This window comes from Triticum aestivum, chromosome 2A, assembly GCF_018294505.1.
Source record: "Triticum aestivum cultivar Chinese Spring chromosome 2A, IWGSC CS RefSeq v2.1, whole genome shotgun sequence".
Taxonomy (NCBI): Eukaryota; Viridiplantae; Streptophyta; class Magnoliopsida; order Poales; family Poaceae; genus Triticum; species Triticum aestivum.
In genome coordinates this window covers 692,710,264-692,781,709 of record NC_057797.1, presented here as the reverse complement: position 1 = coordinate 692,781,709, position 71,446 = coordinate 692,710,264, and the positions used below count along the sequence as shown (strand labels likewise).

General features: G+C 45.0%; 4 protein-coding genes across 5 annotated transcripts; 1 reads left to right on the top strand and 3 right to left on the bottom strand.

Moving 5' to 3' along the window:
* Positions 1–35,246: 35,246 nt before the first annotated feature.
* On the bottom strand, positions 35,247–38,180 carry LOC123190287 (thylakoid lumenal 29 kDa protein, chloroplastic). The gene is made up of 11 exons (XM_044602900.1): positions 37,900–38,180; positions 37,706–37,831; positions 36,960–37,044; positions 36,824–36,858; positions 36,667–36,732; positions 36,534–36,574; positions 36,282–36,412; positions 36,093–36,199; positions 35,854–35,991; positions 35,602–35,736; positions 35,247–35,483 (listed from the first exon to the last, which is right to left on the bottom strand). Exons 1-11 carry the CDS (start codon positions 38,077–38,079, stop codon positions 35,373–35,375), a joined length of 1,155 nt encoding a protein of 384 aa, XP_044458835.1. The 5' UTR covers positions 38,080–38,180; the 3' UTR covers positions 35,247–35,372.
* Positions 38,181–38,451: 271 nt separating this feature from the next.
* On the bottom strand, positions 38,452–40,797 carry LOC123190288 (multiple organellar RNA editing factor 2, chloroplastic). Its single transcript, XM_044602902.1, has 4 exons — positions 40,411–40,797; positions 40,215–40,312; positions 39,472–39,537; positions 38,452–38,862 (listed from the first exon to the last, which is right to left on the bottom strand). The coding sequence occupies exons 1-4, from the start codon at positions 40,737–40,739 to the stop codon at positions 38,711–38,713; spliced, it is 645 nt and encodes a 214-aa protein (XP_044458837.1). The 5' UTR covers positions 40,740–40,797; the 3' UTR covers positions 38,452–38,710.
* A 72-nt stretch (positions 40,798–40,869) lies between these two features.
* Positions 40,870–43,340, top strand: LOC123190289 (V-type proton ATPase subunit G1). Of its 2 annotated transcripts, none has more exons than XM_044602903.1 (4): positions 40,870–41,068; positions 41,796–41,890; positions 42,720–42,820; positions 42,901–43,340. In XM_044602903.1, exons 2-4 carry the CDS (start codon positions 41,803–41,805, stop codon positions 43,042–43,044), a joined length of 333 nt encoding a protein of 110 aa, XP_044458838.1. In that variant the 5' UTR covers positions 40,870–41,068; positions 41,796–41,802; the 3' UTR covers positions 43,045–43,340. The 2 variants fall into 2 exon arrangements, with proteins under 2 accessions (XP_044458838.1, XP_044458839.1); XM_044602904.1 differs by lacking the exon at positions 40,870–41,068 and adding an exon at positions 41,138–41,347.
* A 2,388-nt stretch (positions 43,341–45,728) lies between these two features.
* Positions 45,729–49,677, bottom strand: LOC123191865 (serine/arginine repetitive matrix protein 1-like). Its single transcript, XM_044604437.1, has 4 exons — positions 49,497–49,677; positions 49,212–49,360; positions 47,674–47,751; positions 45,729–47,585 (listed from the first exon to the last, which is right to left on the bottom strand). Exons 1-4 carry the CDS (start codon positions 49,537–49,539, stop codon positions 45,729–45,731), a joined length of 2,127 nt encoding a protein of 708 aa, XP_044460372.1. The 5' UTR covers positions 49,540–49,677.
* Positions 49,678–71,446: the final 21,769 nt, after the last annotated feature.

Sequence of the window (71,446 nt, the reverse complement as noted above, 5' to 3'; positions counted from 1 at the left end):
AAATGCATTGGGATAGGGCTCAGGAGGCACTGAGGGAGTCCTGGATTAGGGGGTGTCCGGATGGCCGGACTATACCTTCAGCCGGACTCCTGGACTATGAAGATACAAGATTGAAGACTTCGCCTCGTGTCCGGAAGGAACTTTCCTTGGCGTGGAAGGAAAGCTTGGCGATGCGGATATTTAGATCTCCTACCATTGTTACCGATTTTGTGTAACCCTAACCCTCTCCGGTGTCTATATAAACCGGAGGGCTTTAGTCCGTAGGACAATATACAACAATCATACCATAGGCTAGCTTCTAGGGTTTAGCCTCCTTGATCTCATGGTAGATCTACTCTTGTACTACCCATATCATCAATATTAATCAAGCAGGACGTAGGGTTTTACCTCCATCGAGAGGGCCTGAACCTGGGTAAAACTTTGTGTCCCTTGTCTCCTGTTACCATCCGCCTAGACGCACAGTTCGGGACCCCCTACCCGAGATCCGCCGGTTTTGACACCGATATTGGTGCTTTCATCGGGAGTTCCTCTGTGCCATCGTCATCAGGAAGGATGCCTCCTCCCGTCTTTAAAGACGGCACCGTTGCTAAGGGAGCATTGGCTGTCGGCCAAACTCTCCGGCTGGGTGGTTTTCTTATGACCGCCTGTTCGGCTGCTGCACCGACAATGACCTCTCGGGTCATCAAAAGCAATCTTCACGTCAGTTCAAAACACGCCGAGCAGTTAGATCCAATAGAGCTCTCTTCCATGAACGAGCTCTTTGATCGCATCGCCGCCCTGGGGGTTGCTACAGATTACGACAAGGTTGGGCCTAAACCCGATCTAAGAGAGATTAACTCTTCCCAGGTCACCCATCATGTTGCCGTGGTAGAAGGGCAGTCCGGCGACCCTTCATCTATCTGAAGGACTAATTACATCCGGATTCCCGATCCCTCCAGGTCGGATACCCGCGGAGGGGAGGATATATAAGTCAAGACCTGAACTTAGAATCAGGCAACGGGCTAGACTCATTGGATAACATCCAAGAACCTAAACTTCAGAGTTCGGAAACTCCTTGGCCTCTGAGTCTCAGATCGGGTGAGGTTTCGGATTTAATTCCACCCACCCACCCGAACATAAGCGATCTATCCAAAATCAGGCAAAAGCCCGAAGAAACAGTACACCATTAGTAGGCCAGATTCCTCCTGGTTATGAACAGGATAAAGGACTGCCGCGAGGAAGACGCAATCTCAATCTTCTGCAATAATTGCACGGACAAGGGAATCCTTAACGCCATAAGTCGTCGTGATATTACACGCCTTTCTGACTTGGCGTCCATAGTACAAAAGTACTGTGCGATGGAAAGCACCTGGAAAAGCGAAATAAAATTTTGGGATAATCCGTCCCTAAATAGAAACCCCGTCCGGAACAAAAGGGTGCATCATCGACAGACACCCGGGTTAAACACCAAAAAACAAAAACCCTCTATAGGGCATGGAACCGTACTGGAAGGATGGCTTAATGGACCCTGTAAAATTCATAGTACAGAGGATGCCACCCCAACTCACAGCCTCAGAGCATGTTGGATACTCCGGCAGGTGGCCAAAATTGGCGAAGACCTCCTAATTCCGGAGGCCGCAGAAAGCCACCCCAGGGACACCAGTACAGTCTTAACAGTCTTCCAGACTTTCGCATCAAATAGCATGCGAAAAAGAACACTCCGCAACCTCGCCGAAGTCTACCAAGTAGCAACAATAAACCCATGGAGTGACATGGCTATCACTTTTAATGCCGGTGATGAACCTAAATTCCGAACGGCCAGAGCACCAGCCGCACTGGTCCTCAGTCCAATAGTGGACGGCTTTCGCCTCACCAAGGTACTCATAGATGGAGGCAGCGGATTGAACCTCATTTATAAGGAAACCCTCCAAAAAATGGAAATAGACTGGAACCGCATTGAGCGAAGCAGCACAACCTTTAGAGGAATAATCTCCAGTCGGGAAGCGCGCCGTACAGGAAAAATCACACTAGATGTGGTGTTCGGCACGCCGGATAATTACAGGTCTGAAGAGGTCACATTCCATGTGGCCCCGTTCAGTAGCGGATACCACGCTCTGCTCGGGCGGGAAGCATTTACAATCTTCCAAGCCATACCCCATTACGGGTACATGAAGCTCAAGATGCCCGGGCCAAATGGAATCATCACTCTCGCTAGTGATCCGGACATAGCACTCCACGCCGAAAATAAGACAGCCGCACTGGCCCTTGAGGCACTATCCGAAGCCCTAGCGGCTGAGGAGCTGACTGCGCTGCGCTCCACGGTGAACAGGGACGATGTGATACTCGACAAGAGATCCAAGTCCACCTCCTTTAAACCAGCGGATGAAATAATCAAGTTCCAGGTCCATCCAATGGACCCCAATAAAAAAAGCTTCCATTAGGGCGCAATTAAACCCTGATGTAGATGCTGCACTGCGAGAATTCCTACGTGAAAATTGGGACATCTTCGCCTGGCACCCTTCAGACATGCTAGGAATCCCATGCAGGCAGGACGAACATAGCTTAAATATCCTAAAAGGATTCAAACCTGTCAAACAAGCTCTTCGGCGTTTTTCCGAACCTAAGAGGCAGGCCATGGGAGAGGAGCTAGCCAAGCTATTGGAGGCCGGATTCATCAGAGATATAAAACATCCGGACTGGCTAGCAAACCTGGTGATGGTACCAAAGAAGGACAAATCCTGGCGCCTGTGCGTTGATTTTAAAGACCTTAAAAAGGCTTGCCCAAAGGATCCCTTCCCCCTCCCCCGCATTGATCAAATTATCGACGCCACCGCAGGACACGATTCGTTGTGCTTCCTCGACGCATATTCCGGCTACCATCAAATCAAGATGGCAGAATCTGACCAAGCCGCAACGGCATTCATCACACCATACGGCCCATTCTGCTTCAACACGATGCCCTTTGGGCTCAAAAACGCCGGCGCAACATATCAGCGCATGATTCAAACATGGCTGGCAAACCAGATCGGCAAAACAATGGAGGCATACATGGATGATGTGGTCGTAAAAACAAGACATGTCGAATCTCTAGTAGACGACTTGAGGCTTACATTTGACAATCTCCGAACATACGACGTCAAGCTCAACCCGGAAAAATGCGTTTTTGGCGTTCCAGCCGGAAAGCTCTTGGGCTTCATTGTATCCGGTAGAGGAATTGAAGAAAATCCCGCCAAGATTCGAGCTTTGTCACAATTGGATATCCCGAAAGACCTCAAACAGATACAAAAATTAACCGGATGCATGGCGGCTCTAAGCCGCTTCGTCTCCCGTTTGGGAGAAATGGCACTACCCCTCTATCGCCTCCTTCGACGCACTGAACACTTCGAGTGGACGGATGCCGCCACGGCCGGACTCGACGAAATAAAGGCCATATTGGCAACAAACCCAGTCCTGGCCGCGCCAAATATTGGCGAACCAATGCTATTGTACATTGCAGCAACCCATCAGGTTGTAAGCGCAGTGCTCGTTGTCGAAAGAGAAACGGACGGACACAAATTCCCCCTTCAAAAGTCGGTCTACTATGTGTCCACTGTCCTCACTCCATGCAAATCACAGTACCCGCATTATCAAAAGATTGCATACGCGGTATTCATGGCATCCCCGAAGCTGCGACACTACTTTCAAGAGTGTTCGATAACAGTAGCCTCCGAAGTACCACTTAACGATATTATAAACAACCGCGAAGCAACGGGCCGGATTGCAAAATGGGCCATCGAGCTCCTCCCATTCGACATAACTTATAAGCCACGGCGAGCTATTAAGTCGCAAGTTTTGGCCGACTTCATCGCAGAATGGACGGAGGCCGAACTCCCTAAAGAGTACGGCACATATTCAAACTAGATCATACATTTTGATGGCTCTAAAATGTTGGCCGATCTAGGCGCTGGCGTCGTTTTGACGTCCCCCACGGGAGACACAGTGCAATACAGATTATGTACACAGACTCCAACAATGCAGCCGAATATGAGGCCCTTTTACACGGTCTCCGGATGGCAGTATCCATGGGCATTCAACGCCTAGAGGTGCGAGGGGATTCAAACCTCGCAATATCCCAAATAAATGGAGACTTCGATGCCAAGGATCCAAAAATGGCAGCTTATCGCAACGCCATCCTAAAAATGTCAGTTTGGTTCGAAGGGCTCGAATTTCATCATATAGCCCGGGAGAACAATCAGGCGGCAGACGTCCTGGCACACATCGGCGCAAAACGCGACGCAGTCCCCCCCAACATCTTCTTGGAACGGCTGTTCAAGCCATCCGTAGTATGGGAAGGGGAATCCGGCAATAACATTCCGGACTCAACCGCACTGCCCGATGCCGAACAATCTGACACAATCGGAGGCTCCGCCAATGAAGTCACACCTTCAGCCCATGTAATAATGGTCGTTATCGCCCCGTGGACAGAACCATCCCTAGCCTACCTTACTAGGCAGGAACTCCCAGAGGACCAAAATGAGGCACGCTGCATAGTGCGGAGATCTAAAGCCTACAAAGTCCATGAGGGAGAGCTCTATAAGAAAAGCACTACCGGAGTCCTTCAAAGGTGCATCTCCAAAGAGGAAGGGCGGAACTTGCTGGCTGAAATTCATGCCAGACTCGGTGGTCATCACGTTGCAGCTCGGTCCCTTGTAAGCAAGGCTTTCCGTACATGCTTTTATTAGCCAACGGCCCGGGCAGATGCTCAGGACTTAGTCCAACGATGCGTCGGTTGCCAGCTTTTTGCAAACCAAAGCCATATGCCACCCACCGCCCTCCAAACTATCCCCATAACATGGCCCTTTGCGGTCTGGGGGCTTGACATGGTGGGACCCCTTAAAGGTGGAACCCACAAGAAAAAATACTTACTGGTCATGGTGGATAAGTTCACCAAATGGATAGAAGCCAAGCCTGTTAAAACGGCCAAATCCGGACCGGTGATAGACTTCATATCTGGGGTCATACACCGTTATGGCATCCCTCACAGCATCATCACTGATAACGGCACGAACTTTACGGCTGATGAGGTAAAACTCTGATGCAAAAACATGGGCATTAAGCTCGATTATGCTTCCGTCTATCACCCACAAACTAACGGACAGGTAGAACGTGCAAATGGTCTTATCATGAGCGGCATCAAACCCAGATTAGTGCGGTCCCTTAAGGAATCTAACACGCACTGGGTGGAGGAGCTCGACTCCGTACTCTGGGGGCTGCGGACCACGCCAAATCGCACCACCGGATATACGCCATTCTTCATGGTGTACGGCGCAGAGGCAGTTTTGCCCTGCGACATAATTCATGACTCACCTCAGGTGCGCATGTACGAAGAAAGAGAGGCCGAGCTCGATCGACGGGACAGTTTGGACGCATTGGAGGAAGAACATGGCGTGGCAAAAACCCGTTGCGCATTCTATCAACAGCAGGCTCGAAGATACCAAAGCAGAGAAGTACGGGCCAAAAATTACAACGTTGGCGAATTAGTTCTACGCCTGCCGAAGAAGAAAAAGGACAAACTCAAGCCCAAGTGGGAAGGTCCCTTCCTAATTGACCAAGTCCTGACTGGTGGAGCGTACCGCCTGCGAGATGCATCGGATAACTGACTCGAGCCGAACCCATGGAACGCAGCCCGTCTCCAAGGATTCTATGCCTAGCGCCGGACTTTGTGTTCGTATCCTTCCTCTGTCCATTTTTTATATATTGTCTGTCTTATATTTCTCTCCTTCTCCTCTCCTCTTATAGCCTTAAAAGGCTCATCACATGACGTGCTACTCGCACTCATTAAACCTGGGGGCTTCTTTTAACAGAAGCTTATTCACACGGGCTTTATGCCCAACACATGTGTTACACTTCCGCATGTACCTTTTATTTCACCACTATATGTACCGATATGACTTAAGTTTTGGCCAAGCTGGGTTGCCTGGCTCCTGTGCTTACCCCTACATTCCCGATTGTTAGACTAGGTGGTAAAGGGAGCACCTCTGCGATTGTTACTGCCGGGTCAGCTGGATGTGTACCTCAGACTGGGTGAAGCCGAAAGCTAGCGTTCTTAAGGGAATATTCGGTCGGTGACCTGAAAGATGATTTTTCCAATTATTTATCTATGCGCCCCTAGACGATTTTTCCTGCGTCTTTTTGGCAGAATGGACATGCACTTTAGGGCATGCCTCCCAGGGAAAGGAACCCTTAACGGAACTATTCTCCCTGGAAGATGTTTCTTACTAACCATGTAATATAACATAACTAGTTGGGCACTTGTCTGTTCAAGCACTGATGACCCCTACGCCTGGTCTCCATGCATACCCCGGTTCTTATATAACCGCGAGGGTATTCGGACACACTCCGGACCGTCAGGTCCTGAGGTTGAAGCGAAAAGGTCGGCCATGACAAACAATCTACAATCTGGCTAGAAGGCATTACAAATGTCGATTAATTTACATAGTCACTCTGACTGATTGTATTCCTCTTCAATACCATCTAACAGGCTGTCTAATTTACAGTCCTGCTGGGAATACTTTGCGGCCAATTCTACTTGGCCGTATACTAAGCTTACAGGGATTTCCTTCCCATCGGGCCCCACAGGTCCGACCTCAACCATGTGGTTTGGGTCAGCCTTTGTGTACCGCGTCTTCACCATGGCCCAGGCCTCCCTAGCGCCTTGACGGCAGGCCGATATCTTCCATAATCGGAAGCGCCGCCGCGCTCCCTTCAGCTTCTCTGCAAGCTCTCCAAGGCCCTCGGGCATGGAGAGGTATGGCCATAAGGCTTGGGCAACGCCTTGCATCGCCTGCCGAACTCGCTTGTGCAGTTGCGAGAGCTCGAGAAGAAGGTCACACGTAGAACCGGGCATCTCCTCTGCATGACGACCTGTTAGCATACCTACAGACATCACTCTGCTAGTCGACTTCCTCGCCGAACTCTTTTTTCAAAGTTCGTTTAAGCACTTACTAAATATGCCGCATGGAAGCCGCTGCTTCTCCTTAACGGAGTCCGACAGCTGGGCACGAACATCTTTCAGTTCAACATCCAGCTTGGTGTTGGCATCCTGAAGATCATTCTTCTCCTGCCTCACCTTTGTTAGCACGCCCTCGCCAGCCTTTAGCCGGCGTAGGAGTTGTTGCTTGTCCGGATCTAGTCCGGCGCCATCTACAATTTCATTTGTCAGATTTGCACATATGCAGCACTTCACACTTATCTTTTTGAAGCATATATTACCAGAGGGGGTCTCCTTAGGCTCCCCCGTCGCGGCTAGTGCGGCCTCAAGTTGGGCCTTGCACTCTTTTAGCTCCCGGGACAGTTGGGTATTCTTCTCTGAAAGAACCTGCGTATTACACGATCCTTAAATCAGTTATTCTAACTGTTTCAAGTCTCGGGGGCTACTGATATATATAACCATTAAATTTTCTCACCCGTATGTCTTTTACATATTGCTCCGTGGCTCTGGCTAGACCATTTTGAGCGGCACGGAGATACGCATCTCCCGAATTGAAGGCATCAAACGCCTCTTGGGAGAAACAAGCATCGCGAAGAACAGTCCAGCGATGCCTGTGGTTCATGGCACTCTCCACCTCGGAAGGGGTAGCGGACAGCCTGTCCGCATCCACTGTCGGAGGAGCATCCGGTGCGCACCTCGTGTTCGCCTCCACCTCCGGGCCAGGCTGTGGAGCCTGGCTGGTGGAGGTGCGATTGGTAGCCTCTCCGGATATAGTTCGGCAAGGTCTCTTTGTCCTGAACAGAGCACGAGTGTTAATATGCCTCGAAGGAATAACACTGGGGAATACAAAGGCGTGCTATACCTTTGCGCCGGCACCGCGGTCCGGACTACACTTCTTTTTATCCCACGGGGCCCCGCAGCCCCTCGTGGGCTGGCCGCGTAGGCTCGGCCTCCCGCCTCAAGGACCTCCTCTGCAAAACACGATTGTTATACGTGTTGGGTTTCGTAGTAATTTCAAAAATTTTCCTACGCGCACACAGGATCATGTGATGCATAGCAACGAGAGGAGAGTGTTGTCTACGTACCCAACGCAGACCGACTGCGGAAGCGATGACACGACGTAGAGGAAGTAGTCGTACGTCTTCACGTCCAACCGATCAAGCACCGAAACTACGGCACCTCTGAGTTCGAGCACACGTTCAGCTCGATGACGATCCCCGGACTCCGATCCAGCAAAGTGTCGGGGAAGAGTTTCGTCAGCACGACGGTGTGGTGACGATCTTGATGAATTACAGCAGCAGGGCTTCGCCTAAACTCCGCTACAGTATTATCGAGGAATATGGTGGCAGGGGGCACCGCACACGGCTAAGGAATCGATCACGTGGATCAACTTGTGTCAACTTGTGTGTTTAGAGGTGCCCCTGCCTCCGTATATAAAGGAGCCAAGGGGGGGAGGAGGCGCCGGCCAGGAGGAGGTGGCGCAGGAGGAGTCCTACTCCTACCGGGAGTAGGACTCCCCCCCAATCCTATTCCAACTAGGATTCCCAAGGGGGAAAGAGGGAGAGGGGTGGCCGGCCACCTCTCCTAGTCCTAATAGGACTAGGGGAAGGGGGGAGGCGCGCAGCCCCCTTGGGCTGCCCCTTTCTCCTTTCCACTAAGGCCCATGATGGCCCATATGGCTCCCGGGGGGTTCCGGTAACCTCCCGGTAACCCGGTAAAATCCCGATTTCACCCGGAACACTTCCGATGTCCAAACATAGACTTCCAATATATCAATATTTATGTCTCGACCATTTCGAGACTCCTCGTCATGTCCGTGATCACATCCGGGACTCCGAACAATCTTCGGTACATCAAAATGCATAAACTCGTAATATAACTGTCATCGTAACCTTAAGCGTGCGGACCCTACGGGTTCGAGAACAATGTAGACATGACCGAGACATGTCTCTGGTCAATAACCAATAGCGGGACCTGGATGCCCATATTGGCTCCTACATATTCTACGAAGATCTTTATCGGTCAGACCGCATAACAACATATGTTGTTCCCTTTGTCATCGGTATGTTACTTGCCCGAGATTCGATCGTCGGTATCCAATACCTAGTTCAATCTCGTTACCGGCAAGTCTCTTTACTCGTTACGTAATACATCATCTCACAACTAACATATTAGTTGTAATGCTTGCAAGGCTTATGTGATGTGTATTACCGAGAGGGCCCAGAGATACCTCTCCGACAATCGGAGTGACAAATCCTAATCTCGAAATACGCCAACCCAACATCGACCATTGGAGACACCTGTAGTACTCCTTTATAATCACCCATTTACGTTGTGACGTTTGGTAGTACCCAAAGTGTTCCTCCGGTAAACGGGAGTTGCATAATCTCATAGTCATAGGAACATGTATAAGTCATGAAGAAAGCAATAGCAACATACTAAACGATCAGGTGCTAAGCTAATGGAATGGGTCATGTCAATCAGATCATTCTACTAATGATGTGACCTCGTTAATCAAATAACAACTCATTGTTCATGGTTAGGAAACATAACCATCTTTGATTAACGAGCTAGTCAAGTAGAGGCATACTAGTGACACTCGGTTTGTCTATGTATTCACACATGTATTATGTTTCCGGAAAATACAATTCTAGCATGAATAATAAACATTTATCATGATTATAAGGAAATAAATAATAACTTTATTATTGCCTCTAGGGCATATTTCCTTCAGTCTCCCACTTGCACTAGAGTCAATAATCTAGATTACACTGTAATGAATCTAACACCCATGGAGCTTTGGTGCTGATCATGTTTTGCTCGTGGAAGAGGCTTAGTCAACGGGTCTGCAATATTCAGATCCGTATGTATCTTGCAAATCTCTATGTCTCCCACCTGGACTAGATCCCGGATGGAGTTGAAGCGTCTCTTGATGTGTTTGGTCCTTTTGTGAAATCTGGATTCCTTTGCCAAGGCAATTGCACCAGTATTGTCACAAAAGATTTTCATTGGACCCGATGCACTAGGTATGACACCTAGATCGGATATGAACTCCTTCATCCAGACTCCTTCATTTGCTGCTTCCGAAGCAGCTATGTATTCCGCTTCACATGTAGATCCCGCTACGACGCTTTGTTTAGAACTGCACCAACTGACAGCTCCACCGTTTAATGTAAACACGTATCCGGTTTGCGATTTAGAATCGTCCGGATCAGTGTCAAAGCTTGCATCAACGTAACCTTTTATGATGAGCTCTTTGTCACTTCCATATACGAGAAACATATCCTTAGTCCTTTTCAGGTATTTCAGGATGTTCTTGACCGCTGTCCAGTGATCCATTCCTGGATTACTTTGGTACCTCCCTGCTAAACTTATAGCAAGGCACACATCAGGTCTGGTACACAGCATTGCATACATGATAGAGCCTATGGCTGATGCATAGGGAACATCTTTCATATTCTCTCTATCTTCTGCAGTGGTCGGGCATTGAGTCTTACTCAATTTCACACCTTGTAACACAGGCAAGAACCCTTTCTTTGCTTGATCCATTTTGAATTTCTTCAAAATTTTGTCAAGGTATGTGCTTTGTGAAAGTCCAATTAAGCGTCTTGATCTGTCTCTATAGATCTTAATGCCTAATATGTAAGCAGCTTCACCGAGGTCTTTCATTGAAAAACTTTTATTCAAGTATCCCTTTATGCTATCCAGAAATTCTATATCATTTCCAATCAGTAATATGTCATCCACATATAATATCAGAAATGCTACAGAGCTCCCACTCACTTTCTTGTAAATACAGGCTTCTCCAAAAGTCTGTATAAAACCAAATGCTTTGATCACACTATCAAAACGTTTATTCCAACTCCGAGAGGCTTGCACCAGTCCATAAATGGATCGCTGGAGCTTGCACACTTTGTTAGCTCCCTTTGGATCGACAAAACCTTCTGGTTGCATCATATACAACTCTTCTTCCAGGAATCCATTCAGGAATGCAGTTTTGACATACATTTGCCAAATTTCATAATCATAAAATGCGGCAATTGCTAACATGATTCGGACGGACTTAAGCATCGCTACGGGTGAGAAGGTCTCATCGTAGTCAATTCCTTGAACTTGCCGAAAACCTTTTGCGACAAGTCGAGCTTTGTAGACAGTAACATTACCATCAGCGTCAGTCTTCTTCTTAAAGATCCATTTATTCTCAATCGCTTGCCGATCATCGGGCAAGTCAACCAAAGTCCATACTTTGTTCTCATACATGGATCCCATCTCAGATTTCATGGCTTCTAGCCACTTTGCGGAATCTGGGCTCACCATCGCTTCTTCATAGTTCGTAGGTTCATCATGATCTAGTAGCATGACCTCCAGAACAGGATTACCGTACCACTCTGGTGCGGATCTTACTCTGGTTGATCTACGAAGTTCAGTAGTATCTTGATCTGAAGTTTCATGATCATTATCATTGGCTTCCTCACTAACTGGTGTAGGTGTCACTGAAACAGTTTTCTGTGATGAACTACTTTCCAGTAAGGGAGCAGGTACAGTTACCTCGTCAAGTTCTACTTTCCTCCCACTCACTTCTTTCGAGAGAAACTCCTTCTCTAGAAATGATCCATTCTTAGCAACGAATGTTTTTGCCTTCGGATCTGTGATAGAAGGTGTACCCAACAGTTTCCTTTGGGTATCCTATGAATACACATTTCTCCGATTTGGGTTCGAGCTTATCAGGTTGAAGCTTTTTCACATAAGCATCGCAGCCCCAAACTTTAAGAAACGACAACTTTGGTTTCTTGTCAAACCACAGTTCATAAGGCGTCGTCTCAACGGATTTTGATGGTGCCCTATTTAACGTGAATGCGGCCGTCTCTAAAGCATATCCCCAAAATGATAGCGGTAAATCAGTAAGAGACATCATAGATCGCACCATATCTAGTAAAGTACGATTACGACGTTCGGACACACCATTACGCTGTGGTGTTCCGGGTGGCGTGAGTTTGCGAAACTATTCCACAATTTTTCAAATGTACACCAAACTCGTAACTCAAATATTCTCCTCCACGATCAGATCGTAGAAACTTTATTTTCTTGTTACGATGATTTTCAACTTCACTCTGAAATTCTTTGAACTTTTCAAATGTTTCAAACTTATGCTTCATTAAGTAGATATATCCATATCTGCTCAAATCATCTGTGAAGGTGAGAAAATAACGATATCCGCCACGAGCCTCAATATTCATCGGACCACATACATCGGTATGTATGATTTCCAACAAATCTGTTGCTCTCTCCATAGTACCGGAGAACGGTGTTTTAGTCATCTTGCCCATGAGGCACGGTTCGCAAGTACCAAGTGATTCATAATCAAGTGGTTCCAAAAGTCCATTAGTATGGAGTTTCTTCATGCGTTTTACACCGATATGACCTAAACGACAGTGCCACAAATAAGTTGCACTTTCATTATCAACTCTGCATCTTTTGGTTTCAACATTATGAATATGTGTATTACTACTATCGAGATTTAGTAAGAATAGACCACTCTTCAAGGGTGCATGACCATAAAAGATATTACTCATATAAATAGAACAACCATTATTCTCTGATCTAAATGAATAACCGTCTCGCATTAAACAAGATCCAGATATAATGTTCATGCTCAACGCTGGCACCAAATAACAATTATTTAGGTCTAATATTAATCCCGAAGGTAGATGTAGAGGTAGCGTGCCGACCGCGATCACATCGACTTTGGAACCGTTTCCCACGCGCATCGTCACCTCGTCCTTTGCCAGTGCCCGCTTATTCTGTAGTCCCTGTTTCGAGTTGCAAATATTAGCAACAGAACCAGTATCAAATACCCAGGTGCTACTGCGAGCATTGGTAAGGTACACATCAATAACATGTATATCACATATACCTTTGTTCACCTTGCCATCCTTCTTATCCGCCAAATACTTGGGGCAGTTCCGCTTCCAGTGACCAGTCTGCTTGCAGTAGAAGCACTCAGTTTCAGGCTTAGGTCTAGACTTGGGTTTCTTCTCTTGAGCAGCAACTTGCTTGCCGTTCTTTTTGAAGTTCCCCTTTTCCTTCCCTTTGCCCTTTTTCTTGAAACTAGTGGTCTTGTTAACCATCAACACTTGATGCTCCTTCTTGATTTCTACCTCCGCAGCTTTTAGCATTGCGAAGAGCTCGGGAATAGTCTTGTTCATCCCTTGCATATTATAGTTCATCACGAAGCTCTTGTAGCTTGGTGGCAGTGATTGGAGAATTCTGTCAATGACGCAATCATCTGGAAGATTAACTCCCAATTGAATCAAGTGATTATTATACCCAGACATTTTGAGTATATGCTCACTGACAGAACTGTTCTCTTCCATCTTGCAGCTATAGAACTTATTGGAGACTTCATATCTCTCAATCCGGGCATTTGCTTGAAATATTAACTTCAACTCCTGGAACATCTCATATGCTCCATGACGTTCAAAACGTCGTTGAAGTCCCGATTCTAAGCCGTAAAGCATGGCACACTGAACTATCGAGTAGTCATCAGCTTTGCTCTGCCAGACGTTCATAACATCTGGCGTTGCTCCAGCAGCAGGCCTGGCACCCAGCGGTGCTTCCAGGACGTAATTCTTCTGTGCAGCAATGAGGATAATCCTCAAGTTACGGACCCAGTCCGTGTAATTGCTACCATCATCTTTCAACTTTGCTTTCTCAAGGAACGCATTAAAATTTAACGGAACAACAGCACGAGCCATCTATCTACAATCAACATAAACAAGCAAGATACTATCAGGGACTAAGTTCATGATAAATTTTAAGTTCAATTAATCATATTATTAAAGAACTCCCACTTAGATAGACATCCCTCTAATCCTCTAAGTGATCACGTGATCCAAATCAACTAAACCATGTCCGATCATCACGTGAGATGGAGTAGTTTCATCGGTGAACATCATTATGTTGATCATATCTACTATATGATTCACGCTCGACCTTTCGGTCTCCGTGTTCCGAGGCCATATCTGCATATGCTAGGCTCGTCAAGTTTAACCTGAGTATTCTGCGTGCGCAACTGTTTTGCACCCGTTGTATTTGAACGTAGAGCCTATCACACCCGATCATCACGTGGTGTCTCAGCACGAAGAACTTTTGCAACGGTGCATACTCAGGGAGAACACTTCTTGATAATTTAGTGAGAGATCATCTTATAATGCTACCGTCAATCAAAGCAAGATAAGATGCATAAAAAGATAAACATCACATGCAATCAATATAAGTGATATGATATGGCCATCATTATCTTGTGCTTGTGATCTCCATCTCCGAAGCACCGTCATGATCACCATCGTCACCGGCGCGACACCTTGATCTCCATCGTAGCATCGTTGTCGTCTCGCCAATCTTATGCTTCCACGACTATCACTACCGTTTAGTAATAAAGTAAAGCATTACATCGCGATTGCATTGCATACAATAAAGCGACAACCATATGGCTCCTGCCAGTTGCCGATAACTTGGTTACAAAACATGATCATCTCATACAATAAAATTCAGCATCATGCCTTGACCATATCACATCACAACATGCCCTGCAAAAACAAGTTAGACGTCCTCTACTTTGTTGTTGCATGTTTTACGTGGCTGCTACGGGCTTAAGTAAGAACCAATCTCACCTACGCATCAAAACCACAACGATAGTTTGTCAAATAGACTCCGTTTTAACCTTCGCAAGGACCGGGCGTAGCCATACTTGGTTCAACTAAAGTTGGAGAGGCAGTCGCCCGCAAGCCATCTCTGTGCAAAGCACGTCGAGGGAACCGGTCTCGCGTAAGCGTACGCGTAAGGTTGGTCCGGGTCGTCTCGTCCAACAATACCGCTGAACCAAAATATGACATGCTGGTAGGCAGTATGACTTGTATCGTCCACAACTCACTTGTGTTCTACTCGTGCATATAACATCAACATCATTAACCTAGGCTCGGATGCCACTGTTGGGTTTCGTAGTAATTTCAAAAATTTCCTACGCGCACACAGGATCATGTGATGCATAGCAACGAGAGGAGAGTGTTGTCTACGTACCCAACGCAGACCGACTGCGGAAGCGATGACACGACGTAGAGGAAGTAGTCGTACGTCTTCACGATCCAACCGATCAAGCACCGAAACTACGGCACCTCCGAGTTCGAGCACACGTTCAGCTCGATGACGATCCCCGGACTCCGATCCAGCAAAGTGTCGGGGAAGAGTTTCGTCAGCACGACGGCGTGGTGACGATCTTGATGAATTACAGCAGCAGGGCTTCGCCTAAACTCCGCTACAGTATTATCGAGGAATATGGTGGCAGGGGGCACCGCACACGGCTAAGGAATCGATCACGTGGATCAACTTGTGTCAACTTGTGTGTTTAGAGGTGCCCCTGCCTCCGTATATAAAGGAGCCAAGGGGGGAGGAGGCGCCGGCCAGGAGGAGGTGGCGCAGGAGGAGTCCTACTCCTACCGGGAGTAGGACTCCCCCCCAATCCTATTCCAACTAGGATTCCCAAGGGGGAAAGAGGGAGAGGGGTGGCCGGCCACCTCTCCTAGTCCTAATAGGACTAGGGGAAGGGGGGAGGCGCGCAGCCCCCTTGGGCTGCCCCTTTCTCCTTTCCACTAAGGCCCATGATGGCCCATATGGCTCCCGGGGGGTTCCGGTAACCTCCCGGTAACCCGGTAAAATCCCGATTTCACCCGGAACACTTCCGATGTCCAAACATAGACTTCCAATATATCAATCTTTATGTCTCGACCATTTCGAGACTCCTCGTCATGTCCGTGATCACATCCGGGACTCCGAACAATCTTCGGTACATCAAAATGCATAAACTCATAATATAACTGTCATCGTAACCTTAAGCGTGCGGACCCTACGGGTTCGAGAACAATGTAGACATGACCGAGACATGTCTCTGGTCAATAACCAATAGCGGGACCTGGATGCCCATATTGGCTCCTACATATTCTACGAAGATCTTTATCGGTCAGACCGCATAACAACATACGTTGTTCCCTTTGTCATCGGTATGTTACTTGCCCGAGATTCGATCGTCGGTATCCAATACCTAGTTCAATCTCGTTACCGGCAAGTCTCTTTACTCGTTACGTAATACATCATCTCACAACTAACATATTAGTTGTAATGCTTGCAAGGCTTATGTGATGTGTATTACCGAGAGGGCCCAGAGATACCTCTCCGACAATCGGAGTGACAAATCCTAATCTCGAAATACGCCAACCCAACATCGACCATTGGAGACACCTGTAGTACTCCTTTATAATCACCCATTTACGTTGTGACGTTTGGTAGTACCCAAAGTGTTCCTCCGGTAAACGGGAGTTGCATAATCTCATAGTCATAGGAACATGTATAAGTCATGAAGAAAGCAATAGCAACATACTAAACGATCAGGTGCTAAGCTAATGGAATGGGTCATGTCAATCAGATCATTCTACTAATGATGTGACCTCGTTAATCAAATAACAACTCATTGTTCATGGTTAGGAAACATAACCATCTTTGATTAACGAGCTAGTCAAGTAGAGGCATACTAGTGACACTCTGTTTGTCTATGTATTCACACATGTATTATGTTTCCGGAAAATACAATTCTAGCATGAATAATAAACATTTATCATGATTATAAGGAAATAAATAATAACTTTATTATTGCCTCTAGGGCATATTTCCTTCAATACGGTCATCGAAAACAAGCGAGGACGGGTCCCCTTTCAAAGTACTAGGATTTGAGTCTTAGTTACCTGGGAGGCAGGGATTAGCCCTGGGTAATCGGCCGTAATGGCTACCAAGGCATTGTCCTTGCTTAATTGATGGAATACCCCATCAATCAACTCCACAGATATGTCCAGATCCTCTTGGGAGGCCGGGTCGAGGGACCGTCCCGGATCCTCGGGTTGTGGAGGGGGGCTGTTTATCTCTTTAACAGCCTGGCGTAGCTCCTGCGTTGAAGTTGTCAGACCATATATTTGACAGTAGGAATACAAAACGGATGGACAAGTGAAAGTGCTCACTTACCCAGTTCGGAGGATTATACATGGTAAATCCACCCTGAGGGTTGACGCGGAGGAATTCCTCCTCTTCTCCCTTGTACAAAGTGGACAAGATCTTTATCAGAGCGGCAGCCGAGTCCGGCCCCTTACGGCCGTGACGGGTGGCGTCGTCCTCCCCGTTGAAATCCCACATGGGGTGACTTCTATATTGAAGCGGCTGCACCCCCCGCATAATGCATACGGCCATGACTCCGATCATGGTTAGTCCGGAATGAGCCAATAATCTTATCCGGCCCATCAGGTAAAGGACGTCCTTGTCACTTTCTCTCTGAGAGCTCCGTGGACGCCAGCTTAGGCGCTTCTTCGGGGGAGCACTGTTGAACTCAGGGAGGCCGATCCGAACAGGATCCGGCAGCGGGACATCCTCTATGTAGAACCATTCCGAAGGCCAATCCTCGGACGCCTTCTTTGGGGTTCCGGATAGATATCCGGTCCCGGCGATGCGCCACACTTCGGCTCCGCCCACTTCATATATTAACCCCTCTTGAGAACGGGGCACCAGGCAGAACAGCCTCTTCCATAGCGCGAATGAGCCTCAACACCCAAGAAAAGCTCGCAAAGGGCAACAAAGCCCGCGATATGCAATATAGAGGCAGGCGTGAGGTTGTGCAGCTGGAGGCCATAGAACTCCAGAAGCCCCCGGAGAAACGGATGAATTGGAAATCCAAGTCCCCCTATTAGATAAGGGACAAGGCATACTCGCTCTCCTTTGGAGGGAGTGGGAGCGCTCTCCGCTTGCTCTCCTCCATTATAGGTGGCGAGTCCGGCTCGAACCGGGACCATGTAGGCCGGAGGGAGGAATCCCTTGGTCTGAAGCGATACTAGCTCGCTATGCGGGATGGAGCACCTCTCCCAGTCTCCAGGCTTAGGACTGGAAGGGCGAGAGGTGGAGTTGCGACGGCTGGCCATGGTGGAATGGATCTTCGCTGGATGCGCTCTGATGACTACACGCGGAGGGGAGAAGGTGTGGTTTGGATCTAAATCCCCATTCCTTTAAATAGGCGGCTCATTTACGCGGCTAGGGGTGTGAATGTAAAAACACCCAACCTTTTCGTATTCGTTTGACACGTGGAAGGCGGCCATTATTGAGCGTAAAAACCAAGGAGCACTGCATTCACAGAACACAGGACATTATTCAACAGGTACACGGAATCTGGAGGGGAACACGCCTTGCAATGCCGAAGACAATCTGCGCGCCGGACTCGTCGTCATTGAAGCCTGGTTCAGGGGCTATTGAGGGAGTCCTGGATTAGGGGGTGTCCAGATGGCCAGACTATACCTTCAGCCGGTCTCCTGGACTATGAAGATACAAGATTGAAGACTTCGCCCCGTGTCCGGAAGGAACTTTCCTTGGCGTGGAAGGAAAGCTTGGCGATGCGGATATTTAGATCTCCTACCATTGTAACCAACTTTGTGTAACCCTAACCCTCTCCGGTGTCTATATAAACCGGAGGGCTTTAGTCCGTAGGACAATATACAACAATCATACCATAGGCTAGGTTCTAGGGTTTAGCCTCCTCGATCTCGTGGTAGATCTACTCTTGTACTACCCATATCATCAATATTAATCAAGCAGGACGTAGGGTTTTACCTCCATCGAGAGGGCCCGAACCTGGGTAAAACTTCGTGTCCCTTGTCTCCTGTTACCATCCGCCTAGACGCACAGTTCGGGACCCCCTACCCGAGATCCGCCGGTTTTGACACCGACAGGCACCTCTGTGGTGGCATGTAGATCTTTGTGAAGACAAAGGTAGTCAAAATGAAATGAGGATAGGAAGGCAGCCATCCTCACCGAAGAAACCCACAAGACCCCCGGCAAGATCCTTGTCGGGTACGCCTGTGTGCCACGACAAGACCCTTGTCGGGCCACCCGGCAAGGCCCTCGCCAAGCGCACCAGCAGGGCCACCGTCAGGCCCGCTCCAGCCAAGTCTTCGCCGCCGTTCGCTTGCAGGTGCGGACCCAACCAGCTGGGCAGGCACCTACGTGGCAAAATGCAGCCCTTTGAGGAGGATCCACCACCGCGCCACCTCAGCTACCTTCCTGCCTACGTGGCACCGCATGCATCGCTGGCCAGGACGCGTGTCGAAGCTTGGAGGAGCGGCAACAGACGGGACGGGCCTCGGCCCCATCCCCGATAAAGTGAAGGGACACCTACGCGATGCATTAAATGTGCTTTGTCCTGTAACACCAGTGATAAGCTCGTGACACTGTTGCCTTTCCACCTCCTGTGTGCCACTGTGGCAACCCCTTTTTCTATAAAAGGAGGCCCAAGGCGACGAGGGGAAGGATTCAGCTTTTTGGAGCTCGTTACACTCTGTAGCTAGTTCAAGAACTCAGAATACATCCACCAAAGCAGGACTAGGGTTTTACGCATCCTCGCGGCCCGAACCTGGATAAACGAACCGCGTGCTCTCTATCAGACCCGCTCTTCTCTCAACCCCGCGCCCTACAACCGCAGTAGGGATTCTTGTGATCCCATATGTGTCGTTTCCCACCGACATCTTTGGCGCGCCAGGTAGGGGCGCGTTTGTGAGAATCTGGTCTGGTAGTTAGCCTAGCGGTTCTTCGTCAGCATGGCCCCTAAGAAGAAGACGGCCATGGCAATCGGCTCGTTGGGGGCCGAACAGCCCGTGCCGGTGCGGACGAGCAGCGGGCCAGTCGCGGACAGGACTTGGGTCGCGGCCCGCGAACACCAGCACCACCTAGGCAGTCGGAGCCTAGCGAGCGGCGTCGTTCGTGCACCAGACGATCGGCCCCACGCCGCCGGACCCAAAGACGGAGCTGGGGCCCCTGCCGGCGGCGCGGGGCCCTCCGGAGGTGTCGTTGCACCAACTCCGAGCGGCGCGGCGACCTCCAGGACGCATACACCGGCGACAACCGCGCGTTCTTCCCATGGTGTGCGTGCCGAACAGCATCACCACGTGGTGACCCTGGGCACCGCCGTGAGAAGAACCCTGTGCGTCGCCAGCAAGACGAAGGAGTTCAACACGCTCGCCGAATCATTGGTGAAAATGGCACACGGCCGCTGGGTCGTGACAGAGCTCCTTCTAACATAGTTAGAAGTCGAAGCGCGTCGCGATCCACTCAGCTGTCATCGCCACCCACGCCAGCAGAAGCCTTGGCGTGCGCAAAGCTGCTCCTCGACTTCCCTCCTGCTGCGGACAAGCTCGATGAGTGGAGGGCCACCATCCGGAGCCTTGTCGCCGTCGTGAACAAAGACAATCCGTGACCGACGGGGCCCTTAGGTCGGCGCTCCACCGAACGACCACATGCTGGCGCTGGGAGGACCGGGGGAGCTGCGACCACGATGCACTCTCCACCTCCTCGCCAGCCGCCGCGGGCGTTGGCCCGTCGCGACAACGCTGGTGATGAAATTTCCATAACATCGTCCAATCCATGGACCCTCTGCGACCAGCGCCAGGTCCTTCAGGAGCGAGCTCACGAAGATGCTCGGACTACCGTCGAGTGCCGGCGCGAAACGTGCCGCCAGTCGTACAAGCGGGCGGGACCTGCTACGAAGCGCCCGACACCGGGGGGCCCCGGCGGCCTACCTTACGAGGTGGGCTGCCCGGCTTTTACCCGTGAGCTGAGGCAGTTCCAGTGGCCGTCCCACCGCATGTTCAAGCCTGACGTCAGCGAGAAGTACACCTGCAAGACCCATCCGTCTGAGTTCATCAGCATCTACACCATCGCGACGCAGGCCGCTGGGGCTCGCGACGACAAGGTGCTCGCCAACTACTTCGCACTGGCGCTCAAGCCCAATGTAATGTCTTCGTTGATGCACTTGCCGGCGGACTCCATCTCCTCATGGTCGGATCCGTGCCATGAGTTTGTTGGCGCCTTCAAAGGAGGCCACCAAGATCATGGCCAGGCTAGTCACTACAAGAAATATGTCAACTTATGACCTTTTGTCAGTGACCCTCGAAGAATTGGACATAAATTTATGACCATTTTAGACCAATTGGTCAAAAGCTGTTCAGGGGGCTTCAAACCCTAAACCATTGCGACCATTTTGGTCAGAAAGGTCGTAATTTCCTTACACGAAATGGTCACAAAGCAAACAGTGCTAGTCCGTTGCCTTATTTCTAGTCGTTAATGACCAATATAGATGGTCATAGCCTTGTAGATTGTGGTGGGTTGTGATGACTAGGCGTCATCTCATCAGTTTTGCCTATGTGTCATGTCCATGTGGTAGTTTTTTCCCTGGGTTGTGAAGCAACCTATATTTCTATCATTCCCAAAATTCCCAAAAAAAACTAATAAATTCTTTGGGGCATATCTTCATCAAATATGTAAAAATCCTTCCTTACCTAGTTCAAAACTAATTCAACAATATTAATTTTCCTATTTTGTTCACAACAACACTTTATGAAGGAAGTGCTATTTATATATTCTTGATTGCCCTCGGAATTTTTGGGCACTCTTTCCTATCCAAATCATTACCGCATGACAAAATTCAGCTCCATTTGCCTAGCAAATCTTCCTCGGCAAATTTCCAAAGTTTTTGTCCACCTAGAAGCATTGTGAAGGAAGTACCTTTTTTATATCTCTAAATGACATGAAATTTACACAGTTCCTTCATATGCACAAATTATCACCCTCCTCCAAATTGCAGCTCAGTCAAATCATCTATGTGAGCCCAGGTTCAATTTATATTTTATGGCCAAATTGGCACGTTGCAAAGCAAGTGTTATATAGACCCCTCCTATTATCCTCAAACTTTTCGGGCACTCTTCCATACCCAAATCATTGCCACATGATAATATTCAGCTCAATTTTACTAGCACATCTTTCTCGGGAAATTTCCAAAGTTTCTACCTCGAGAGAAGCTTTGTGAAGTAAGTACTAGCTAGGCTTACCCAAATGATCTGAAAATTTACCAGCGCATGACCATACCTAAGTCACTTACCTACACCAATTTTGAGCTCATTTCGTTCATCCAATCTCTCTCACTAGTTTTCCCAAGTTTTTGTCCATAGAAGAGCATTGTGAAGGAAGTACTACTTTGGCATGTCCAAATGGTATCAATTTTCTATAATGCTTTCCTATGCCCAAATAACCATCCTCCACAAAATTTCAGCTCACTCCATTCATTATTTTGAGCCCAGCTTCAACATTCATATTTTTGTCTAGTGTGGTACTTTGCAAAGCAAGTACCACCTAGGATCCTCCTTTTGAGCTAAAAATTTGTGAAGACATTCTCCTTAGTAGATGATCATCCTCAGCCAAAACTCACGCCCATTAGCCATGTGCATTTATCGATCGGTCTCCTCGTGAGAATCTTATGTTGTAATTTTCTTCCTAGCACCAACCGGGGGAGTGCCCAACCCACTAGACATGCCTAGGCCACCCAGAACACATGGCAACATTACGGTCACACGGTGACCACGCGACGGGCATGCGAGTTTACGCGCTCTAGAGTCGGGGCCCTCGGCCACCGCCTAAACCTCAACGTATCGCCACCAAACTATGTATTTATGATCAAATAGGTCCTTATGTAACTAGAAATGATTTTTGGAAAAAATAAATAGCAAACTATGAGGCAGCTGCAGTTCAAATTTGACCTGCTTCCAACTGAATTGGCGGAAATTTGTCTTTTTCACGAGAGGTGGTTCAAAACATTTTACACCCAACTATTTTGTCAATTGTGCATTAAATATGTCCTAGTATTTTATAAAAATGATTTGGTCCAATTTTGCAACAATTATTTGGTAGTTCCTTCACAAAAAAACCTCCTTTTGGGCACTCGAAAAATGGAAAATGGTTTTTTCGTCCAACGAAAATGAAAACTTCCTTAAGCAACATTGTTTGCCATTCCAATATGCACTCTTGTGCACAATATGAGATCATTTGAACAAACTATGCCATGAATGTGGCCATAAGATTGATCATTTGGCTTGAAAGCCATTGATCTCCACACATGATAGCTCGTTTCTGAGAACACTTTTTAAAATAATTGCTGTATTACAAGTTTGTTATTTTTCCTAGGAACTTGGCCACATATGATGACACAATGCGAAGGTTTCCCAATTTTTTGATTTTTTTTGAATTTTTATGCCCGTTTCAAAATGCGGTCAAAACGGCGGGAATGACCGTTCCTAGCTAGTGGTTGAATCTTGGAATTTTTTGGTGTTTCTCTGATTAAAAAGATACTTGTGTACCTAGAAATGATTTTTGGAAAAATAAATAGCAAACTATGAGGCAGCTGCAGTTCAAATTTGACCCGCTTCCAACTGAATCGGCGGAAATTTGTCTTTTTCACGAGAGGTGGATCAAAAAATTTTACACCCAACCATTTTGTCAATTTGCATTAAATATGGCCTAGTATTTTATAAAAATGATTTGGTCCAATTTTGCAACAATTATTTGGTAGTTCCTTCACAAAAAAACCTCCTTTCGGGCACTCGAAAAATGGAAAATGGTTTTTTTGTCCAAAGAAAATGAAAACTTCCTTTGGCAACATTGTTTGCCTTTCCAATATGCACTCTTGTGCACAATATGAGATCATTTGAACAAACTATGCCATGAATGTGGCCATAAGATTGATCATTTGGCTTGAAAGCCATTGATCTCCACACATGATAGCTCGTTTCTGAGAACACTTTTTTAAAATAATTGCCGTATTACAAGTTTGTTATTTTTACTAGGAACTTGGCCACATATGATGACACAATGCGAAGGTTTCCCAATTTTTTGATTTTTTTTTAATTTTTTATGCCCGTTTCAAAATGCGGTCAAAACGGCGGGAATGACCGTTCCTAGCTAGTGGTTGAATCTTGGAATTTTTTTGGTGTTTCTCTGATTAAAAAGATACTTATGTACCTAGAAATGATTTTTGGAAAAAAATAAATAGCAAACTATGAGGCAACTGCAGTTCAAATTTGACCCGCTTCCAACTGAATCGGCGGAAATTTGTCTTTTTCACGAGAGGTGGATTTAAACTTTTTACACCCAAACATTTGGTCAATTGTGCATTAAATATGTCCTAGTATTTTAGAAAATTGATTAGGTACAATTTTGCAACAAATATATGGTAGGTCCTTCACAAAAAAACTCATTTTGGGCACTCGAAAAATGGAAAATGAAATTTTCGTCCAAAGAAAATGAAAACTTCCTTAGGCAACATTTGGTCAACTGAACATTAAGATTTTATAAAATTGATGTTGCCCAAATTTACAAAAAAATATTTGCTAGGTTCTTCATAAAAAAAATCATTTTGGGCACTCGAAAAATAATTCTCTTACAGAAAACTTATTTCTGAGAACACTTTTTTATGATATTTACATTATTCAAAGTTTGTTATTCTTACTGAAAAGTAGGTCACACTTGGTGACACAATGCAAAGTTTTTTGATTTCTATTTGTTTTCATAAATTTTCTAGGCCGTCAAATAACAGACATGTTTTAACACCTTATTTTCAATCGATTATGACCAATTTAAATGGTCTTAAAATCATCAAAGGGGTGCTGCGTTTTGATTGGTCCAAAACCATCTCACGCGGATCATGGATTAGCACCGTCGGATGCGCCCGGATCCAACGGCAGCCCACACACCCCTCTCGTCGCTCTCCCCCTCCCTCTCATCCTCATCCACCCACGAAAACCCTAGCTCACTTATCCCCGTCGCCGCTGCCGCTCCCGCTCCCTTTTCCCCCGCCGCCGCCTGTCTCCTCCCATCGTACTCCTCCTCCCTCGTCGTCTCGTCGCTGCCGCCACCTCCTCCCTGTCCCTGGCCTCCTTTCCTCCCCGTCCCTGGCCTCCTCCCGTGGCGCGCGATCCCCTCTCCCCTCCCCTCCCCTCCCGATCCCACCCACCGAACCGATCCCGATCCAGTCCAGATCGAGAGAGAGCGAGCCCCCTCCCGCGATTCCCACCGCCGCCACCCCCACCCACCACCGCCGACCTTGTCTCCGCCACGGACCCTCTCCCCTAGCCTTCACCCCCAGATCCACCAGTCCAGGCACGGCCATGGCGTCGCGGTCGGCTTTCTTGCCGGCGCGCGTGTGCGTGCTTCACGCCGTCCACGGGCCTCTGGCAATCAGGACGGCGACGACGTCAACGGGATCATCGGGTCTCCGGCGGCTCGTTCCCCTCGCGCAACTGCTCCCCTCCTTCTCTCCATGCCGAAACCCTAGATCAACGCCATGGCCACCTCACAGGTGGCGCATGCAGGTGAGATCTGGTATGGACTCCCCCGTTTCTTCTCCTCCTCCTTCTAGATTTCTTCATCTTGCTCGAATCTCATTGCGTTTGTGCAGTTTTTTTGCAGATCGTCTGGTCAAGGAGGACGCCATGGACAAGCCCGATGCCATGGCAACCTCGCACGCAGCACATGAGGAAGCCAGACATGGCGACAACCGCCAGCCTTTCAGATCTCGACGACTTCCACCCACGATGGAGGACTGGGGTGAGCTCCTCCCCCTCCCCCTATCTCTGTTCCACCCGTGCCTCGTTCCCCTTCTTCGTCCTCTATTTTCACGCCGTGATCTGCGTGTACGAAGCCTGGCTAGTGATCAACGTTGAATAAACAACCAGAGACACCGACAATAATTCCAGCAGTTTGCTTTTGAGATGTGAGCTAGTACTAGTGCTACCGGTCTAGTAAATTACTTGTGTGGAAATGATTAGTGTTCAACTACTAGGATGAACATACCAAATGCCCACACAACTACTGCAATCATCAACCAGATGCTGATATGGCTGTAAGTGGTGGATTTGGGTGATTGATACATAATCGCATAGTTAATTCAGCTTGTGAACATTTCTTAGGAGTTATGTTAAGACACATACATGTTTCACAGCACTTCGTTGAAACCAATTGGAAAACAATGGAATAGCCGAACAGGTCTTGTTTGATAGTTTTTTAACATATAGCATTACTTAGGGATATACGTAACTGTTTTGGTTACTATTTTGTACTCTACTTTCTGCTTCTCAGTTTCAATGAAGCAGCATTGATAATTTTATAATTTATTTATGCATGAACACTAGGCTATTGATTCTGCCCTGATCTGTTGACTCACAGTTTGATTCATGGCGTGCTTGACTGCTTGTGTATTGTTATAGGTGAGGAAGAACCAGCTGCCAACGGGCGAGGGCATGGGGTACCTGGAGGCAAGCACCACCTGCTGCTGAGCATTGAGTTCAATCCATTACGAGGATTCTTGTTGTTTGTCTTTGAACAATGCTTGCGTTTTAGCTACTGCCACTTTGAGCTGTTGTAGCTTGTAGTTATCAATTCCAGCTGGGTTTACATATTGCATTTCTGGAGTAGTAGATCGACATTTCTAAGTTCTTTTGTTATATAAGATGAACAAATGTTATGTTTAAAGTGTGAGCTGACTAGTAATCCTAGAGAGAACCAGCTCCATTTTTGCAAGAGTTAGCTAATATAATTAGTTAGATACTGTTGTATTAGTTAGTTAATATAATTTGCAGCATTAGTTAGGTACTGATGTAGTCTTTTTTAGACTTCTCTTGTATGAGTAAAATGCTATGAGCAAGAGTAATGCTATGAGTAAATTGAGATTTCCTTGCTTTAGGCATAAGAATAAGCTGATAAGAACAGAATATTGATACTTTGCATGCTATGAGTAAAATGCTGGTACTTTGCCTGCCATATCTGGTTCTTGTTTTGGTAGTAGTTTGCATTGCTTATCCGGTAGTATCAGTCAACTGGCCAGCCTGGAGCAGCTTGGTGTTGTACATGATTGTAGTTGACCAAGTTACTTCAAGTCAGCTGATTGAGCATGCCAAATGATATTTCTGCAATAAATTTCTCGGGACAAATCATGACAGACTGTGAGTGTACTCTTTGATGATGCTTGCTTTAGAAAAATAAATCATGGATAGATAGAGTAGGGAAACAGTGGGCTTCCTTTCAAGTTAAATTAACTAATCATCATTTGGCTCATCAATTTTTCATTTCGTGTGTGACATTTGTACCCTGTTAATAATCATCTGTTCCCTTCTATTTTGAATTGACTGCACATGATTGGGTTGTGCTTCCTCTGTTACATTCAGAATAGTTTGATGTTACAGTGATGATATACAAGGAGCATTGCTTTCACCTACAATAATTGTCTCAGTTTAATAAAGTATAACCAGCAAAACATCTACAATTGCACTCAAGGTTTACTACTAATAGTAGACTATATGTGATTGCTCTGTGCTATTAAGATCAAAGACTCTCATTTTGACATAGTGTCTTTTTTTGTTTAAACATGCTTGCTAAGTTGTTTACTAATGTTGCTAAGTTGTTTAAACATGCTTGCTGCTAGCTTTGAAGTTGATCTGAAGAACCATTCATGCATTTACACATTCATGCCCCGACCCGACCCCTTGCTCGTCTCCCATCTTGTTTCGTTCCCTTGGTGGCTGCTGCTGTTTCGCGTTGGATTTTGATTCTGTTTGGTTTGCTGATGTTGTTTCTGTTGTGGCGGCGCAGGCTCGCGGTGAAGAAGAGCAAGGCCAAGCACCCTCCTAGCGCCTTCATCGTCTTCATGTGAGTTCTCCGATTCCATTCGTGGTTCGTCTTCGTGTGCTGATAGTTTGTGTGCTCTGGCTAGTAATGTTAGGTCTTGCGTGTTGAATGGATGGCTGTTGTAGTATAATGATATTGTTGTTTCAGCACAATGTGTTGAAGTTAAGTAGTAGGACATGCACTTGTGCCATGCATATGCATATTATATCTGTTGTCTTGTATGAATACCTCATTTTAACATGTACTAGCTGAAATGTGTTTATCATTCTATAAAAAATTGTCCTTTACTCCTTTACTCCTTTTTTTGAATGGAATGTTCATAATATATTGGCTCCAGTTTTTCTAATTCTTCTAAGCTGATTCATGTAACAGGGCGACTGTGGAAGGCATGTTGTATTTCTGTCAGCCCAGTCCTGACTATGTCTGTCCGTGAGTCCGACATTTGATCGCTGTTGAAGGAGCTCCATGCTGAAGAAGAAAACACTTGTAGAGCTTGTAACATTACTTGGAGAGCTTGTAAAGTATTGTGGAGCTTTGCATTTGTAGAGCTTGTAAAGCATTGTATAGCTTGTAGAGCTTGTTAGAGCTTGTATTACGTGTCATTTGTAGAGCTTGTAGTGAATCTGGCTATTGTTATTTGAATAATTATGTGTGTTTTCTGCTTGCCTATTTAAATACTAGTTATTTTCTTACTATGAAATTCAAATATGATGTCAAATTGAAATATGAAGAATCTGAGCCTAATAGCTGGGACCCATTTATCAGAACCTGACAAGTGGGACCTGTTTGACTAATGGACCCATTTTATAAAAAAAGAAAACTAAAACTGCTGGTACAAAAAGGCCATGGCCCAAAAAATAAAAAGGCCAAATTGTAGGGCTTGGCCCCTGTAGTTCACCAAAATTAGCAGCAAAAAAATATAAATGGGCTGAATTGTTGGGCTAGGCCCATGTAGAAAATCGAATTGGACCGGGCGGAATCTTGTGTCATGTCAGATTGCCATGCTGGATGCCTACGTGGCCTGGGGAGGTTGCTAGTGACCAAAACGCCACAGTAGACGTATTTTGGTCATAAACGTCTACGACCATTCCAGAAGAAAGGTCGCTATAGTCAGTTTACGACGGCCAGCTTTTGACCTTATGTTTTTGGTCACAAAAAGGTCACAAATGGAAATTTGTGACCATTCAGTGACCAATAGTGGTGGTCACAAGTTGACATATTTCTTGTAGTGCACCGCCGCAACCTTCTGTACCCACGAGATCCCATCTTGGGGCCTGTTCCGGAGCTCCGCCGGAGGGGGCATCCATCACGGAGGGCTTCTACATCAACACCATAGCCTCTTCGATGAAGTGTGAGTAGTTTACCTTAGACCTTCGGGTCCATAGTTAGTAGCTAGATGGCTTCTTCTCTCTTTTTGGATCTCAATACAATGTTCTCCCCCTCTCTCGTGGAGATCTATTCGATGTAATCTTCTTTTTGCGGTGTGTTTGTTGAGACCGATGAATTGTGGGTTTATGATCAAGATTATCTATGAACAATATTTGAATCTTCTCTGAATTCTTTTATGTATGATTGGTTATCTTTGCAAGTCTCTTCGAATTATCTGTTTGGTTTGGCCTACTAGATTGGTTTTTCTTGCAATGGAAGAAGTGCTTAGCTTTGGGTTCAATCTTGCAGTGTCCTTTCCCAGTGACAGTAGGGGCAGCAAGGCACGTATTGTATTTTTGCCATCGAGGATAACAAGATGGGGTTTTTATCATATTGCATGAATTTATCCCTCTACATCATGTCATCTTGCTTAAGGGGTTACTCTATTTTCTTGAACTTAATACTCTAGATGCATGCTGGATAGCAGTCGATGAGTGGAGTAATAGTAGTAGATGCAGGCAGGAGTCGATCTACTTGTCTTGGACGTGATGCCTATATACATGATCATACCTAGATATTCTCATAACTATGCTCAATTCTGTCAATTGTTCAACAGTAATTTGTTCACCCACCGTAGAAATACTTATGCTCTTGGGTCTATTCTCATCATATCAAACTTCCATCACTTTATTATTGCTTTGCTTTTTTACTTTTGCTTTTTATTTTATCTTGCATCTTTATACCAAAAATACCAAAAATATTATCTATCAGATCTCACTCTCGTAAGTGACCATGAAGGGATTGACAACCCCTAATCACGTTGGTTGCGTTGAGCTATTTGTTTTGTGTAGGTATGAGGGACTCGCGCGTAGCCTCCTACTGGATTGATACCTTGGTTCTAAAAAACTGAGGAAAATACTTACTCTACTCTGCTGCATCACCCTTTCCTCTTCAAGGAAATCCAACGCAGTGCTCAAGAGGTAGCACATACCCATAAGTATTGCGTGAGTGTTAGCAATTGTGAAAGACTAAATGATAGTTGAGTATGTGGACTTGCTGAAAAGCTCTTATATTGACTCTTTCTGATGTTATGATAAATTGCAACTGCTTCAATGACGAAGATCATAGTTTGTTAGTTCTCAATGAAGTTTCTGATTCATACTTGACATTGTGAATAGATTATTACTTGATCATAAGAAATCATATGACAATATCTATATATGTTGCCGTTATAGGAATGATCATGATGCCCTCATGTCTGTATTTTATTTTATCGACACCTCTACTTCTAAACATGTGGACATATTTATCGTTATCGGCTTCTGCTTGAGGACAAGCGAGGTCTAAGCTTGGGGGAGTTGATACGTCCATTTTGCATCATGCTTTTATATCGATATTTATTGCATTATGGGCTGTTATTACACGTTATGTCACAATACTTATGATCACGTTATTTTACAAGGTTTACATGAAGAGGGAGAATACCGGCAGCTGGAATCCTGGGCTAGAAAAGGAGAAAATATTAGAGACCTATTCTGCACAGCTCCAAAAGTCCTGAAACTTCACGGAAGATATTTTTGGAATTAATAAAAAATATTGGCGAAAGAATCCACCAGAGGGAGCCCACACCCTGGCCACGAGGGTGGGGGCGCACCCTACCCCCCCTGGGCGCGCCCCCTGCCTCGTGGGCCCCCTGGCAGGCCTCCGGTGCCCATCTTCTGCTATATGAAGTCTTTCGCCCGAGAAAAATAATAAGCAAGCTTTCGGGAAGAAACTCCGCCGCCACGAGGTGGAACCTTGGCGGAACCAATCTAGGGCTCCGGCGGAGCTGTTCTGCCGGTGAAACATCCCTCCGCGAGGGGGAAATCATCGCCATCGTCATCACCAACGATCCTCTCATTGGGAGGGGGTCAATCTCCATCAACATCTTCACCAGCACCATCTCCTCTAAAACCCTAGTTCATCTCTTGTATCCAATCTTTGTCCTAAAGCCTCAGATTGGTACCTGTGGGTTGCTAGTAGTGTTGATTACTCCTTGTAGTTGATGCTAGTTGGTTTATTTGGTGGAAGATCATATGTTCAGATCCTTTATGCATATTAATACCCCTCTGATTATGAACATGAATATGATTTGTGAGTAGTTATGTTTGTTCCTAAGGACATGGGAGAAGTCTTGCTATAAGTAGTCATGTGAATTTGGTATTCGTTCAATATTTTGATGAGATGTATGTTATCTTTCCTCTAGTGGTGTTATGTGAACGTCGACTACATGACACTTCACCATTATTTGGTCCTAGAGGAAGGCATTGGGAAGTAATAAGTAGATGATGGGTTGCTAGAGTGATAGAAGCTTAAACCCTAGTTTATGAGTTGCTTCATAAGGGGCTGATTTGGATCCACATGTTTCATGCTATGGTTAGGTTTACCTTAATACTTATTTTGTAGTTGTGGATGCTTGCAATAGGGGTTAATCATAAGTGGGATGCTTGTCCAAGAAAGGGAAGCACCCAAGCACCGGTCCACCCACATACCAAATTATCAAAGTAACGAACGCGAATCATATGAGTGTGATGAAAACTAGCTTGACGATAATTCCCATGTGTCCTCGGGAGCGCTTTTCTCTATATAAGAGTTTGTCCAGGCTTGTCCTTTGCTACAAAAAGGGTTGGGCCATCTTGTTGCACCTTATTTACTTTCATTACTTGTTACCCGTTACAAATTACCTTATCACAAAACTATCTGTCACCGATAATTTCAGTGCTTGCAGAGAATACCTTACTGAAAACCGGTTATCAGTTCCTTCCGCTCCTCGTTGGGTTCGACACTCTTACTTATCGAAAGGACTATGATAGATCCCCTATACTTGTGGGTCATCACGTGGTGACGGTGTTGGTGGAGTGATCTCCGCAGGGCTTCGCCTAAGCACTACGAAAATATGACCGGGGGTGTAAACGGTGGAGGGGGCGCCGCACACGGCTAAGACAATGTTCTAGTGTGCTAGGCATCCCCCTCCCACATATATAAAGGTGGGGGAGGAGGGAGCAGCCAGGAGGGCGCTCCAAGTAGGTCGAATCCTACTTGGGGTCTCCTCCCAAGCGGCGCCCCCCTGCCATGTTTAGGTGCGGGAGAAAGGCGGAGGAGGGAGGCGCCCCCTTCCTTTCTCCCATGAGAGCGAAAGGCGGGAGGGGTTAGCCCTCCCCCTTTCGTTCCCTAGGGCTGGCCAGCTAGGGAGAGGGGCGCACCAGCCCCCTGTGGGCTGGTCTGTCCCTTCCTTGGCCCATTAAGCCCATATACCTACCGGGGGGTGTCTGGAACCCCTTCCGGTGACCCGATGGCTACCCGGTGCATCCCGAAACTCTTTCGGTGTCTGAATACCATCGTCATATATAAATCTTTACCTCTCGACCATTTCGAGACTCCTCGTCATGTCCGTGATCTCATCCGGGACTCCGAACAACATTCGGTCATCAAATCATATAACTCATATAACACTATATCGTCAACGAACGTTAAGCGTGCGGACCCTACGGGTTCGAGAACTATGTAGACATGACCGAGACACCTCTCCGGTCAATAATCAATAGCGGAACCTAGATGCCTATATTGGCTCCTACATATTGTACGAAGATCTTTATCGGTCGAACAGTTATGACAACATGTGTAATTCCCTTTGTCCATCGGTATGTCACTTGCCCGAGATTCGATCGTCGCTCTTTATACCTAGTTCAATCTCGTTACCGGCAAGTCTCTTTACTCGTTTCGTAATACATCATCTTGTAACTAACTCCTTAGTAATTTGCTTGCAAGGCTTCTTATGATGTGTATTACCGAGAGGGCCCAGAGATACCTCCCCAATACTCAGAGTGACAAATCCTAATCTCGATCTATGCCAACTCAACAAACACCTTCGGAGATACCTGTAGAGAATCTTTATGATCACCCAGTTACGTTGTGACATTTGATAGCACACAAGGTATTCCTCTGGTATCCGGGAGTTGCATAATCTCATAGTCAAAGAAATATGTATTTGACATGAAGAAAGCAATAGCAAGAAACTGAATGATCATTATGCTAAGCTAATGGATGGGTCCTGTCTATCACATCATTCTCCTAATGATGTGATCTGGATGTCAAATGACAACACATGTCCATGGTTAGGAAACCTTAACCATCTTTGATCAACGAGCTAGTCTAGTAGAGGCTTACTAGGGACACGATACTTGTTTATGTATTCACATATGTATTTAAGTTTTCGATCAATACAATTCTGGCATGAATAATAAACCTTTATCATGAATAAGAAAATATAAAATAACAACTTTATTATTGCCTGTAGGGCATATTTCGTTCACAAACGTCCAACACATTTCAACCCGAATTTGAAAAAATCTGACACATTTCATGTAAACCGGATGGCTTTCATTTATACCGGACCAAATTCATTACATTTTTGACATATTTCAACTAAACAAAAGTGGACAACACTTTCTTAACATAGTCTAAATCTTCACCGGCTGTGGAGATTTCTGTGTTCCACGTCCTTTCTCCCCATGTCCAGTAAAACCAAATGGTGGTGAGCTCCGAAAAGTGAAGTTGTCGGAGGGGAAGAGTAGAACATGAGACACTCCCCATATGGCTGCCAACATCTTGAAAATTATCTTATACAACACATTCCACAAGCTTATAGGTATGTATTGAGTTATCAATTCGGGTGAATTAACCTTGCGGATAAAGCAATTAGTCAACTGAATTATATTCCAGGCCGACATCTAGCGGGATAATTGACAGATCCCCCAGAACCGAGCATGGGGCTACTTGGGCCCAAACACCATTGAGGCCCCCCCCCCCCAACTGAGCCTGGGGTTACACATGGTCAAACGTCGTTCGTCGACTGAATTATAGTCCAGTGCCAAAAATAAGTGGAAGCTACCAGAGGAAAATCCTCAGGTCCGCCATTCTGCCCAACTTGACTATCAGAGGCTACTGCTCACCAATTTGATTTATTTAGATCCTATGAGGAAATTTTTTATCCTCGGGCCGGGTTGAAAGGCCGGCTTTTTAACACGGACTAAGTCTCACGGGCTACTGGATCAGTGTTTTCAAGCGCAAAAAGCTAAATTCCGAGAAGATTAATTTGATCCTCAGGCCAGCCATCTTGCATCTCAGTTCAACATAAAAATGCCAAGAGGAGATTCGATCCTCAGGTCGGCCTTTCAGCTCGTCCTCAGTCCCGGGGGGCTACTGCATATCAGTTCAAAGAAATAATTTCTTCGAGGAGATTCGATCCTTAGGTCGGCCTTACATCCTAGCCTGAGTCTCGCGGGCTATACATCAGTTCAACGGAAAAATGATTCCAAGGAGATTCGGTCCTTAGGTCAACTTTTCAAACCGGCCTGGGTCTGGGGGGCTACTGCATCCCGCGCTAAATCCTAATTATAGTGAACTGCAACCCAGTTTCATTGAAACCGGTTTGACTCGGGGGCTACGGGACGGAAGTTTCATGAATTTTAAAAGGAAAAAGTCCATAGTGCAGGACGGGTTCGTCGAACAAACCTACTCCTTGGGGGCCACTGGACGTCATCAGAAATTTTTCCTCGAGAAATCGGCTCGCAAGAGCCGGCTTGGCAGGATAACTTTTCCACGGAGTCCAGCTAGCTTAATCGGCAATTCAAGATCAAACTAAGCTTTTCTCTCAACAGGTGGGCCGACTTCAGGGAGCAGACCGGCTACAGGAGGTCGGCAACAAACAGTCACTTTCAAGGGAGCTTCAAAGAACCAGCTTCAACCTCGGCAAGCTGAGAAGACATTGTTGAGGATCAATGCCGATCAGGATGCCGCCAAGCTTGAGGACCAGTTTAGGGGCTACTAATGGTGTTACAGCCCCTGGGGTGCCTCACCTCTCTGGTTGTCGTTTCAAGTAGGCCAGCCCAAGGCCCCTAGGTCAGTTTCCCGTCCTGGGCCATCATGTCGGCCCATGGGCTCTATAGAAGGAAGACGCTGGAGGCCTTACTGTTCAAGACAAGGAAGCTGAAGCCATAGAGGACTCTCCTCCACCGACATAGCCGACAATGTTTTTTTAGGGGGACATAGCTGACTATGTTTGTGCAACCCAGGGGCCGCAATATCTTATATAAGCCGAGACTGAGCTAGTCGATAGACAACATACAACTAAAAATAAGCCGAGGCCGAGTAGGGTTTTACCTCGTAAGGAGGACCTGAACCTAGGTAAATCTGGCCTCCTGCCGATCTACTCACCTCGCTGGGATACCCTACTGATGGATCTGCCAGAATCAGCTCCAACAACTAAAAAAAGGTATGTGTGTGCATCTATGACGCAGAGAGCAAAAGCAATAAATCTTTCTTTTTCTAAAACACGACAAGACTCAGCCAAAACATTAACTCTCCCCATATCAAACTCATTCTCCATACACACCCAATCGCTCGCAGATATGCCCAGCGCAATCATCAATCACAGCTTCAGTTTACCCAAGTTAATCTTTTGCTTGGGGTATGTGTAGGCCTCGTAGTTTATCTTCTGGCCCAGGTAGCTCAGCTTGGTGACCGCGGTTATCAGGTCAACCTGGCATACATACACATTCAGAAGCAGAGTTTAAAAACCAGAGGTGAGGATTTCAGAACATATATATGTCCTGCGGCATTGGCATTGGCAGCTTGAACATGTCCATTAAATCCCTTACCTCGTAGTCGGTTCGGGAGACCGTCTCGCGACTGCGCTGGTACTTCTCGACCCATGGCCGGCAGTCTGGATCAGCGATCAGTTTCTCCTCCGTGGCAGCTTGGTCGGGTCCGAAGAAGGCCGACATCACAGCAACCTGCAGTAGAATTCTCCTGGTACTGGTTAGACTGAAATCACAACTTCTGCAGTCCAATAGAAAAAGTGATCTGTAACTAAAGGAGAAATTATGAAACGATCAATGAGTAGAAGTGACCTGACGAGGACCGAGACCGACGGAGATAAACTTGTCCTTCATTTCCTGGACAGAAGCGGTGCTCCACTGAGGCACCCTGCCCTCTGGATCAGGTTCTTGTGCGTCGTCTCGCCCGAATATTTTGTCGAAGAAACCCCACTACAATGAATGTGTACCGACTTGTATATTAGCAAACTAGGTCTATATTACAGAAGAAGAAATGAACAGACAGGCTCCGGCCTGGCGAAGTGGATGAATACCTGCCCACTTGAACCGTATGCCGAGTATAGGGTCCTTCCCTTCTCTTCGTTCCCACCGGTCTTGGCAATGGCCGCATCAAGGAACGTTTTCTTAAGTGCCTGTGATGCTGTTGCGGGTAAAAGTTTATTTGAGTATACATCAGTAGTGCAGTACACACACAGATCATATGGCTAATCAAATTAGCATACCCCCTATTTGGACCAAATCTGCAAATGAAATGGGGCCTCCCTTGGAGTAGGAATCAATCTCTTTCTTTGCTTCTACTAGCAGATCTAAGGCAGCAGAAAGTCCACTGTTTTCAGGTCTGCTTATTTCTGCACTTTATTGTTTAACAGGAATTGATCAAACAACAAGGCCGAGCAACTTGTTAGGCTGTCACTTGCAGAGCTTAACTGTAACATAACCACAAAGATGCAGAAAGAGAAGCTGGTAGCTACTACCTTAGCCTGATGGACCCATTTGGCCCTCCTGTCTTCGTAGCCTGCAGAAGAGTTAAGTTAACAGCCAGTAGCACCATCAGTTACCTCAATGTGAACATGTAACCAATTGCCAGAAGCCATTTAGAGAGCAGACCTTGTCGTATGTCATAGCATCATTCAGTGCCAAGGTCAAGAGAGACGGCACGAGCTCTGGCTTTGCCTGCAAAAGACTTTCAGAGTTTCAGCCGACAATGGGACAGACAGGTGAAATTGATGACGATCTGAGTGTACATAATGTGCAGTTATCTCACCTCTATGGCTGCTGTGAGGGTGCTTTTGATGCTTGCTGAAGAAACAAACAGCAGAGTGCACCAACCCGAAAGGTCATTAAGAAGCATATGTACTACGTAGCATTTGAAGCGAAAAGAGGGAGCTGAGGCAACCTACATTGGAACTCGGAGCGCTGCCGGCGTTCGATCAGGTCAGCCGCAGCAGCCACCCCTGTGAACCTCGTAGAGCCCTCAACGATTTCCTAACACACCGCATAAACAAACAACTGTAATTACGATAGATAAAAGCTATGGAGCGCGGAGCCAAGATGCTCAGGTCCAGTGCTTCGATGATGATGAGAATCTGCGCGGCTCCAACCAACTCAGCTTCGAACTGATCCCTTCTGCATCTCTTCGAAGCTTCGAGTTCTCGTCTGTCAGGGATAGGCTGCCTTTCACTCCTGCGCGAGTGCTCGGATTGCTCTTTTGTGAGCCTGTAAGCTTAGTGAATTTAGACTGTTTCGGGTTCCTTTTGGAGACTCCTTGGTGTTTAGATCCTATAGGTTGCGTGATCACAGGTGTCGCTGGGTTTTCGCCCCGCAATGAGCTGCTCGATGACGAGTGCTCATGGTGGGTTTCCTACTGGTGCCTTGAACTCGCCCCACCTTTCTAGTTTCCTTATGCTGAATTTGGTTCTTGGGTCTGTGGTTCTCTGAAGTATGTATTTCCGTTATGCTTTTAATGGAAAGGGGTTGAGGCCCGGTTCAAAAAAAAAAAGCCATGGAGGTGCCGGTTGTCATCATTCTTCCATCATGCATGCTGCATTTGTTTAGCTGTGCCATACTGCCACCCATGATGATGCAGCAGAGCTGAGCTGCAGCCTGCAGGGACTGCTGAGCTGCATAGAGAAGTAGTATCACATACCAAGCCAACGGCGGCGCCGAAGCAGCCCCCGATCAGATCCCTTCTGCGGAACCGCAGAGCCTCTTCGCAAGCGGCGGCCGCCTCGGCGCCGGAGCCCCCGGACTTGGCCTGGCAGCACACCTGAATCTGCACGGAGAAAGCTGTTAACTTAGCATGAGAGGGGACTCGCGGTCTGAATCGGGAAGCATACATACGTGTGCGTGTCTGCACGCCGGCGACGAGACGGAAGGGAGGCCGAGGCGCAGCGCGGGAGCAGAGAGGAAGGTCGCGCCCGCCATTTCCCTCACTCCGTTCGACTTGAGCGCTCGCACGGTCTCGGTCACGGGGCTGGCTGGCTGGCCGGCGCGTGTGTTGTGCGCTCGGCAATTCGGCATGCAGCGGGAGGATTCGGCGGATAAGGCAGCCAATCACGGACCTGCACGTGTAGGATTCGGCGGATAAGGCAGCCAATCACGGACCTGCACGTGCATTCTCCATGTCGCCACCGCCACCACACGTTTGCTGGTAAAACTCATCGCGCCGCTGCGTTGTTCCTCCGCGTCCCCGATTGGCTTCCACATTGTTACCGAACCGTGCCGCCTCCCGTGGTCACTGGCATCATGGCTCGTGCGACAACACAGAGATGGATGATTTCTGAAAATGAGCTCCCTGCTGCAGTGCTGCTACTACCTACGCTTGTTACAGAGGGCGAATTAATGGAGCTGAAACAGGGTAGGGAGGATTCATCATCACGAGTGAAAATAATCTCAGAGCTCCAAACACATGAACTTTTTTTTTCTTTCCGCCGCAAACCAAGATACCGTTACCAAAACAACGGAACAAGTCACTCACAGTAGTACATGCAGTCCTTAACCTACAGTTCGTGAAGAAAATAAACGCCCAGATATGGCGAGGCTACAATGCAGCAAAGACGACGAGGGGCATTTCGGGCGTGGAGCAGTTGCTATATCTAGGGCAAGGAGCGATAGCAGTGGGCCACTTGTGCGGTACACCGACGGGGACATGTCACCGTTGGTAGGCCTGGTTCTCCCTCCTCTTCACATAGCGAGTCCGGTCGCTGTAACGCGGTCTATCTTGAGCTCTCTGAGGCACCGGCTCCACCCTTCTCTGCCTTTCCGGTGATCGTTGGACGATCTCTCCGTTCACAAATAACTCGGCTGCAAAGAAGGGCAGCGTGATGAAAATCCGGGACAAATATGATCACATTTGTGAGAAATGTTCTTCATGGAGAACAGAAGTATGCATAGGTGTAGTATATACTTCAGGTCTGAAAGGATCAATTGCACTTGTACAATTAACGGCTCAGGAGGCATGTGAACAGTCTGAGGATGGTATAAACCCTTGAATAGAAAGCCATGCAAATCATGTTTGAAGGATCAGTCTTTCCAAAAGGATCATTTAAGGACTATAACCTTAACACTGACTAATAAATTAATGCACCTTTATACTCCTAAATAAGGTTTCCTCAATCATGTAATGTAGTAACTATTACCTCCGTCCAAAAAAGCTTGTCTTAGATTTGTCTACATACGAATGTATCTACGGAGGGAGTATATTGAATCAAACTGTGCAGTGAGCACATCAATGCACAGAACTGATAGTGGCTCATTAAGTAGAATCAAGTCATTTGGATTAAGGTATCACAAATCTGATTGACCAATTCTACTTCAAGGACAATCATAAAGTATGGCCTACCAACAGCTAGCATAAAATTCGAAAAATACGCCAAAACAATGGAATAGAGAGAACATAAGCAATAATCTTACCACCATAGTCCTTGTTCTCAGCATCAACATAGGAATCCGGAAGCACAAAAAGAACACCCGGGAGGCCTGTATATTGAAAACACAAACAACGGTTATGAAACCACCAGATATCCAACAGCAAAATATCTCTGAATATTAGCTACTGACATTAAACAAATGTACATATGCAGATAAGTATATAAATACCATAACACTGAAGCTGTACTCACTAGTCAATAGCAAACTTTCTCTTCAGATTAGCTACTGAACATTCCACAAACAAGTAGTATATGCCAAACATAAGGCTGTTACAGCACATTTCACATAATAAACCTTCTAGAATCAAAATATCAAGAAATCAAATCCCTGATACACCATCAACGAAGGTAAAAGTGCAGTAGCATACCCATGAACAAAAAACAATGTCCATGAACCAATATACCCATCACCAAAGGATCACAGATTGCAATAGTGCAGCACAATTCAGTCTCTACTAATATGGGACAAACATGAGCATGTTACAACTTGCCCTTTTCTCAGTATTATGTAATCCTTGGACCTTGGCATTCACACATTTTGCACTTGAAATGTTTTGACCCGCAGTTAGCAAAAGGGTGTGTTAATCATGTTATTAAACTAGACAACAGAATACTGAAATACGACTGTACATCAACTGGAAACTGAAACCTAAGATGGCACTCATATCCAATTATCACAATGTGTGCTTAAATATGGAAAAAAGTTTGCATTTCGCTGATGTATACCTTCCAGCTTGTTGGACGTTTCCTCGTCAATCTCGCACCCAAACCCAAAGTAGCGCTCACAGGACACGTTGTAGATCCTCTTCTTCGACTCCTCCTCGCTACACCGGCGACCAACAACAAAACCAAAATTAGCCTCATTCCGCGAAACACCCACGGTAGGGACGGATAGAAATCGAGCCAAACGCGCGCGGATTACCTGCCCACGACCTTGGCGAGGGTCTGGATGTAGCAGTCGATCATCTGGTGCTTGGTGGCGCCCTCGCCGCCGGGCTTGTCCATGACGATGAGCCAGTGCTCGTAGTCGCAGCCGGGGAACAGCGGCGCCATCTCCGTGGGCGCGCGGTCCCCGCCCTGCCCCGGCCGCAGCGGCGAGTACGAGGCGTCGGGCCGCCGCGCCATGCAGCGGACGGCGCGGCCGACGCGAGGCCGCGCGGGGCGAGCGGATGGGCACGGGAGGCGCCGCGGCTGGAGCACCGGCCGCGCCGGGCGCGCGGCGGCGGCGACGGCGCGCGCTGCGGTGGCCATGGCGGGAGAGTAGGAGACGAGCGGAGGAGGTGGAACCGGAATGGATGGGGTTTTGATTGGGGGTTTGGGAGAAGAGATATTATTATTTGCTGCCCGCGCCTCTGGGCCTTATTAGTGCTAACAGGCCCAATTCGTAACCGAGTGGATCTGAAACGGCCGGCCCGGCCCGGCCCTGCTCGGCACAAGACAACGATACAATTGCGCGGCCGTAATAAATAGTCTGGAAAGGTCGGGGCCACGACGGCGAGAGGAGCAGCAGAGGATAGCTTTTCCCCACGGATCCTTCTCGTCTTCCACGTGATTCGAGTCGTCTCGCCTCTCTCCGTCAGGTACGAGCTCGATCCGCCTCCCCGCAGGGGGATTTTCCGTTGATTTCTTTTCCCGTCGCGTCGATCTGGGCGGATCTGGGCCGGAATCGGCCGCGCTTGATGCCGGGTCGTTTCGTCGATTCGATCCTGCTCGCTCACGCTATTGCAATTTGGGCGCTGTTTGTTTGATGATCCGGTCGATTGAGGATAAGCAAAGGGTGTTCGGGGATCGCTGATTTGTCAAGTAGCTGGCCTCTGTTGCTGGATCTTAGCTGATCTGATCTGGATTTGCAGTTTGAGGTAGCGGTCCGTAATGTGTGGGCATCTAGCTGGCTTGTAAGCTTGTGTAGACCTGCCTGGGTAGATCCAACTATTCTGCAGTGGCTGTTGCTATGTACGCTAAATTGACCTGATTAGTTTGTTGCTCCAAGGTAGTCAGGCCCTGGAATCAGGCAATTGCGTATGAATGTTTAAGCCGCTTGAAGCGAAATACTGCCTTCTGTGGTAGTTTTGTAGCTCCAGCTAATGTTGATATTTGGTATTCTGAGTAGCAGATTTGTGCGATTTTTCTTCCAGCTATCTCTGTCCGTAAAACTGCAGGTGGTTACAGCATGGATAGTGCTATAGGCTTCCCTTTTGTTAGGAGTTTTGGGATGTTATGTGACATTCTGTGTTTTAGGACTCCTAACCATGTAACAATATTGCATACCCATTTGCATTTCGTTGATTATTGTTCTTCATTCTGCAGCCCAAACATGGACTCAAGCAGGCGCCCGAGTGGAATCCAGCAATTGCTTGCTGCAGAGCAAGAAGCTCAGCAAATTGTAAATGCTGCTAGGGCTGGTAAATTTCTTATTTTTTGGCTTAATTAATTATTTATCAAGCATAATATTGTGGAGTGAGAACATTATGAAGTCTGTGAGGGTCTGCTCTGTTTGCTACAGTGGATACTTATATTTTGATGCATTCACCGATTTTTGTAGGATTTGTCATGATCTAATGTCATTTTCTAATGAACACAAGGCCTTTTAGCTTTTTCCTGATTCGTATGTATCTAGACACATTTTAGTATGTATGTTCACTCATTTTAGTATGTATGTAATCAATATTTTGAAATGGCTAAGAGGTTTTATTTTAGGGAACGGAGAGAGTATTTGCTATGTCTTGTCTGCTATACTAAGTGAACTTTAAAGTCATGATAGATGTTGTTCCATTGTGAGTTATGAGATCATCATCTGGTTTGTAGCACAGAGCATGGTTGCTAGCGTTGTGTAACTCTTTGCGTGGTAATGTTGTCTTTCTTACTTGATAGGCCATGTCATCTTTTCTTTTGTTGGGTACAGAAAGTGAAATGTTTGCATTGCATTGTTGAGTTGGCAAAATCTGTTACGGTTATCAAAGTCTTTGGGTTCCGGGGCCTAAATATAAGTCTTTTTAGAGATTTCAATAAGGACTACATACGGATATATATAGACATATTTTAGAGTGTAGACTCACTCATTTTGCTCCGTATGTAGTCCGCATTGGAATCTCTAAAAAGACATACTTAGGAGCGGAGGGAGTACCATAGAAATATTTGAACTTCTATGAATATTATTGTTCACTGCGAAGCTGAAATTAAATTACTCCTATCTACTTCTGTCTATGAACTGAAATCTGATGTCTCTGTCAGCTAAAACGGCGAGGCTTAGGCAAGCCAAAGAAGAGGCTGAGAGAGAAATAGCTGAGTACCGTGCACAAATGGAGGCTGATTTCCAGAGGAAGCTCACCGAGGTATGTACCGCGCATCTGCACATTCAATCTGTTCGTTTATATAAGATAATAACAGGGCTTCTGATCATTTCCACTTCCAGACCAGCGGTGACTCTGGCGCAAACGTCAAACGCCTTGAGCAAGAGACAAACGTAAAGATTGAGCAGCTCAAGCAGCAGGCAGCAAACATCTCTCCAGAGGTGATTCAGATGCTTCTGAGGCACGTCACCACTGTGAAGAACTAAAGGTTGATGAGTCAGCCCTGCATATGATGGCAACTTTGTACTATCTGTTCATTTCTTTGGGAGGTATTATAAGAAATGGCTTTTGCCACTTCCAGCTGTAATTCCTTGTTGTCTTGGAAATAAGCTGCTACAGTTCAGCAGCAGCCATGTCTGATACTACTTGCTAAACCTTTGGTGATTAGTTCATAAATTTTGTCGATTTCCGCCCTTTTTGTCTCTCCCTTGTATGGCTATCAGTATATGTATTTTTTTATGTGAGATATATTATTCATAATAGTAAATAAGTTTTTAATCCATGGTGAGCTTTGGCAAGCTATGTTGTTCTGACAACAGAAATGGGTTTGTAAAAATGGAGTGCTTCAGATGCTCGAAAGCTTTTGAATGCATGACTTTTAGACGCTGGAAAGTATTTGGATGCAGGAAATGCATCCTGATTCAAATCGTAATGCAGCTATAGGCTATTGGATCTGCCATTGTATGTTCATTGGTAGTGTTTTATTCTTAGGATATGTTTGGATGGTGATAAACTTACCTACCAATATTTTGGTCATGTCCAAATTATTGGCCTTTGTTTGGATTGTTTCCATATATTTGGCATGCCTTTTTACTTAAGTTTAATTTCATGTTAATCTTAATATCTAAATAGCCACCCCACACTAACATATTTCTCTCAACATGCAAATGTACCACCTCAGCATGCAACATACATGAGAAAAAGGTCACCTTGATATGCAAACATGCTTGTCCTGTTATGCAATTTCAAATATTTTACAACAATCAATCAAACACAATAAATCATAGTATGAATTTTTTGTTTTTATATTATTATTTCATATATCCATGTTCCATAAAATCAAATATACCATTGACATATATTGCAAACATTCCCTTAATACACCTTCTGAACAAGCGTGTTGGGTTTTATGTTATGCTCAGTTACCGGGCAGGCTATGTTTAGTGTAAGGATCGCCTCACTCATGCTGCCTTTAGGATCAACAGTAAAGAGAATCATGATGCTTCTCATTTTATGTTGTAGCCCAAAGGGCTAAATTATAGTCTTCTTCCATTTTTTTATAAATTGGGGAACCCTCACCCCATTTCAAAGGGTGAAAGATACTTCAAGATAGAGAGCTCTTTTCTTCTCTTGGTCTAGCAGGAAGTTGGTCGCCTCATGTCCGCCATTGACCTACGAGCAGGCGCATCTCCGCCTCAGGCTTTCCATGAATCTCATGTATGTCTTCATTCGTAAGAGGGTTCCTGAAATTTAGGGACCACGCAAGTCGACTAATCTTTGGCATAGATCGTTTGGGGTCATGCATCGTTATATTTGTTTCGTGTAGCCATCGCATCATCACAAACACGGACCATGTGGCAGTTATCCATTACAACATGGACCATGTTGGGGTCACCTTGAATGAGTGCAAAAACACATGGGTCATTGGTCACCAATTGCAACATGGATCATGTTGCGGTCACCTCCAGCTTGCATGACTCTCCAAACACCACTCGTGCAACCGGGGCATGTTGCACTGCAACATAGGCAATGTTGCAAACCCCAACGACCTATGCAGGCCAACCCGCACCGGTGAGCACCTTCGCTGGCGATAGCTAGCAAGCTTGCACCGCCCTCAAGCAACACCTTGGTTGCAGCACAGTGGTTGGATCTCAGCAGCGGCTCATCGACGACTTTTTAGCACCACCGTCCTTTGCTATGGTAAGTTTAGTTACGCGAGGATGGCAAGCATGGCAACTTTCGTGCTTCAGTTTTTGACAGAAACTTTCCGTGTATCATTGAAATTTGCTATCCTTGAGTTACTGGAATTGCCATCAAAAAATGTTTGGGCCAAAGTGTCACGCACCTACTCCCTCATTTTCGGTTTATATGGCTCAATTCAAAAATCTCACCAATCAAGGTAGATGATGAATGGTGGACTACTTTTTGTAGTTTGCAAAAGCACCTAATTAATGCACTTGTTTTCCTCAAAAAATTATGTTTATCAATGCATAAATTGCAATGCATGCATGCATAAAGTACATGCATTGGTCAATTTTCTCTTAATACTTGCATGCAATGATTTAATGCACCTTGGAATCTGAACATGTGATGGAAAACAACCAAATTTAGCCTTATAAAATGAAAAAATTAAAATTTTAAGATAAGCCCTATAAACCGAAAAGAAGAGAGTAACATGTGGCATTTATCATTTGTATTCTCAGATTTTATTGTCTACCCTCAATGCAAGGACAAATTAATTGTAAGAACATACTACCTCCGTCCGGGTTTAAAGGGCCGGACGGCAGGATTGGCAGGATTTAGGTGTCACTGAATGCGCTATCAGTAATTGTCTGTAATTAATCCCGGCCGGTGAAATCGGAAGGAAGCTAGCCAACCGGTGTGCCTCGCCCCACGCTCGAGGCTTCACACGCGCATGCAGCGCCCGTGCATGGCCAATGAAGGAGCTGGCTTTCCCGTTATTTGAGGCGCAGCGTTCGGCTCGCAGTTAATTCTATCGGAAGTCTAAACAAAACAGCAGAGAATCGAGGCAGCGGCCTAGTAAATCCGGACTCGGCATCGTGGCTCTCCGGCCAACAGGTCAACTTCTCAACTAAAGCAAAGCAAACAAATTGAACACACATTGTAGTACATGCTGCACGAGAGTGCTTGCAGATCCAGGCGCACAAAACTACGGTGCTTTCCCTTGTCTTAAACGACGACGTGCCCTGCCGGTACGCTGTGCCTGGCCGTGCTGTTGCCTCAGCAGTTGCCACCAGTGATTGACCTGCATCCTGCTCTGGGTACCCGCGCGCGCCGTCGGAGCTCGCGCCGGTGCCTTCCGCGCTCCCAACTTGTGCTTCACCAGCGCGCCGAACAGCGACTGCGCTTGCCCCCCGCCGCGCTTCTTCGCCGGCGCCGGCACCGGCACCACCGTCCGGCTCGTGGTCTTCTTCTTTGCGTCCTGGTTTTCCTTTGCGTCGTGGTTTTTCTTTGCGCCGTGGTTTTCCTTTGCGTCGTGGCTTTTCTTTGCGTCGTGGCCAATGCTGCGGTGGAACATGCCGCCGAGGTAGCTCCACGGCGACTTGCTGTTGTTGCCGCGGCGGTCGCGCCTGGGCACGGGGCTGCCGGAGCGCCCGCCACCGCCACCGATGTGGTGGTGGTGGTGATGGTCATGGCGGTGGTGGAACACCAGCGCCAGCTTCTCCTTGAACATTCGTAGCCGCCCTTCCCTTCTCTCCTGTCGTTCCCGGCGCCGGCGACTTCTTGACGCGCTCGACGCCTCCTTGAATTTGTGCTCCGGCAGCGCACTGCCTCGCCGCGGCGCTGACGCCGACGCCGACGAGGAGTAGGAAGAAGCTGAAGGGGCCGATGTTGATGTTGGCGCCGTGGGGCTGGCGGAGGGAGACGGGCTAGCGGCAGCTGACGAGCTGCTGCTGTACGTGCTGCCGGAGGTGATTGGGTCCAGCGCTCGCCGCGGCCGACGGCTTGACCAGCCCATGCTAGTGCTGCCACCGACGGCACCTTCCTTCCTCTGTCGCCGCCGAAGGCTCCGTTCTCCGCTTTCTTCAGATTCGTGTACGCGGCGCTCTGTGAGTTCCCGGGTCGGCCTGATGCGGCTGCTTATCGTGGCCGCCTCGCCACTGCTCGACGACGATCGCCTCGGCGTGGCCGCGCCGCGTCCGGCCCGCTCGGAGCCGCGGCGTGACCTCACGCCCATGGACAACCCAGACTCCAGCCTCCCGCTGTAACGACGCGTCGAGGAGCCATACGCCCCCACTCCTCGCACCGTGGCGCGACCATGCGACGAGGGCGCGCGGGACACGGAGCGGCGCCTGTTGCTCCGCTCTGGCGAGGACGACGACGACGGTGACGACGAACGATCACCACGTCCAGAGCTCCCGCGCAGCCTGCTATGCCTGTCGCTGCGGTCGGCGCGCGGAGCGTTGCCGCTCGCCACGCCGCGCCGTGGCTCGGCGACCCTGGACGAACGGTTGGAGGCGACGCGGGAAAGGCGCTGCTCCGGAGTGCTCGGACGGAGCCGTGGCTCGGCGACCCTGGACGAACGGTTGGAGGCGAGGCGGGAAAGGTGCTGCTCCGGCCGAGTGCTCGGACGGAGCCGTGGCTCGGCGACCCTGGACGAGCGGTTGGAGTCGACGCGGGAAAGGCGCTGCTCCGGAGTGCTCGGATGGAGCCGCGGCTCGGCGACCCTGGACGAACGGTTGGAGGCGAGGCGGGAAAGGCGCTGATCCGGAGTCCTCTGATGGAGCTGCGGCATCGCGGTTCTTGACGAGCGGCCGGAGTCGACGCGAGCAAGGAGACGACCGTCCCTCTCGCGGCGGCGATGGTCGTCGTACACGCTGCGGGCGTCCCGGCTTCTCGCCGAGCTCTGCGGCTTCAGCCTCCGGGACATCTGGCTGGCGCAGAGGCTGGGGCTGGGCGACGCGGTCGGCTTCAGGCGATGCTCGGCGTTGCCGCTTGTCCGGCGGCCTGGTTGGATCGAGAGCTTCCTCTCCACAGCAGGAGACATCAGGGGGCCTGACAGCAGCTGCAAGCGTACAGACGAGCGATCGCTCTGCTTATCAGCATTTGCCCAAGAAGGCAATATATAATTACTACTGCAAATGTATTATTACCTTTGCCTGTCTTAGGAGAGTCTGCTGAGTAGCGTTGTCTAGCATCTTCATTAACATATCTCTTGATGCCTCGTTCAACTGCAACAATGTTGAGTTTAAATTAGAGTTGCAACTGAAAATGTAAACGAAACTAAGATGCCTGAAGTTTTCTTGTATATTGGCAATTACTATCATGTTAGTTTCGAAGAAACGTTTATCTACCGTGGGCGGCATTTTTCATCTACTGTTCGATGTGTTGGATATTTCGTGCAACTATTTTTGATAATATACAATGAAACATTACGATATACTTCTAAAATAAGGGAAAATCCCATGGAACTTGATCAAAATATGACGAAACTTCAGCTCTGGTCGAGGTTGTCGCTCGGCCCTCGGGATCAAAGAGAGGGGAACCTCTTGCTGGTTTTCTGGAATTCGACATATGAGGTGTTTTCGTTCCGTCGAACGAGATCGATTCATCTCAACCTTAAAGGCAGAGATCTGTGATTCCTAGTTCTTCTACCCCACCCAGAAACAAATTTCTGCTAGACGACTCCTAGGGGTGACAAAGGCCCTGACTCCATCCCAGACAGTATAGTACTATCGGTCCTAGCAGGCAGTATGAACCTATACAAGCTCGATCAAAAGATAGGGAGGATCTGACAGAAGCACAAATTTTCACTCTTCAACGGTGTAACGTTTATGATACGCTACGAAACAAGCAAACAAGGCAAACATCAACATAACTCGGAAAAATGTGGGACGAATCTCCGAGCAAGGACAAGGGGTAGAAAAACCATTCCCATTTATTTCTTGAGAGTGTCCATTTCTAATCCGACGATATCATATTTTTATTTTTTTATCCTTTTAAAATTGGATGGGCATACAGTTTGAAAATCATGTTGAACTTTACAAATAAGCAACTAAAACTAGCACACAACAACAGTAAACCTCACAATGGCATTTTGGTATTAGTTTGCCTTAGAAATAGCAAACCTCTCATTTCTTTTGAAACAAAGGCAACAGCTCATTTTTTTCGCCTTTGGCGTGGAAATTTGTTTCTCATGCAAAAAAAAGACTTATAATGCACTAATTTGGAATAGAACCACCATTTTCCATTATGTTATGTTATGTTCTTCCTAATCTTTGGTAGCCAAACACGTCTGAAGGCAATAAAAACAAATCTCATTTCTCAATTTATTCATGCAGATTTAAAGAAAAAGTTCATATTATTGTAATAATTTGTTGCAGAACAATATAGTATCATCTCAGCGGACTGAGAACATCTTATTTCCCAGTCTAGTTTACAACTTTGTTCATATGAATCTAAGAAAACATTCAGCTTGCTGTAATAATTTGTTAAGAGGGGGAAAAACAGCATTTGCTATTGAAATTCAAAAACAATATGATTAAGAAAGTCATGATCGATCAACCGAGAGTTAGCAAATCCAGAAATTTAAAATGCACGCATCGACGGACGCAGTTGAAGAAGACTTGTTGAAAGAAGCAATGGTTGTTTAGGCAGTAAAACATGCTGATCGATCTTCAAGCAATCTTACATTTTCATTTGGCTGGGGGGCCCTGTGAAGCAGGCCGTAGAGCCCCTTGAGCGCCTGCAGATCCGCCAGGACCTGCTCCATCCCCATCTCATTCTCATCCGGCGCCGGCGCTTCAGTAGAAACGTCACATGAATAGTAAGAACACAGATCTTCCCGCCAAAAAAGAAAAGAAAAAAGAAAAGGTAAGAACACAGATCGTGATGAACTGCGCGCCTCCATGCATCGGACGGAGAAGCTTAATTTCTCTATTTCCTACCAAAACGGAGACGGGGGGCAGGAACGAACCAGGTTCATGGGAGGAAGACGAGATCGATGTCGCCTGCTCCATCTTCTTCGACGGTGTCGAGCGAATTTAGCAGTTCTCCGGTGGCAAGGGAGAACAGGCGGTTCCAGAATTGCAGTGCTCGTGTGGGGAAGGGACGACTGACGAGGGTGTTGCGTGGCGCGAGAACCCGCTGGAGAGTTACCTGCCTTGATGGGCTAGAAAGGAGTGGTAGGGTATCCCGTTCCCATGCGGCCCAAGTATACCGAATGCCGTTACCATTCTCCTGGAAAAAGAAACTGGTATTCTCAAACAAAAAAAGGAAAAAAGAAACTGGTAGCCATCCAAAAAAGACTGGCAACTAACCTAATGTTACCCTAAAAAAAAAAACTAACCTAATGTTGGAAATGTTAGAAGGGAGAAAGGGATTTGGTGGAATAGTTCGTTGTATTGTTTGAGCCTCGTGGGCATATATATAGGAGTACATGATCTACTTGGAGTACAAGACAAGCCAGAATACTTTCCTAGTCTATCCTATGTATCCAATACAATCACGTTACTCAACACCCCCCGCAGTCACAACGGTAGCGACGCAGACGGTGAGACTGAAGAAGAATCCAAAGGCAAGCCGACGGGCACCCCCACAGTCGTAACGGTCGATGCATCGCGGAAGTCGTGGCTGGAGTGGAAACTCGACGAGGTTGCTCAAGCAAGGCGGTAGCCCTTTGTGCCGTTTGTTGATGCAGCTGATACGTCTCCAACGTATCTATAATTTTTGATTGCTCCATGCTATATTATCTACTGTTTTGGACCATATTGAGCTTTATTTTTCACTTTTATATTACTTTTGGGACTAACCTATTAACCGGAGGCCTAGCCCAGAATTGCTGTTTTTTTTGCCTATTTCAGTGTGTCGAAGAAATGGAATCAAACGGAGTCCAAATGGAATGAAACCTTCCGGAACGTGATTTTCTCAACAAATATGATCTAGGAGACTTGGACCCTCCGTCAAGAAAGAAGAGATGCGGTCACGAGGGTGTAGGGCGCGCCCCCCTGCCTCGTGGGCCCCTCGAAGCTCCACCGACGTGCTCCTTCCTCCTATAAATACCTACGCACCCACAAACGATCAGATACGAAGCCAAAAACCTAATTCCACCGCCGCAACCTTCTGTACCCACGAGATCCCATCTTGGGGCCTGTTCCGGAGCTCCGCCGGAAGGGGAATCCACCACGGAGGGCTTCTACATCATCACCATAGCCCCTCAGATGAAGTGTGAGTAGTTTACCTCAGACCTTCGGGTCCATAGTTAGTAGCTAGATGTCTTCTTCTCTCTTTTTGGATCTCAATACAATATTCTCCCCCTCTCTCGTGGAGATCTATTCGATGTAATCTTCTTTTTGCGGTGTGTTTGTTGATACCGATGAATTGTGGGTTTATGATCAAGATTATCTATGAGCAATATTTGAATCTTCTCTGAATTCTTTTATGTATGATTGGTTATCTTTGCAAGTCTCTTCGAATTATCAGTTTGGTTTGGCCTAGTAGATTGGTTTTTCTTGCAATGGGAGAAGTGCTTAGCTTTGGGTTCAATCTTGCGGTGTCCTTTCCCAGTGACAGTAGGGGCAGCAAGGCACGTATTGTATTGTTGCCATCGAGGATAACAAGATGGGGTATTTATCATATTGCATGAATTTATTCCTCTACATCATGTCATCTTGCTTAAGGCGTTACTCTGTTTTCTTGAACTTAATACTCTAGATGCATGCTGGATAGCGGTCGATGAGTGGAGTAATAGTAGTAGATGCAGGCAGGAGTCGGTCTACTTGTCTCGGACGTGATGCCTATATACATGATCATACCTAGATATTCTCATAACTATGCTCAATTGTGTCAATTGCTCAACAGTAATTTGTTCACCCACCGTAGAAATACTTATGCTCTTGAGAGAAGCCACTAGTGAAATCTATGGCCCCCGGGTCTATTCTCATCATATCAATCTCCAATCACTTTATTATTGCTTTGCTTTTTTACTTTCCCTTTTATTTTACTTTGCATCTTTATATCAAAAATACCAAAAATATTATCTATCATCTCTATCAGATCTCACTCTCGTAAGTGACCGTGAAGGGCTTGACAACCCCTAATCGCGTTGGTTGCGTTGAGCTATTTGTTTTGTGTAGGTACGAGGGACTCGCGCATAGCCTCCTACTGGATTGATACCTTGGTTCTCAAAAACTGAGGGAAATACTTACTCTACTCTGCTGCATCACCCTTTCCTCTTCAAGGAAATCCAACGCAGTGCTCAAGAGGTAGCAAGAAGAATTTCTGGCGCCGTTGCCGGGGAGTCTACGAAAAAGTCAACATACCAAGTACCCATCACAATTCCTTATCTCTCGCATTATATTATTTGCCATTTGCCTCTCGTTTTCCTCTCCCCCACTTCACCCTTGCCGTTTTATTCGCCCTCTCTTTTTCGTTTGCCTTTTTCTCGCTTGCTTTTTATTTGCTCGTGTGTTGGATTGCTTGTCTGTCACGATGGCTCAAGATAATACCAAATTGTGTGACTTTACCAATACCAACAATAATGATTTCCTTAGCACTCCGATTGCTCCTCTTACCAATACTGAATCTTGTGAAATCAATACCGCTTTGTTGAATCTTGTTATGAAAGATCAATGCGCCAGCCTTCCTAGTGAAGATGCCACTACTCATCTGAATAGCTTTGTTGATTTATGTGATATGCAAAAGAAGAAAGATGTCGATAATGATATTGTTAAATTGAAGTTATTTCCTTTTTCACTTAGAGATCGTGCTAAAGCTTGGTTTTCGTCTTTACCTAAAAATAGTATTGATTCTTGGAACAAGTGCAAAGATGCTTTTATCTCTAAGTATTTTCCTCCCGCTAAGATCATCTCTCTTAGGAATGATATTATGAATTTTAAGCAACTTGATCATGAACATGTTGCACAAGCTTGGGAGAGAATGAAATTAATGATACATAATTGTCCTACTCATGGTTTAAATTTATGGATGATCATACAAAAATTTTATGCCCGATTGAATTTTGCTTCTAGAAATCTTTTAGATTCGGCCGCGGGAGGCACTTTTATGGAAATCTCTTTAAGAGATGCTACTAAACTCCTAGATAATATTATGGTTAGTTATTCTCAATGGCACACTGAAAGATCTACTAATAAAAAAGTGCATGCGATAAAAGAAATTAATGTTTTGAGTGGAAAGATGGATGAACTTATGAAATTATTTGCTACTAAGAGTGTTTCTTCTGATCCTAATGATATGCCTTTGTCTACTTTGATTGAGAATAATAATGAATCTATGGATGTGAATTTTGTTGGTAGGAATAATTTTGGTAACAACGCGTATAGAGGGAATTTTAATCCTAGGCCTTATCCTAGTAATCCTTCTAATAATTATGGAAATTCCTACAACAACTCTTATGGAAATTTTAATAAGATGCCCTCTGAATTTGAGACTAGTGTTAAAGAGTTTATGAATTCACAAAAGAATTTTAATGCTTTGCTTGAAGAGAAATTGCTTAAAGTTGATGAATTGGCTAGGAACGTTGATAGAATTTCTCTTGATGTTGATTCTTTAAAGATTAGATCTATTCCTCCTAAGCATGATATCAATGAGTCTCTCAAAGCCATGAGAATTTCCATTGATGAGCACAAGGAAAGAACCGCTAGGATGCGTGCTACAAAAGATGCCTTTATTAAAGCGTGTTCTTCCAATTCCTATGAAAATCAAGATGAAGATCTAAAAGTTATTGATGTGTCCCCATTAAATCTTTGTTTTGCAATATGAATCTTGATGAAACTGAATATGATCCACCTTTACCTAGAAGGCGTTCCAAAAATTCAGAGTATTTAGATCTTGATGATGAAATTGATAAAAGTGGGATTGAAAAGAATAAAACCCTAGATGTTGCTAAACCCACTATATTGGATTTCAAGGGATTTAATTATGAAAGTTTCTATTTAATTAATTGTATTTCCTTGTTGTAATCCGTGCTAAATTCTCCTCATGCTTATAGTCAAAATAAAGCGTTTACCAAACATATCGTTGATGCCTTGATACAATCTTATGAAGAAAAACTTGAGTTGGAAGTTTCTATCCCTAGAAAATTTTATGATGAGTGGGAACCAACTATTGAAATTAAGATTAAGGATCATGAATTTTATGCGTTATGTGATTTGGGTGCTAGTGTTTCCACTATTCCCAAAACTTTGTGTGATTTACTAGATTTCCGCGATTTTGATGATTGCTCTCTAAACTTGCACCTTGCGGATTCCACTATTAAGAAACCCATGGGAAGAATTAATGATGTTCTTATTGTTGCAAATAGGAATTATGTGCCCGTAGATTTTATCGTTCTTGATATTGATTGCAATCCTTCTTGCCCTATTATTCTTGGTAGACCTTTCCTTAGAACGATTGGTGCAATTATTGATATGAAGGAAGGGAATATTAGATTCCAATTTCTGTTAAAAAAGGGCATGGAACACTTCCCTAGAAAGAAAATAAAATTACCATATGAATCTATCATTAGAGCCACTTATGGGTTGCCTACCAAAGACGGCAATACCTAGATCTATCCTTGCTTTTATGCCTAGCTAGGGGCGTTAAACGATAGCGCTTGTTGGGAGGCAACCCAATTTCATTTTAGTTTTTTTGCTTTTTTCTATTTAGGAATAAATAATCCATCTACCTTCTGTTTAGATGTGGTTTTATCTTTTAATTAGTGTTTGTGCCAAGTTAAACCTATAGGATCTTCTTGGATGATAATTATTTGATCTTGCTGTAATTTCCAGAAACTTTCGGTTCACGAAAACAATTATTAAAATTCAGCAAAGTAGCGTAAGTATTTCCCTCAGTTTTTGAGAACCAAGGTATCAATCCAGTAGGAGGCTACGCGCGAGTCCCTCGTACCTGCACAAAACAAATAAATCCTCGCAACCAACGCAAATAGGGGTTCTCAATCCCTATAGGGCCACTTACGAGAGTGAGATCTGATAGATATGATAAGATAATATTTTTGGTATTTTTATGATAAAGATGCAAAGTAAAATAAAGGCAAAGTAAATGGCAAAGTAAATAACTAAGTAGTAGGAGATTAATATGATAAAGATAGACCCGGGGGCCATATGTTTCACTAGTGGCTTCTCTCGAGAGCATAAGTATTCTACGGTGGGTGAACAAATTACTGTTGAGCAATTGACAGAATTGAGCATAGTTATGAGAATATCTAGGTATGATCGTGTATATAGGCATCACGTCCGAGACAAGTAGACCGACTCCTGCCTGCATCTACTACTATTACTCCACTCATCGACCGCTATCTAGCGTGCATCTAGAGTATTAAGTTAAAAACAGAGTAACGCCTTAAGAAAGATGACATGATGTAGAGGGATAGACTCATGCAATATGAAGAAAACCCCATCTTGTTATCCTCGATGGCAACAATACAATACGTGCCTTGCTGCCCTTACTGTCACCGGGAAAGGATACCGCAAGATTGAACCCAAATCTAAGCACTTCTCCCATTGCAAGAAAGATCAATCTAATAGGCCAAACCAAACTGATAATTCGAAGGGACTTGCAAAGATAACCAATCATACATAAAAGAATTCAGAGAAGATTCAAATATTATTCATAGATAGACTTGATCATAAACCCACAATTCATCGGTCTCAACAAACACACCGCAAAAAGAAGATTACATCGAATAGATCTCCACAAGAGAGGGGGAGAACATTGTATTGAGATCCAAAAAGAGAGAAGAAGCCATCTAACTGAAGGAAATATGACCTAGAGGTAATAATAAAGTTATTATTTATTTCCTTATATCATGATAAATGTTTATTATTCATGCTAGAATTTTATTAACCGGAAACATAATACATGTGTGAATACATAGACAAACAGAGTGTCACTAGTATACCTCTACTTGACTAGCTCATTGATCAAAGATGGTTATGTTTCCTAACCATAGACATGAGTTGTCATTTGATTAACAAGATCACATCATTAGGAGAATGATGTGATTGACTTGACCCATTCCGTTAGCATAGCACTTGATCGTTTAGTTTGTTGCTATTGCTTTCTTCATGACTTATACATGTTCCTATGACTATGAGATTATGCAACTCCCGTTTACCAGAGGAACACTTTGTGTGCTACCAAACGTCACAACGTAACTGGGTGATTATAAAGGTGCTCTACAGGTGTCTCCGAAGGTACTTGTTGGGTTGGCGTATTTCGAGATTAGGATTTGTCACTCCGATTGTCGGAGAGGTATCTCTGGGCCCTCTCGGTAATGCACATCACTTAAGCCTTGCAAGCATTGCAACTAATGAGTTAGTTGTGGGATGATGTATTACGGAACGAGTAAAGAGACTTGCCGGTAACGAGATTGAACTAGGTATTGAGATACCGACGATCGAATCTCGGGCAAGTAACATACCGATGACAAAGGGAACAACGTATGTTGTTATGCGGTCTGACCGATAAAGATCTTCGTAGAATATGTGGGAGCCAATATGAGCATCCAGGTTCCGCTATTGGTTATTGACCGGAGACATGTCTCGGTCATGTCTACATAGTTCTCGAACCCGTAGGGTCCGCACGCTTAAAGTTTCGGTGACGATTGTATTATGAGTTTATGTGATTTGATGTACCGAAGGTAGTTCGGAGTCCCAGATGAGATCGGGGACATGACGAGGAGTCTCGAAATGGTCGAGACGTAAAGATCGATATATTGGACGACTATATTCGGACATCGGAAAGGTTCCGAGTGATTCGGGTATTTTCGGGGGTACCGAAGAGTTACGGGAATACGAGGAAGTTGTAATGGGCCTCATGGGCCAAGTGGTGGAAGAGAGGAGGCAGGGCGTGCGGCCCCCTAGCCCAAACCGAATTGGACTAGGGGGCCGGCCCCCCTTTCCTCCTTTTCCTCCTTCTCCTTCCTTCTCCTTCTCCTCCTTCCTTTCCTCCTCCTATTAGGAGTAGGAAAGGGAAGTCCTACTCCTACTAGGAGGAGGAGGACTCCTCCTGGCGCGCCCATAGAGGGCCGGCCGGCCTCCCCCCTTGCTCCTTTATATACAGGGGCAGGGGGGCACCTCTAGACCCACAAGTTGATCAGTTGATCTCTCCCAGCCGTGTGCGGTGCCCCCCTCCACCATATTCCACCTCGGTCATATCGTAGCGGTGCTTAGGCGAATCCCTGCGTCGGTAGCAACATCATCACCGTCACCACGCTGTCGTGCTGACGGAACTCTCCCATGAAGCTCTGCTGGATCGGAGCTCGCTGGACGTCATTGAGCTGAACGTGTGCTGAACTCGGAGGTGTCGTGCGTTCGGTACTTGGATCGGTCGGATCGTGAAGACATACGACTACATCAACCGTGTTGTGCTAACGCTTCCGCTTTCGGTCTACGAGGGTACGTGGACAACACTCTCCCTCTCGTTGCTATGCATCACCATGATTTTGCGTGTGCGTAGGAAAATTTTGAAATTACTACGTTCCCCCACAGTGGCATCCGAGCCAGGTTTTATGCGTAGATGTCATATGCATGAGTAGAACACAAGTGAGTTGTGGGTGATATAAGTCATACTGCTTACCAGCATGTCACACTTTGGTTCGGCGATATTGTTGGATGAAGCGGCCCGAACCGACATTACGCGTATGCTTACGCGAGACTGGTTTTACCGCCATGCTATGCCCACAGGTGACTAGCGGGTGTCAGTTTCTCCAACTATAGTTGAACCGAGTGTGACTACGCCCGGTCCTTGAGAAGGTTAAAACATCACTAACTTGACAAACTATCGTTGTGGTTTTGATGCGTAGGTAAGAACGGTTCTTGCTCAGCCCGTAGCAGCCACGTAAAACTTGCAACAACAAAGTAGAGGACGTCTAACTTGTTTTGGCAGGGTATGTTGTGATGTGATATGGTCAAGACGTGATGAGATATAAGTTGTTGTATAAGATGATCATGTTTTGTTGAAGTTATCGGCAACTGACAGAAGCCTTATGGTTGTCTCTTTATTGCATAAGATGCAAGCGCCAAATAATTGCTTTACAATTATCGCTATGCGATAGCAATAGTTGCAAGAGCAATAGTTGGCGAGACGACCATGTGACGACACATTGATATAGATCAAGATGATGGAGATCATGGTGTCATGCCGGTGACGATGGAAATCATGACGATGTTTTGGAGATGGAGATCAAAGGCACAAGATGATGATGGCCATATCATGTCACATATTTTGATTGCATGTGATGTTTATCTTTTATGCATCTTATCTTGCTTTAATTGACGGTAGCATTATAAGATGATCTCTCACTAAATTTCAAGATAAAAGTGTTCTCCCTGAGTATGCACCGTTGCCAAAGTTCGTCGTGCCCAGACACCACGTGATGATCGGGTGTGATAAGCTCTACGTCCATCTACAACGGGTGCAAGCCAGTTTTGCACACGCAGAATACTCAGGTTAAACTTGACGAGCCTAGCATATGCAGATATGGCCTCGGAACACTGAGACTGAAAGGTCGAGCGTGAATCATATAGTAGATATGATCAACATAGTGATGTTCACCATTGAAAACTACTCCATTTCACGTGATGATCGGTTATGGTTTAGTTGATTTGGATCACGTGATCACTTAGAAGATTAGAGGGATGTCTTTCTAAGTGGGAGTTCTTAAGTAATATGATTAATTGAACTTAAATTTATCATGAACTTAGTCCTGGTAGTATTAGCATATCTATGTTGTAGATCAATAGCTCGCGTTTAGCTCCCCTGTTTTATTTTTGATATGTTCCTAGAGAAAACTAAGTTGAAAGATGTTAGTAGCAATGATGCGGATTGGATCCGTGATCTGAGGTTTATCCTCATTGCTGCACAGAAGAATTATGTCCTTAATGCACCGCTAGGTGACAGACCTATTGCAGGAGCAGATGCAGACGTCATGAACGTTTGGCTAGCTCAATATGATGACTACTTGATAGTTTAGTGCACCATGCTTAACAGCTTAGAATCGGGACTTCAAAGACGTTTTGAACGTCATGGATCATATGGATGTTCCAGGAGTTGAAGTTAATATTTCAAGCAAATACCCGAGTTGAGAGATATGAAGTCTCCAACAAGTTCTATAGCTAAAAGATGGAGGAGAATAGCTCAAGCAGTGAGCATGTGTTCAGATTGTCTGGGTACTACAATCGCTTGAATCAAGTGGGAGTTAATCTTCCAGATAAAATAGTGATTGACAGAATTCTCTAGTCACCATCACCAAGTTAGTAGAACTTCGTGATGAACTATAGTATGCAAGGGATGATGAAAACGATTCCCGAGCTTTTCATGATGATGAAATCGATGAAGGTAGAAATCAAGAAAGAGCATCAAGTGTTGATGATTAACAAGACCACTAGTTTCAAGAAAAGGGCAAAGGGAAAGAAAGGGAACTTCAAGAAGAACGGCAAGCAAGTTGCTGCTCAAGTGAAGAAGCCCAAGTCTGGTCCTAAGCCTGAGACTAAGTGCTTCTACTGCAAAGGGACTGGTCACTGGAAGCGGAACTGCCCCAAGTATTTGGCGGATAAGAAGGATGGCAAAGTGAACAAAGGTATATTTGATATACAGATTATTGATGTGTATTTTACTAGTGTTCGTAGCAACCCCTCGGTATTTGATACTGGTTCAGTTGCTAAGAGTAGTAACTCGAAACGGGAGTTGCAGAATGAACAGAGACTAGTTAAGGGTGAAGTGACGATGTGTGTTGGAAGTGGTTCCAAGATTGATATGATCATCATCGCACACTCCCTATACTTTCGGGATTAGTGTTGAACCTAAATAAGTGTTATTTGGTGTTTGCGTTGAGCATGAATATGATTTGATCATGTTTATTGCAATACGGTTATTCATTTAAGTAAGAGAATAAATTGTTGTTCTGTTTACATGAATAAAACCTTCTATGGTCATACACCCAATGAAAATGGTTTGTTGGATCTCGATTGTGGTGATACACATTCTCATAATATTGAAGCCAAAAGATGCAAAGTTAATAATGATAGTGCAACTTATTTGTGGCACTGCCGTTTAGGTCATATTGGTGTAAAGCGCATGAAGAAAATCCATGCTGATGGGCTTTTGGAATCACTTGATTATGAATCAGTTGATGCTTGCGAACCGTGCCTCATGGGCAAGATGACTAAGACTCTGTTCTCTGGAACAATGGAGCAAGCAACTGACTTATTGGAAATAATACATACTGATGTATGCAGTCCGATGAATGTTGAGGCTCGCGGCGGGTATCGTTATTTTCTGACCTTCACAGATGATTTGAGCAGATATGGGTATATCTACTTGATGAAACATAAGTCTGAAACATTTGAAAAGTTCAAAAACTTCAGAGTGAAGTGGAAAATCATCGTGACAAGAAAATAAAGTTTCTACGATCTGATCGCTGAGACAAATATTTGAGTTACGAGTTTGGTCTTCAACAATGTGGAATAGTTTCACAAAATCGTGCCACCTGGAACACCACAACATAATGGTGTGTCCGAACGTCATAACCATACTATTATTGGATATAGTGCAATCTATGATGTTTCTTACCGATTAACCACTATAGTTTTGAGGTTATGCATTAGAGGCAGCTACATTCACGTTAAATAGGGCACCATCTAAATCCGTTGAGACGACACCATATGAACTATGGTTTGGCAAGAAACCTAAGTTGTCGTTTCTTAAAGTTTGAGGTTGCAATGCTTATGTGAAAAAGTTTCAACCTGATAAGCTCAAACCTAAATCGGAGAAGTGCGTCTTCATAGGATACCCAAAAGAAAATGTTGGGTACACCTTCTATCACAGATCCGAAGGCAAGATTTTCATTGCTGCGAATGGATCCTTTCTAGAGAAGGAGTTTCTCTCGAAAGAAGTGAGTGGGAGAAAAGTAGAACTTGATGAGGTAACTGTACCTACTCCCTTATTGGAAAGTAGTTCATCACAGAAATCTGTTCCTATGACTACTACACCAATTAGTGAGGAAGCTAATGATGATGATCATGTAACTTCAGATCAAGTTACTACTGAACCTCGTAGGTAAACTAGAGTGAGATCCGCACCAGAGTGGTACGGTAATCCTGTTCTGGAGGTCATGTTACTTGACCATGACGAACCTACGAACTATGAGGAAGCGATGATGAGCCCAGATTCCGCGAAATGGCTTGAGGCCATGAAATCTGAGATGAGATCCATGTATAAGAATAAAGTATGGACTTTGATTGACTTGCCCAAAGATCGGCGAGCCATTGAGATTAAATGGATCTTCAAGAGGAAGACGGACGCTGATAGTAGTGTTACTATCTACAAAGCTAGAATTGTCACAAAAAGGTTTTCGATAAGTTCAAGGTGTTGACCACGATGAGAATTTCTCACTCGTATCTATGCTTAAGTCTGTCCGAATCATGTTAGCTATTGCCGCATTTTATGAAATCTGGCAAATGGATAAACAAAACTGCATTCCTTAATAGGATTTATTAAAGAAGAGTTGTATATGATGCAACCAGAAGGTTTTGTCGATCCTAAAGGTACTAACAAAATATGCAAGCTCCAGCGATCCATCTATGGACTGGTGCAAGCATCTCGGAGTTGGAATATACGCTTTGATAAGTTGATCAAAGCATATAGTTTTATACAGACTTGCGGTGAAGCCTGTATTTACAAGAAAGTGAGTGGGAGCACTACATCATTTCTGATAAGTATATGTATGACATATTGTTGATCGGAGATGATGTAGAATTATTCTGCAAAGCATAAAGGAATGTTTGAAAGGAGTTTTTTCAAAGAAAGACCTCGGTGAAGCTGCTTACATATTGAGCATCAAGATCTATAGAGATAGATCAAGACGCTTGATAAGTTTTTCAATGAGTACATACCTTGACAAGATTTTGAAGTAGTTCAAAATGGAACAGTCAAAGAAGGAGTTCTTGCCTGTGTTACAAGGTGTGAAGTTGAGTAAGACTCAAAACCCGACCACGGCAGAAGATAGAGAGAGAATGAAAGTCATTCCCTATGCCTCAGCCATAGGTTCTATAAAGTATGCCATGCTGTGTACCAGACCTATTGTATACCCTGCCCTGAGTTTGGCAAAGGAGTACAATAGTGATCTAGGAGTAGATCACTGGACATTGGTCAAAATTATCCTTAGTGGAATAAGGATATGTTTCTCTATTATGGAAGTGACAAAAGGTTTGTCGTAAAGGGTTACGTCGATGCAAATTTTGACACTGATCCAGATGACTCTAAATCTCAATCTGGATACATATTGAAAGTGGGAGCAATTAGCTAGAGTAGCTCTATGCAGAGCATTGTTGACATAGAAATTTGCAAAATACTTACGGATCTGAATGTGGCAGACCCGTTGACTAAACTTCTCTCACAAGCAAAACATGATCACACCTCAGTACTCTTTGGGTGTTAATCACATAGCGATGTGAACTAGATTATTGACTCTAGTAAACCCTTTGGGTGTTGGTCACATGTCGATGTGAACTATGGGTGTTAATCACATGGTGATGTGAACTATTGGTATTAAATCACATGGCGATGTGAACTAGATTATTGACTCTAGTGCAAGTGGGAGATTGAAGGAAATATGCCCTAAAGGCAATAATAAAGATATTTTTATGTCCTTATATCATGATAAATGTTTATTATTCATGCTAGAATTGTATTAACCAGAAACATAATACATGTGTGAATACATAGACAAACAGAGTGTCACTAGTATGCCTCTACTTGACTAGCTCGTTGATCAAAGATGGTTATGTTTCCTAACCATAGACATGAGTTGTCATTTGATTAACGAGATCACATCATTAGGAGAATGATGTGATTGACTTGACCCATTCCGTTAGCATAGCACTTGATCGTTTAGTTTGTTGCTATTGCTTTCTTCATGACTTATACATGTTCCTATGACTATGAGATTATGCAACTCCCGTTTACCAGAGGAACACTTTGTGTGCTACCAAACGTCACAACCAACTGGGTGATTATAAAGGTGCTCTACAGGTGTCTCCAAAGGTACTTGTTGGGTTGGCGTATTTCGAGATTAGGATTTGTCACTCCGATTGTCGGAGAGGTATCTCTGGGCCCTCTCGGTAATGCACATCATTTAAGCCTTGCAAGCATTGCAACTAATGAGTTAGTTGCGGAATGATGTATTACAGAACGAGTAAAGAGACTTGCCGGTAATGAGATTGAACTAGGTATTGAGATATCGACGATCGAATCTCGGGCAAGTAACATACCGATGACAAAGGGAACAACGTATGTTGTTATGCGGTCTGACCGATAAAGATCTTCGTAGAATATGTGGGAGCCAATATGAGCATCCAGGTTCCGCTATTGGTTATTGACCGGAGACATGTCTCGGTCATGTCTACATAGTTCTCGAACCCGTAGGGTCCGCACGCTTAAAGTTTCGGTGACGATTGTATTATGAGTTTATGAGATTTGATGTACCGAAGGTAGTTCGGAGTCCCGGATGAGAACGGGGACATGACGAGGAGTCTCGAAATGGTCGAGACGTAAAGATCAATATTTGGACGACTATATTCGGACATCAGAAAGGTTCCGAGTGATTCGGGTATTTTCGGGGGTACCGGGGAGTTACGGAAATACGAGGAAGAAGTAATGGGCCTCATGGGCCAAGTGGTGGAAGAGAGGAGGCAGGGCGCGCGCCCCCCTAGCCCAAACCGAATTGGACTAGGGGGCCGGCCCTCCTTTCCTCCTTTTCCTTCCTTCTCCTTCTCCTCCTTCCTTTCCTCCTCCTAGTACTAGGAAAGGAGAGTCCTGCTCCTACTAGGAGGAGGACTCCTCCTGGCGCGCCCATAGAGGGCCGGCCGGCCTCCCCCCTTGCTCCTTTATATACAGGGGCAGGGGGCACCTCTAGACACACAAGTTGATCAGTTGATCTCTCCCAGCCGTGTGTGGTGCCCCCCTCCACCATATTCCACCTCGGTCATATCGTAGCGGTGCTTAGGCGAAGCCTTACGTCGGTAGCAACATCATGACCGTCACCACGCCGTCGTGCTGACAGAACTCTCCCGTGAAGCTCTGCTGGATCGGAGTTCGCGGGACGTCATCGAGCTGAACGTGTGCTGAACTCGGAGGTGCCGTGCGTTCGGTACTTGGATCGGTCGGATCGTGAAGACGTACGACTACATCAACCGCGTTGTTCTAACGCTTCCGCTTTCGGTCTACGAGGGTACGTGGACAACACTCTCCCTCTCGTTGCTATGCATCACCATGATCTTGCGTGTGCGTAGGAAAATTTTGAAATTACTACGTTCCCCAACACTAGCTACTAACTATGGACCTGTAGGTCTGAAGTAAACTACTCACACTTCATCGTAGAGGCTATGGTGTTGATGTAGAAGCCCTCCGTGATCGATGCCTCCTCCGGCGGAGCTCCGGAACAGGCCCCAAGATGGGATCTCGTGGATGCAGAAAGTTACGGCGGTGGAATTAGGGTTTTGGCTCCTGTTCTGATCGTTTGGGGGTACATGGGTATACATAGGAGGAAGAAGTACATCGGTGGAGCAACAGGGGGCCCACGAGGGTGGAGGGCGCCCCTGGGGGGGGCAGGCGCGCCCCCTACCTCGTGGCCTCCTGTTAATTGGCTTGACGTAGGGTCCAAGTTTCCTGAGTTGTATTCGGTGAGAAAATCACATTCCCGAAGGTTTCATTCTGTTTGGACTCCGTTTGATATTCCTTTTCTTCGAAACCCTAAAACAGGTAAAAAACAACAATTCTGGGCTGGGCCTCCGGTTAATAGGTTAGTCCCAAAAATAATATAAAAGTGAATAACAAAGCCCAATAATGTGCAAAACAGTAGATAATATAGCATGGAGCAATCAAAAATTATAGATACGTTGGAGACGTATCAAGCATCCCCAAGCTTAATTCCTGCTCGTCCTCGAGTAGGTAAATGATAAAAACAAATTTTTTGATGCGGAGTGCCACTTGGCATAATTTTAATGTACTTCTTCTTAATTGTGGTATGAATATTCAGATCCGAAAGATTTAAGACAAAAGTTCATATTGACATAAAAATGATAATACTTCAAGCATACTAACTAAGCAATTATGTCTTCTCAAAATAACATGGCCAAAGAAAGTTCATCCCTACAAAATCATATGGTTTAGTCATGTTTCATTTTCGTCACACAAGAATGCTATCATCATGCACAACCCCGATGACAAGCCAAGAAATTGTTTCATACTTTAGTAATCTCAAACCTATAAACTTTCACGCAATATATGAGCGCGAGACATGGACATAGCACTATAGGTGGAATAGAATATAATGAGGGGGGTTATGCGGAGAAGACAAAAAAGGAGGAAGTCTCACATCAACGAGGCTAATCAATGGGCTATGGAGATGCCCACCGATTGATGTTAATGCAAGGAGTAGGGATTGCCATGCAACGGATGCACTAGAGCTATAAATGTATGAAAGCTCAACAACATAAACTAGTGGGTGTGCATCCAACTTGCTTGCTCACGAAGACCTAGGGCACTTGAGGAGGCCCATTGTTGGAATATACAAGCCAAGTTCTATAATGAAAAATTCCCACTAGTATATGAAAGTGATAACATGAGAGACTCTCTACTATGAACATCATGGTGCTACTTTGAAGCACAAGTGTGGCAAAGGATAGTAACATTGTCCCTTATCTCTTTTTCTTTTTTTTCTTTTTTGGCATTTTCTTTTTTTGTGGCCTTTCTCTTTTTTTGGGCCTTCTCTCTCTTTTTTTATTCCTCACATGGGACAATGCTCTAGAAAATGATGGTCATCACACTTCTATTTATTTACAACTCAATGATTACAACTCGATACTAGAACAAAGATGACTCTATACGAATGCCTCCGGCGGTGTACCGGGATATGTAATGAACCAAGAGTGACATGTATGAAAGAATTATGAACGATGGCTTTGCCACAAATACTATGTCAACTACATTATCATGCTAAGAAATATGACAATGATGAATGTGTCATGATGAACGAAATGATGGAAAGTTGCATGGCAATATATCTCAGAATGGCTATGGAAATGCCATAATAGGTAGGTATGGTGGCTGTTTTGAGGAAGATATACGGAGGTTTATGTGTGAAAGAGCGTATCATATCACGGGGTTTGGATGCACCGGCGAAGTTTGCACCAACTCTCAATGTGAGAAAGGGCAATGCATGGTACCGAAGAGGCTAGCAAGGATGGAAGGGTGAGAGTGCGTATAATCCATGGACTCAACATTAGTCATAAAGAACTCACATACTTATTGCAAAAATCTACAAGTCATCAAAAACCTCGGTACTATGCGCATGCTCCTAGGGGGATAGATAGGTAGGAAAAGACCATCGCTCGTCCCTGACCGCCACTCATAAGGAAGACAATCAAATAACACCTCATGTTTCAAATTTGTTGCATAACGTTTACCATACGTGCATGCTACGGGACTTGCAAACTTCAACACAAGTATTTCTCAATTTCACAACTACTCAACTAGCACGACTTTGATATTATTACCTCCATATCTCAAAACAATTATCAAGCATCAAACTTCTCTTAGTATTCAACACACTCATAAGAAAGTTTTATTATTAATCTTGCATACCAAGCATATTAGGATTTTAAGCAAATTACCATGCTATTAAGACTCTCAAAATAATCTAAGTGAAGCATGAGAGATCAATAGTTTCTATAAAACAAATCCACCACCGTTCTCTAAAAGGTATAAGCGAAGCACTAGAGCAAAATTATATAACTTAAAAGATATAAGCGAAGCACATAGAGTATTCTAAAAAATTCCAAATCATGTATGGCTCTCTCAAATGATGTGTACAGCAAGTATGATTGTGTTAAACTAACAAGCAAAGACTCAAATCATGCAAGACGCTCCAAGCAAAACACATATCATGTGGCGAATAAAAATATAGCTCCAAGTAAAGTTACCGATAGAAGTAGACGAAAGAGGGGATGCCTTCCGGGGCATCCCAAGCTTTGTATTTTAGGTGTCCTTAGATTATCTTGGGGGTGCCATGGGCATCCCCAATATTAGGCTCTTGACACTCCTTGTTCCATAATCCATCAAATCTTTACCCAAAACTTGAAAACTTCACAACACAAAACTTAAAGTAGAAAATCTCGTGAGCTCCGTTAGCGAAAGAAAACAAAAGAACAATTCAAGGTACTGTAATGAACTCATTCTTTATTTATATGGGTGTTATACCTACTGTATTCCAACTTCTCTATAGTTTATAAACTAATTTACTAGCCATAGATTCATCAAAATAAGCAAACAACACACGCAAAACAGAATCTGTCAAAAACAGAACAGTCTGTAGTAATCTATAGCTAGCGCAAGATCTGGAACCCAAACAATTCTAAAATAAATTTCTGGACGTTAGTAATTTATCTATTAATCATCTGCAAAAATAATTAACTAAATAGCACTTTCCAAATAAAAATGACAGCTGTTCTCGTGAGCGCTAAAGTTTCTGTTTTTTACAGCAAGTTCAACAAGACTTTCCTCAAGTCTTCCCAACGGTTGTACTTGGCACAAACACTAATTAAACACAAAAAACATAACCAAAACAGAGGCTAGATAATTTATTTATTACTAAATAGGATAAAAAAAAGCAAGGAATAAAAATAAAATTGGGTTGCCTCCCAACAAGTGCTATCGTTTAACGCCCCTAGCTAGGCATAACAAGCAAGAATGGATCTAGGTATTGCCATCTTTGGTAGGCAATCCATAAGTGGCTCTCATAATAGATTTATAAGGTAATTTAATTTTCTTTCTAGGAAAGTGTTCCATGCCTTTTCTTAACGGAAATTGGAATCTAATATTTCCTTCCTTCATATCAATAATTGCACCAATCGTTCTAAGGAAAGGTCTACCAAGAATAATAGGACATGAAGGATTGCAATCTATGTCAAGAACAATAAAATCTACGGGCACATAATACCTATTTGCAACAATAAGAACATAATTAATTCTTCCCATAGGTTTCTTAATAGTGGAATCCTCAAGGTGCAAGTTTAGAGAGCAATCATCAAAATCACGGAAACCTAACAAATCACACAAAGTCTTTGGAATCGTGGAAACACTAGCACCCAAATCACATAAAGCATAGCATTCATGATCTTTAATTTTAATTTTAATAGTTGGTTCCCACTCATCATAAAGTTTTCTAGGATAGAAACTTCCAATTCAAGTTTTTCTTCATAAGATTGCATCAAGGCATCAACGATATGTTTAGTAAACACTTTATTTTGACTATAAGCGTGAGGAGAATTTAGCACGGATTGCAACAAGGAAATACAATCAACCAAAGAGCAATTTTCATAGTTAAGTTCCTTCAAATCCATAATAGTGGGTTTAGCAACATCTAGGGTTTTAATTTCTTCAATCCCACTTTTATCAAATTTAGCATCAAGATCAAAAGATTCAGAATTCTTGGAACGCCTTCTAGGTAAAGGTGGATCATATTCAGTCCCATCATGATCAAGATTCATATTGCAAAACAAAGATTTAATAGGGGACACATCAATAACTTTTAGATCTTCATCATTATTTTCATAGGAACTAGAAGAACACGCTTTTATAAAGGCATCTTTCTTAGCACGCATCCGGTTCTTTCTTTGCACTCATCAATGGAAATTCTCATGACTTTGAGAGACTCATTGATATCATGTTTAGCTGAAATAGATCTAAGTTTCAAAGAATCAACATCAAGAGCAATTCTATCAACGTTCCTAGCCAAATCATCAATCTTAAGCAATTTTTCTTCAATCATAGCATTAAAATTCTTTTGCGAAGTAATAAATTATTTAATATTAGAATCAAAATCAGAGGGCATCTTATTATAATTTCCATAGGAATTGTTGTAGGAATTACCATAATTATTAGAGGGATTACTAGGATAAGGCCTAGGATTGAAATTTCCTCTATACGCATTATTACCAAAATTGTTCCTACCAACAAAATTCACATCCATAGATTCATTATTATTCTCAATCAAAGTAGACAAGGGCATATCATTAGGATCAGAAGAGTCACTCTTATTAGCAAATAATTTCATAAGTTCATCCATCTTTCCACTCAAAACATTAATTTTTTCTATCGCATGCACCTTTTTATTAGTAGATCTTTCAGTATGCCATTGAGAATAATTAACCATAATATTATCTAGGAGTTTAGTAGCTTCTCGTAAGGTGATTTCCATAAAAGTGCCTCCCGCGGCCGAATCCAAAAGATTTCTAGAAGCAAAATTCAATCCGGCATAAAATTTTTGTATAATCATCCACAAATTTAAACCATTAGTAGGGCAATTACGTATCATTAGTTTCATTCTCTCCCAAGCTTGCGCAACATGTTCATGATCAAGTTGCTTAAAATTCATAATATCGTTTTTAAGAGAGATGATCTTTGCGGGAGGAAAATACTTAGAGATAAAAGCACCTTTGCACTTGTTCCATGAATCAATACTATTTTTAGGCAAAGACGAAAACCAAGCTTTAGCACGATCTCTAAGCAAAAAAGGAAATAGCTTCAATTTAACAATATCATTATCCACATCTTTCTTCTTTTGCATGTCACACAAATCAACGAAGCTAGTTAGATGGGTAGCGGCATCTTCACTAGGAAGGCCGGAGAACGGATCTTTCATGACAAGATTCAGCAAAGCAGTATTAATTTCACAAGATTCAGCATTGGTAAGAGGAGCAATCGGAGTGCTAATAAAATCATTGTTGTTGGTATCGGTGAAGTCACACAATTTAGTATTATCTTGAGCCATTGCGACAAACAAGCAAACAAAAAGCAAGTAGACAAAAAGGGGCAAATAGAGAAAGAGAGGGAGGATAGAGAGAGAGAGAGAGGGCGAATAAAACGGCAAGGGTGAATTGGGGGGAGAGGAAAACGAGAGGCAAATGGCAAATAATGTAATGCGGGAGATAAGGGTGTGTGATCGGTACTTGGTATGTTGACTTTTGCGTAGACCTCCCCGGCAACGGCGCCAGAAATCCTTCTTGCTACCTCTTTTAGCATTGCGTTGGTTTTCCCCGAAGAGGAAGGGATGATGCAGCAAAGTAGCGTAAGTATTTCCCTCAATTTTTGAGAACCAAGGTACCAATCCAGTAGGAGGCTATGCGCGAGTCCCTCGTACCTGTACAAAACAAATAAATCCTCGCAACCAACACAAATATGGTTCTCAATCCCTATAGGGCCACTTACGAGAGTGAGATCTGATAGATATGATAAGATAATATTTTTGGTATTTTTATGATAAATATGCAAAGTAAAATAAAGGCAAAGTAAATGGCAAAGTAAATAACTAAGTAGTAGGAGATTAATATGATAAAGATAGACCCGGGGGCCATAGGTTTCACTAGTGGCTTCTCTCGAGAGCATAAGTATTCTACGGTGGGTGAACAAATTACTGTTGAGCAATTGACAGAATTGAGCATAGTTATGAGAATATCTACGTATGATCATGTATATAGGCATCACGTCCGAGACAAGTAGACCGACTCCTGCCTGCATCTGCTACTATTACTCCACTCATCGACCGCTATCCAGCATGGATCTAGAGTATTAAGTTAAAAATAGAGTAACGCCTTAAGCAAGATGACATGATGTAGAGGGATAGACTCATGCAATATGAAGAAAACCCCATCTTGTTATCCTCGATGGCAACAATACAATACGTGCCTTGCTGCCCTTACTGTCACCGGGAAAGGACACCGCAAGATTGAACCCAAAGCTAAGCACTTCTCCCATTGCAAGAAAGATCAATCTAGTAGGCCAAACCAAACTGATAATTCGAAGAGACTTGCAAAGATAACCAATCATACATAAAAGAATTCAAAAAAGATTCAAATATTATTGATAGATAGACTTGATCATAAACCCACAATTCATCGCTCTCAACAAACACACCGCAAAAAGAAGATTACATCGAATAGATCTCCACAAGAGAGGGGGAGAACATTGTATTGAGATCCAAAAAGAGAGAAGAAGCCATCTAGCTACTAACTATGGACCGTAGGTCTGAAGTAAACTACTCACACTTCATCGGAGAGGCTATGGTGTTGATGTAGAAGCCCTCCGTGATCGATGCCCCCTCCGGCGGAGCTCCGAAACAGGCCCTAAGATGGGATCTCGTGGATACAGAAAGTTACGGCGGTGGAATTAGGGTTTTGACTCCTGTTCTGATCGTTTGGGGGTACGTGGGTATATATAGAAGGAAGAAGTACGTCGGTGGAGCAACAGGGGGCCCACGAGGGTGGAGGGCGCGCCTGGGGGGGGGGGAGGTGGCAGGCGCGCCCCCTACCTCATGGCCTCTTGTTAATTGGCTTGACGTAGGGTCCAAGTCTCATGAGTTGTATTCGGTGAGAAAATCACGTTCCCGAAGGTTTTATTCCATTTGGACTCCGTTTGATATTCCTTTTCTTCGAAACCCTAAAACAGGTAAAAAACAGCAATTCTGGGCTGGGCCTCCGGTTAATAGGTTAGTCCCAAAAATAATATAAAAGTGGATAACAAAGCCCAATAATGTCCAAAACAGTAGATAATATAGTATGGAGCAATCAAAAATTATAGATACGTTGGAAACGTATCATGCACTGGAGTGCACCTTTTTGAAAATAGTATCCAAGTACCTAGCCCGTCAATAGTTCGTGACGAGCCACAAAATATACATTTTCTATAGAAATCACATTCTACTACAATCCACTTCATTGAGCGTGCATTCACCATCTTCAAACTTTATGGGCACATAAGAAACAATCCCAAGCGTGTTTTCTACGAAATTCAACAGATCACACTCTAGAATTTTCCATAATTGAAAGCGTGAGATGATTGTGTGTTGGCGTG

Bases quoted from the DNA above. Each gene is read 5' to 3' on its own strand.
- LOC123190287 (XM_044602900.1), bottom strand. From the start codon at position 38,079: ATGCCGAATTGCCGAGCGCACAACACACGCGCCGGCCAGCCAGCCAGC. The intron at 36,859-36,959 runs GTAGGTTGCCTC...TTGTTTCTTCAG, and splicing joins GCAGCGCTCCGAGTTCCAAT to CAAGCATCAAAAGCACCCTC. The intron at 36,575-36,666 runs GTCTGCTCTCTA...ACTCTTCTGCAG, and splicing joins ATGCTATGACATACGACAAG to GCTACGAAGACAGGAGGGCC.
- LOC123190288 (XM_044602902.1), bottom strand. From the start codon at position 40,739: ATGGCCACCGCAGCGCGCGCCGTCGCCGCCGCCGCGCGCCCGGCGCGG. The intron at 40,313-40,410 runs GTAATCCGCGCG...TCGCCGGTGTAG, and splicing joins CTCGCCAAGGTCGTGGGCAG to CGAGGAGGAGTCGAAGAAGA. The intron at 38,863-39,471 runs GTAAGATTATTG...CCTTCTTTGCAG, and splicing joins TGAGAACAAGGACTATGGTG to CCGAGTTATTTGTGAACGGA.
- LOC123190289 (XM_044602903.1), top strand. From the start codon at position 41,803: ATGGACTCAAGCAGGCGCCCGAGTGGAATCCAGCAATTGCTTGCTGCA. The intron at 41,891-42,719 runs GTAAATTTCTTA...TGTCTCTGTCAG, and splicing joins TGTAAATGCTGCTAGGGCTG to CTAAAACGGCGAGGCTTAGG. The intron at 42,821-42,900 runs GTATGTACCGCG...TTCCACTTCCAG, and splicing joins TCCAGAGGAAGCTCACCGAG to ACCAGCGGTGACTCTGGCGC.
- LOC123191865 (XM_044604437.1), bottom strand. From the start codon at position 49,539: ATGGAGCAGGCGACATCGATCTCGTCTTCCTCCCATGAACCTG. The intron at 47,752-49,211 runs GTAAGATTGCTT...ACATTGTTGCAG, and splicing joins CCCCCCAGCCAAATGAAAAT to TTGAACGAGGCATCAAGAGA. The intron at 47,586-47,673 runs GTAATAATACAT...GTACGCTTGCAG, and splicing joins CTCTCCTAAGACAGGCAAAG to CTGCTGTCAGGCCCCCTGAT.